This window comes from Vigna angularis, chromosome 1 (assembly GCF_016808095.1).
Source record: "Vigna angularis cultivar LongXiaoDou No.4 chromosome 1, ASM1680809v1, whole genome shotgun sequence".
In the NCBI taxonomy this organism is placed as follows: Eukaryota; Viridiplantae; Streptophyta; class Magnoliopsida; order Fabales; family Fabaceae; genus Vigna; species Vigna angularis.
The window spans coordinates 27424212-27496300 of NC_068970.1; the positions used below are offsets into that span (position 1 = coordinate 27424212).

At 34.7% G+C, this 72089-nt stretch overlaps 5 protein-coding genes, 1 long non-coding RNA gene and 1 pseudogene across 18 annotated transcripts in view; 3 read left to right on the forward strand and 4 right to left on the reverse strand.

Moving 5' to 3' along the window:
- The window catches only part of LOC108342847 (autophagy-related protein 2), a 12429-nt gene extending 11182 nt beyond the window's left edge, over window positions 1–1247 (forward strand). For 7 of the 11 annotated variants that reach the window (XM_017580703.2, XM_017580699.2, XM_052878206.1 and 4 more), the window contains 2 exons: window positions 36–136; window positions 499–861. The gene's annotated coding sequence lies outside the window, so the exon portion shown is untranslated. Of the gene's footprint in view, window positions 1–35; window positions 137–498; window positions 862–921 lie in introns of those variants that run through there. The other 4 variants (XM_017580700.2, XM_052878193.1, XM_017580702.2 and 1 more) reach the window with 4 other exon arrangements.
- Window positions 1248–26917: 25670 nt separating this feature from the next.
- LOC108341390 (uncharacterized) lies at window positions 26918–27818 on the reverse strand. Its single transcript, XM_017579077.2, has 2 exons — window positions 27364–27818; window positions 26918–27248 (listed from the first exon to the last, which is right to left on the reverse strand). The coding sequence occupies exon 1, from the start codon at window positions 27772–27774 to the stop codon at window positions 27373–27375; it is 402 nt and encodes a 133-aa protein (XP_017434566.1). The 5' UTR covers window positions 27775–27818; the 3' UTR covers window positions 26918–27248; window positions 27364–27372.
- Window positions 27819–30004: 2186 nt separating this feature from the next.
- LOC108342595 (uncharacterized) lies at window positions 30005–38951 on the forward strand. Of its 2 annotated transcripts, none has more exons than XR_008249109.1 (6): window positions 30005–30389; window positions 32266–32870; window positions 35746–35889; window positions 35981–36092; window positions 38591–38684; window positions 38763–38951. It is a non-coding gene; the product is annotated as an uncharacterized LOC108342595 (long non-coding RNA). The 2 variants fall into 2 exon arrangements; XR_001833401.2 differs by having other exon boundaries at window positions 30008–30389; window positions 32400–32870.
- A 12092-nt stretch (window positions 38952–51043) lies between these two features.
- LOC108342735 (cell number regulator 2) lies at window positions 51044–53117 on the forward strand. Its single transcript, XM_017580526.2, has 4 exons — window positions 51044–51347; window positions 51444–51515; window positions 51623–51835; window positions 52794–53117. The coding sequence occupies exons 1-4, from the start codon at window positions 51134–51136 to the stop codon at window positions 52868–52870; spliced, it is 576 nt and encodes a 191-aa protein (XP_017436015.1). The 5' UTR covers window positions 51044–51133; the 3' UTR covers window positions 52871–53117.
- A 2839-nt stretch (window positions 53118–55956) lies between these two features.
- On the reverse strand, window positions 55957–57938 carry LOC108341389 (thymidylate kinase-like; annotated as a pseudogene).
- A 5820-nt stretch (window positions 57939–63758) lies between these two features.
- LOC108341388 (uncharacterized) lies at window positions 63759–67793 on the reverse strand. Its single transcript, XM_017579076.2, is given in 5 exon segments — window positions 63759–64411; window positions 65571–65667; window positions 66171–66198; window positions 66201–66297; window positions 67299–67793. Coding segments are annotated over 5 exon segments (1128 nt in total). The 5' UTR covers window positions 67641–67793; the 3' UTR covers window positions 63759–63847.
- Window positions 67794–68698: 905 nt separating this feature from the next.
- On the reverse strand, window positions 68699–71794 carry LOC108342411 (probable LRR receptor-like serine/threonine-protein kinase At1g51810). Of its 2 annotated transcripts, XR_001833377.2 has the most exons (9): window positions 71555–71794; window positions 70715–71255; window positions 70127–70590; window positions 69877–70012; window positions 69624–69695; window positions 69456–69524; window positions 69278–69349; window positions 69043–69108; window positions 68699–68972 (listed from the first exon to the last, which is right to left on the reverse strand). XR_001833377.2 is itself a non-coding variant. In XM_017580183.2 (8 exons), exons 1-8 carry the CDS (start codon window positions 71634–71636, stop codon window positions 69093–69095), a joined length of 1452 nt encoding a protein of 483 aa, XP_017435672.1. In that variant the 5' UTR covers window positions 71637–71794; the 3' UTR covers window positions 68699–69092. The 2 variants fall into 2 exon arrangements, 1 of the variants encoding a protein (XP_017435672.1); XM_017580183.2 differs by having other exon boundaries at window positions 68699–69108.
- Between the last annotated feature and the right edge of the window lie 295 nt (window positions 71795–72089).

Consider the following 72089-nt stretch of genomic DNA (forward strand, 5'->3'; position numbering starts at 1 on the left):
ACGTTTAACATATATATATATCTTTAACTCTGCAGATTATTATGTGAGGATTGATTAATTGATATTGTTGCTTCCCTTACCAAGCAGATTCAGAAGTTTTTTTCTTTAATTTGCTGGACAGTCTCTTGTGTATCATGTGAGTTGAGCTTCCCTTCTTGGTGAAAGATAAGAAAAAAATGTACTCTATGAATTGAAGTATGGCTTAAAAAGGAATCTTTGGTGGCTTGTTAATTTTCAATATTATCTCTTGATGGATGCTAGGAAACTAACATTTCTTCATACTATTCTCACTATGTATCGATTTCAGAAAAATGTACGAGATACCTGTTGATATAACCATTGATTCCTGAACCTTGTTGTTTTGAAATATCACTTTATTTAATAAAATCATCTGTGAATCAGATTTGTCTGTCATATGCTGTAAATTGAGCATTTATTTATGCGTATAGTCTTTCTTGTATTTCATTTTCCAGTTCTAAATATGTGCATTCGCTGCAGATCTAGAGTTACAGAACCAGTCAGATGATTCTTTTCTATCAGAGATTCTGAGTAACTGTATATGCTGTAAATATGGATGCTGCTTGTTAATCTTATTCTTATTCAAACGGTTGTCATTATAGGTACAATGACCCAATTGATGTAGTTAGATGTACATAATATCATTCTTTGCAAAAATTGATATTTATGTATAATGCCTTTATTTGTTGTAAATAGTGTATCGTGTTTCAAACCCAGCTTTGTCCAATCCATTAATTTTACTGTGGTTATTACCGGAGCTGTTGATAATGCAGTCTCTCAATAATGTGGCAATTTTGTGTTGCCAATGTTTTTCCCATGTAATATAATGTTTATTTATTATAATTGCTTATTACTGTAAATTAATTAATTTTTTTTTTACTGTGAATATTTTATTCTGAATAGGTACTACGAGTGTAAGATTTCTATTATATCTTGCGATGCTAGAAGGCCTAGTTTGATCTTTGGTTACAAATTCTTTACAACAAAAGTCATGCTTTTGCTAGAAAGGTCTGTGCTGAAGAGCTGTGTCCCTTGGTGAACTTTTACAATGTTGGGATATAATCGAGCAGGATACAGATCTATGCTATTATGATGTATGGGGATTTAGATTCTGAAATGTTTGAAAGTTGAGGTTTAAGGGTTAACGACGGGAGGATAGGTTTCTCATTTTTAATAAATATTCTATAGTTTAATAATTTATAAAATAAAAGTAAACTGAAATTATAATATATTTAGTGTTTTGATCTTTTACATAATTTATTTTTATTAATATCTTTTAAATAAAAGAACTTTAAAGTTTTATTTTTAGTCATACTGTATAGGTTTCTGTTACAACTACTTTGTTGTGAAAGTTTCATTTACTAATTAGTTACTCTTTTGTATCTTAGATCTGTGAGAGAAACTCATCTGATTGATTGAATGATATTCATTCGTACTTTTCACTTCCGCTCTCATTTTTAACATATTTCTAAAGCTTAATCTTGGCTATTGTTCCCGTTGAATCACCTCCAACATCCCAACTGGCAACTCAACATCTGGTGAATCTGATTCAGATGACCACTCCTGTAAATTTCACCTTATGTTGTGCTGAGACGATCACTTCAAATCTTCAAAATGTTGCCAACTAACATTTCTATATTCAAAATATCTATAAATAGGATTAGTCAAATAGAACAACTAAAATATATTGTCACATAGTACTAAAGTGAACTATTTCATCTATCGAACATCCCAAACGTAAAATAAAGATATAATTTATGGAAGACATTTCATTTCCTTCTTGGTTATCATTAAAAAAAAATACTTTAATCAGGATTCATTTAAAGATAATTTAACAACTTTAGAAAATTTCACATCATATGAAGATATAACGTGAGAATAAATACACATATTCTTAACGTGTATATATATATATATATATATATATATATATATATATATATATATATATAATTGACAAATATTCTTGATTATGTAATATATATTCGTTATTGTTATAATAAGAGAAACATATATAAAAGTAGGTAAGATTTCAGAAAATCACTACACTACTACATATTGTGATATTGTATACGTGTCGGTGTTTGATAGATGTTAGATACAACGTACAATTTAAGAGGTGTCATAGTTTTCAAACTTGATAAGGAAACTACTATGTAACATAATTTTGATTTCAAAGGAGTGATCAAAAGGATACGTGAACAAGTTGTGTAAATATATCATCTGCCACTTACAAGCAAACACCCCATTTAACCTTCCTCATACTTTGTATCTTAATCTGGTGAGAACGATTCAGAGGATGGGAGAAGAAATGCTCTTTGCTCCATACACTACTTTGGTCAATAGAGTTATGCGGAAACAAAGAGTATATAAGAAGTTTTATGGTAACAAACATCACGCTAAACCCTTCTACTAGGTTGGGTCAAAGCTAGAATTAAAGGTTTCATATGCTTTTTAACAAGTATTTGATGACCAAATCTTTTCGAAAATAATAAGTGTCACAAGTGCAAAGCAAGCTTGAAACATAATATAAGACGAGTTTTAAAGAAGTGATGAGGTATACAATGTTAAACTTCATTTTCTAAGACGAGATTTTGAATTAACGAGAATGAAAGAATTTGAGATCATTAAAGAATACTATTCTAGAATAAAAAAAATTAGTCAAATTTGAGCCTGTGAAGAAAATATTTCCGACAAAAAATCGGTGAAAAAACTTAATTTCTATTCTCCAAAAATTTGATTCAATCGCAATCACAATTAAACAAATAAAATATTTGACTACATTGTTAGTAACACAACCAATGGACTCTCTTGAAGCTTATGAACAAAGATTGAAAATGAGAAAAAAAAGACTTGGTAGAAAATTCCTTTCAATCAAAACTAAAACTATGATATTAGAATAAAGAATATGAAGGAAATAAAAGTAAATGTGATGAGTGCATATTTATCCTCTCATTTAGCCTTTAATATTGAATTCTTAATTGATTTTTGTACTTTAAAAGAATATTTTAATTAATATTTCTTATAATTGGGTTTATTGAGCATGAGATACTAAAACAAGATAAAAATAGATTTTTAGTTGCATAAATATTCTTTGGATATTTTGAGGTGTGTTAGTATAATTGTAGTTTTGTTGAGCCCATTGAGGTGTATGAAAATAAATTGGTTAAAATTTCATCACCTTAATAAATCCAATAATGGCAAATAATCAAGACCACAAGAACTCAATCCAAGCCTAGTATGAAAAAGTGAAGAAATTTGGCTAAGCTAAGAAGACGGAAGAGACAACAAAAATTGGATCTTGCGGTTTTCTCTATTTTTCTACAAAAAGGGGATTTGATAATTGATGAATGTTTAAGATAAAAGATAATTTAGGGAAATATATCTTAAGATATTTTATTTGATATTATTAAATAATTACCTAATTTAACTATATCAGTAAATATTAAAAGATAATATTTGCCAAATCTTTTTGAATTTAGAAAAGATATTCTCAATAATTTTTAGATCTCCACAGTAATCAAATATATCTTGAAGATATTGGATTATTTAGAAGATAATCACGAGATATTACATTATTATATAAGAGATTTTATCAACAAAAAGTATCTTCCAAATATTTTTATAATTATCTAAATCTATTAATTATTTGGAAGATATAGGATAAAAGATTTTATCAATAAAATATTCAGAATCCAAGCCCAATCAAACCCTATATAAAGAGACCTAGGGAAGAAAAAATTATAACTCATTCATTCACTCAAACTCCTCCATTGGAAGCAATCCTCCACCACTCCTCTTATTTTATTTTACCATGTATTTCACTCCATTCATGGACGACTAAGTTTCTATGGCTATTCCACTGTAATTTCATCATGAATTCTAAGGTTAAGTTGAATAAATGTATTTGTTTCTTTTGATTATTGATTTAAGTTATCTTGTTTCTATGTCTTTCATCTCTCAATCACATTAAAAGTAATGATTTTTGCATCATAAAGTGTTTGAATCTACATGCATATTGATCATATGGAGTTCAATGGTTTTCTAGGTTTGATTAAGAATATACTTTGATTGAGAACTTAGGAACCTTTATATGATTAAACGAGTTTTTGCTACTAATTAAAAATGTACTTTGATTGGTGGTAAGAATTTCAACTATAATTAATTGAGAATTTACTTTGATTAATTAACTTTTAATTTGGTTAGGAGATTTAAGAATAAACATGATTAAACACAATATGATTCAATTAAGAATGTACTTTGGTTGAATTCATTGTGAATAACCTAGAAAGGTCTTGCTTTTAATTGAGAATCTACTTTGATTAATTGTGAGATCGCTCTCGAATTAATTGAGAAAGTACTTCAATTAATTTGAAACTTAAACAATGATCAATTGAACAATAATCTGTGGATAACCAATGTTGAATCTATCTTGGAAAAGGAGTGGAATTAACCTATTTTGTTATAATTGTTTCTAAGTTTTGTATTTGTTCTTCAACTAGACTCACATTCTTCAAACATTAATTTCATTAGCATAATTTTTCAGTTTTATGTTTAAGCATTACATAACATTTACTAATCCTTCAGTGTCTCCATCAGAATCAAGTATTGAAAAGCAATTTCGTATTCGTTGGAAAACGACTCAGGGTTACTTTAATCCTATCTATTTTCTTGATTACTAACTTGGCAATACTGAAGTTGCCTTGTAAAGTAGTATTAATTTGATAAATTCAACAACAACATATCAAAAGAAGAAATGATAGAAATAAAGAAAATTCTAGAAGTTTATTTATGACCCATCAAGGAAAATATCCTCAATGTGCCATATGTAAAAATATAAATCACTTGGAAAAAGATTGTTGGCATACTGAAAACCTCAATGTCAGTATTGCAAGAAATTTGGACACATAGAAAAAAATTGTCGCAACAAAAATCAACAAGTAAATTGGATAATGGGTGTAGTAATCACATGACTAATGATCTAAACATCTTTAAAGAAATTGATAACTCTATTAGAGTTGAAGTATAATTGAGGAATGATGCAATGATGGAATCTAAAGGCAAAGGCACTGTCATGGTGAAGACCAAGAAAGGAACGAGACTCATTAATGACGTTATAATAGTACCCAATCTTAAAGAAAATTTCTTAAGCATCGGCTAAATGTGGAGAAAGGCTATACTTTTCATTTTGAAAGATATACATCTATCTATGACAACTAAATGCGAGCGACATGTCAAGTTAAAATTGAAGAGGGGAACGAAGGTTCTCCAATAAATTTAAAATATGCTACTAACATTGCCATTAAAGGACAAGTCAATGATTCATGGTCATGGTTATGGCATCGAAGATTCGACCACTTCAATTTCCATGCCTTGAAGTTGTTATATCAAAAGAATATGATGAGAAATCTTCCATCCTTAAAAGATAGTGATGAAGCCTATGAAGAATGTCTTTGAGGAAAGCAACATAAACTACTGTTCTCTACCGAAACAACTTAGAAAGCAAAAGACTTACTGAATTTAATCAACACTAGAATTTCTAGACCAATGAGAACACCATCATTACAACAACAGAAGTGATAAGCTGTCGTTGAAGCTATCAAATTAATACTACTTTTCAAGGCAACTTTAGTATTGCCAAGTAGTATTCAAGAAAGAAGATAGGGTTAAAGTAACCCTGAGTCGTCTCCCAATGAAAACAGAATTGCCTTTCAATAATTCAATCTTATGAATGCAATGCAATAAAAATAAAAGTAATGTTTGGAGAATGTTTAAAGAACAAATAAGAAACTTAAAAACAGTTATGATTAAATAGGCTAATTCCACTGCTTTTCCAAGATAGATTCATCATCGGTTATTCACGGATAATTGTTCAATTGATTATTGTTTAAGTTTCAAATTAATTAAAGTACATTCTTAATTAATTTGAGGGCGATCATGCATTTAACCAAAGTAAATTCTATATCAAATGCAAAACCTTTCTAGATTATTCACAATAAATTCAACCAAAGTACATTCTCAATCAAATTCTATTGTGTTTAATCATGTTTATTCTTAAATTTCCTAACCAAGTTAAAAGTTAATCAATCAAAGTAAATTCTCAATTGATTATAGTTGAAATTATTACTACCAACCAAAGTACTTTCTCAATTGATAGTAAAAACCATTTAATCATATGAAAGTTCCTAAATTAAATCAAAGTAGATTCTCAATTAAACCTAGAAACCCTAGAACTCATATAATCAATACGCATGTAGATTCAAACGCATTATGATGCAAAAATCTTTATTTTTAACAAGATAGAGAGATAAAAGACATAGAGAGAGAACAACTTAAATCAATAATAAAAATAAACAATTGCATTAACTTAACGTAACCTCAGAATCCATCATGGAATTACAGCAGAATAGTCCTAGATGCTTAGCTCTCCATGATTGAAGTTGAATACAAGATGAAAGAAAAGTGAGAGGAGTATGAGAGAATGAATGAATGAAGTCCCCTTTCTGCCTCCCCTAGGTCTCTTTATATAGGGCTTGATTGGGCTTGGACTATGAATATTCAGTTGACAAAATCTTTTATCTCATATCTTCCAAATAACTAAAAGATTTAGATAATTATAACATTATTTGGAAGATATTTTCTGTTGATATTCCCAAATTAAATTAATTCAACAACTGAATTTTATCTTTTAGCTTTTCTGACTTTCCAAAATTGCACAAATGCCCTTAAATTTCCTCTATCTACGCTTTAGCCCAACTGAATTTTCCAAAATTGCAACTGAACCCCTGTTTGACCAACCTTGACCAGATTCAAACCTGTTGACCAGTTTTGACCAAAGAAGGTGTGGCCAATGAGAGTTTGCCACGTGAAATTCCCCTTTCTCCCAAATTAGGTTTGAGATTGGGGAAAGAGCTTGCCCCTACGCCGCGAAAGGGAAAATGGTGGCTGATGCGATTTCTGGATCTCTGGTTTTTTGAATGCAGGTGCGTGTTGATGGTTGCTTGCGGTGGTGTTCTTGATTTGGTTGCAGGTGGTAGCGGAGCTCGCGGTTTTGATGGAGGTGCGAGATGGTGATGAAGATGAACTCACGAGGATAGGGGTGCTTTGCTGCGATTTCTGTGGAGATGAAGATGCGAAAGGCGTCGCGAATGGAGGAGGAACTCACGAATCTAACGACGGCTCTGGATGGTGGCGGCTTGCGCTCTGACGAGGATGATGATGGTGGTCCTGCGGCGGCGACGCTGGTGTTGGGTGTTGCCGGAACGGTAGCGGTGACACATGATGGGGACGACGAGGCGAGATTCTCGCGACGCAGCGAAGGTGAGGATGGTTGCGTCAAAGGGTGGTGCGATGATGATGAGAAAAGTAATTAAAGGGCTTGCGGCGGCTCTCTGGTGGCTATTGGCGGTGGCTGTGCATGACCTAGGGTTTGGATTTGGGAATTAAGGTTTCTGGGAAGAAGATGATGATGTGGCAGCATGTGGTTGGTCTATTTGGTGTGCAGAGGATTAATGACGTGGCAGTTTCTTAATGGTTAGATCTGTGTGTAGAGAATTTGGACACGTGGCGTATGTAGGGAAATTGGGAGATGCAAGGGTAAAAGTTTCCTGTTTGGCCCATCTGTACATTATTTTTCAAATAAAACTTGATTTTGGGTATTAATTTGCAATTTAGACCAATAAAGCTTTAATTTCAGCTGCACAAATAAATATTATAAAATCTAAGAATAATTTATGCGTTAAAACTCACTTTTTACATCTATTTAATTCTCAAACCCAACAATTCCAATCATCACAAATTCACTTTAAATCAATCATTTAAGCACATGAATCTCATAAAAATTTTTAAAGCATAAATGTGGGCATAAATATGCACTCATCACACCCCCACACTTATCCTTTTGCACTCCTGGGGAAAATTGATTAATTCTAAGACTTTGTTCTGGGTCATTTTATTCCATATTTGCATTTTGATCAAAAAAATGAGCAACACCACACATAAATCAATCATTTAGGCATTACTTTGTCATGGACATACAAATGAAATCACTCTATTCTTCACACATGATTTAACCTTTTTGAATTCCCAAGAAAATCAAATATGAAAGACAACACTCAAGTCAACTTGTATCTATTTCTCCTCAACTCTCTCAAGTGTTTTTGGCTTGTGTTTACACTAAAAATACCCATGTAAGTTTACACCCTTGGTATTTAGCAACACTCTATCATTCACATACTTCATAAAACATGCAATTATTGATCATGAGTGCTTTTTCAAGGTTGTATTGAGGCCAAGGCAAAGGTAGGAAATTTTCTCTGAATTTCTGAGCTTTTGAAATTGATATAGAAAGAGTAATGATACTTCAAAAACAAATTTATTTCTTTCTCTTTTAAGGAAGATTTACTTTTCTTTTTTTTTTTAAACTCCAACTTTTCATCTTCCTTTTTGCCTTTCTTTTTTATTATTTTGTGGGTGAGGTACTCACCCACACACTTATTCATCACTTTACTTCTAACAGAATCCATTACTCCTCCTTCTTTCCTAAGGTAAGGAACATATGAATTTTCTTCTTTTCTCATTTGACAATGACTGGAAACAAGAAAAATAGGCTTAAGGCTCAAACGGGGTTTGATGGGGAAGTGCATACCTAGAGAGAATATACTAAATGACATTTAAGAAATGGAAGAGAAATTAAAAATGGAAGAGATTAGAGAAAAGGAAACTTAGGAAATGAAGATGCGCCACTTGAACAAGCTTCCAAGATAAGCATCATGAAGAGGACCGCCACTTGCTTGAGCAAGATAAGGCCTGCCCAAATTTGGGACTTTAGAGACAGAATTCTATCTCAAAGAAGAATGCAAGATTGCAATTCAACTCAAATTTCATTCAATGCCAAGGTGTCTACAAAGAAGAACCCCTAGGTTGCTTATATAGCTTTTGGAATGACTTTGGTGATGAGTTTCAAGAGATGTGGGACTTGGAAGGCTCCAAGTTCTGTCCAGCAGCAGCTGCAACGTCCCTAGGTGCATGGGAGCCCCACATTGCTTAATTCTCTCATTCCAAAAGGGTTTATAAGCTTCCTAGCTCTCCTAGAGTTCAAAAACTAACACTAGCTATGCTTCCTAACTCCTACACGCCTAAAAATGCTCACTTTTTCTTCTATTCTTTTTAAGACCAAGCTATGGAAAGTCCCACATTGCTTACTCTTAAAGAGAAAGAAGAGTTTATAAGCAATTATTCACAAGAACTAAGAGAAAGAAATCAAAAGGCAAATACACGCCCAAATAGAACCTATTCTACTTTTTTTGATACAAACGTGTAAAGAAGACAAGAAGTAAAATGATTCCCTTTAGTCATGCTTCTTGTCATTCTTTTATTCTCTTCATTACTTGGCCCATCCATGATCACATCATCCCCCCCAGGTTGGAGAGGATTCGACCACGAATCTGTGAAATCTGCAAAAGGAGAAAGATCAGCCACATTAAAAGTAGGATGTACAGTATAAGTGTTAGGCAAATCAATCTCATATGCATTATCATTTATTTTGCGGAGGACTTGAAAAGGACCATCGCCTCTAGGATTGAGTTTGGATTTCCGTTGCGAAGGAAATCTATCCTTGCGCAAATGAACCCATACCCAATCACCAGGAGAGAAAATAACCTTTTTCCTACGCTTATTGACGCTAGATGCATGCTTTTGATTGGTGTGTTCAATGCGCGTCTTAACTCGACTATGCAAATCTTTAATGAATTGCGCTTTGGACACACCATCTAAGCACATGGACTCAAGGTCGGGAAGGGGAAGAAGATCCAATGGAGTAAGGGGATTAAACCCATAGACAATGTGAAAAGGAGAATGAGTGGAAGTAGAGTTGACAACCCTATTATAAGCGAACTCAATATGGGGTAGCAACTCTTCCCCCTGACGTGGATTGCCCTCAAGACAACATCTCAACAATTGTCCCAAAGTTCTATTAGTCACCTCAGTCTGACCATCGGTTTGTGGATGACAAGTTGTAGAGAAAAGAAGTTTAGTACCCAACTTGTTCCACAAAGATCGCCAGAAATGACTAAGGAACTTGGAATCTCTATCAGAAACTATTGTCTTAGGCAAACCATGCAATCGAACAACCTCTCTAAAAAATAAATTAGCAATGTGTACCGCATCATCTACTTTGTGGCAGGGAATAAAGTGTGCCATTTTTGAAAAACGGTCCACTACCACAAAGATAGAATCCATCCCTCGCTGTGTCCTAGGTAAGCCCAAAACAAAATCCATAGAAATGTCAACCCAAGGACTACTAGGCACGGGTAAAGGAGTATACAAGCCATGAGGGTGGGTGGTGGATTTAGCATGCTTACATGGAATGCATTGACTACAAAACTTAGCTACATGTTTATGCATATGTGGCCAATAGAAATGCTCATGAAGAATAGCTAAAGTTTTTGCAATCCCAAAGTGCCCCATCAAACCTCCCTCGTGTGCTTCCTTAATTAAAAGAAGTCGCAATGAGCTCTTGGGCACACAAAGGCATTTATTTTTGAAAAGAAAACCATTGCTAATGAAAAAATCCTTGTGTGGTCCATGAGTGCATTGGTTAAACAAAGAAGAGAAATCACTATCATCTTGATACAATTCCTTTATGTGATCAAACCCAAGAAACTTGGTTTCAAGAGTAGTCAAAAGAGTATGTCTTCTTGATAGTGCGTCTGCAACTACATTAGAAGAACCCTTCTTGTGTTTGATTACATAAGGAAATTGTTCTAAGAATTCCACCCACTTAGCATGTCTCTTATTGAGCTTGCCTTGGCTTTTCAAATGTTTTAGAGTTTCATGATCACTATGTATCACAAACTCTTTGGAAAGTAAGTAATGTTGCCAAGTTTGCAAAGCTCGAATAAGAGCATATAATTCCTTATCATAAGTAGAATAATTTAAGTGACTCCCTTTAAGCTTCTCACTAAAGTAAGCAATAGGGTGTCCTTCTTGAAGAAGTACGGCCCCAATGCCTACATTAGAAGCATCACACTCAACTTCAAATGACTTAGAAAAGTTGGGTAAGGCTAAAATGGGAGCATGAGTTAACTTGTCTTTAAGGACTTGAAAACTCTTTTGTTGTTCATCCCCCCACTTAAAACCAACATCCTTCTTTACTATGTCACTTAAAGGAGCGGCGAGAGAAGAGAAATTAGGCACAAAGCGACAGTAAAAACTAGCTAGGCCATGAAAACTCCTCACATCCTTGATGTTTTGAGGAATAGGCCATTCCCTAATAGCATCAATTTTGGAGGAGTCGACTTTAACTCCTTGGGAGCTAATAACAAAGCCTAGAAAAACTACGTGCTCCATGCCAAAGATGCACTTCTCTAAATTAGCAAACAATGATGCCTCCCTTAAAGCTTGAAGAACACTCCTAACATGCATGCAATGATCATCTAGAGACACACTATAAATGAGAATGTCATCAAAATAGACCACTACATATTTGCCTATGAAAGGTCTTAAAACATGATGCATGAGACGCATGAATGTGCTAGGAGCATTAGTCAAACCAAAAGGCATGACAAGCCACTCATATAGTCCAAATTTGGTTTGAAAAGCGGTTTTCCATTCATCCCCTTCTTTGATTCGAATTTGATTATATCCGCTCTTAAGATCAATTTTGGAAAATATAGTGGATCCATGAAGCTCATCTAATAAATCATCTAACCTAGGAATGGGATGCCTATACTTAATGGTGATGTTATTAATGGCCCTACAATCTGTGCACATGCGCCATGAACCATCTTTCTTAGGAACAAGTATGACCGGCATAGCACATGGACTCATGCTATCTCGCACCCACCCTTTGGACAACAACCCCTCTACTTGTCTTTGTATTTCTTGTGTTTCCATGGGGTTTGTTCTATAGGCTGGACGGTTTGGAAGAGAAGCTCCTGGTAGAAAATCAATTTGGTGTTCAATTCCTCTAATAGGTGGTAAACCATTTGGAGGATCTTGAAACACATCTTGGAACTCTTCTAGCAAACTATCTAGCTTGGAAGACGTAATAATAGGAGTGGATGTAAGACATTGGGACGGAACAACACAAAAGATAGGTTCCCTCTTTTCAATAACTTTAACTACCTCTTTATGAGAGATGAGGAGATTATTCTTGACCTTCTCCTTTTCTTCACCTCTCTTGGACTTCATGATGAGGTGGTCCTCATGTATTTCCTTTGGAGTGAGAGGTTTTAATATGACCTTGCGCCCTTGGTAAGTGAATGTCATCCTATTAGTAAGACCATCATGTTGAACATTTCTATCAAATTGCCATGGTCTTCCTAATAGAATGTGAGTAGCTTCCATGGGTACAACATCACAAAGAACCTCATCTTGATACTTGCCAATAGAAAAGGAAATATGGACTTGCTTATTGACCAAGATTTCACCCTCCTCACTTAACCATTGAAGTTTGTATGGCTTGGCATGCGCAATAGTGGGTAGCTTTAGCTTTTCCACTACACGTGTGCTAGCTACATTAGTGCAACTTCCCCCGTCTATGATCATGGAACAAACCTTGCTAACTATAAGACATCTAGTGTGAAAAATATTTTCTCTTTGAGTGGTGTCAAAGTCCGTGTGGACTTGACCCAAGAGACGTCTTATAACTAGTAGGTCACCATCAAATGGAACCTTGTACTCATCTTCACTAGAGGAAGAAGAAGAGTGAGAAGTGTGTGAAGGTGAAGAAGGAGGAGAGTCATCGGTGACAACCTCTTCTCCCCTAATGCACATTGCCCTCTTGTTTGGGCATGCAGATGCAATGTGACCATGACCTAAGCACTTAAAACATTTGACTTGACTAGGTCGCGTTGGTGACTTAGGTTTAGAAGAAGAAGGTGCGGGGTTAGTAGAAGATGGCCGAGATTTATGAGGAATCTCTCTAGAAACATCCTTTCCTTTGTCCCTTGATGATGAGGTTTTGTAAAAATTATCTTTTGAAGAAGTGGAAAATTTGTTGCGGTAGGACTCTTTTCTTAAAATTTGTCTCTCTACTTTCATAGCCCGATGTACCACAACATCTAAATCCTCATCATCATGGAGCTCTACAACATCTTGGATGTTTCTATTGAGACCGCTAATAAATCTAGCTATTTTCGCGTGGTCAGTCTCATTAGTGTTAGTATGGTATAAGAGCACTTCGAGCTCACGCGCATATTCCTCCACACTTCGTCTACCCTGAGTAAGCCGTTGGAGCTTAATCAGGAGGTCCCTATGGTAGTATGGAGGTACGAATCGCTGGTACAACAAGCACCGAAAATGTTCCCAAGAGCTCGCGGGTGAGCCCCTGGTAATGTTCATCCTAGTTAGCCATTGCATGGCGTATCCCTCTAAAGCTAAAGTAGCTAACTTTACACGCAAATGTTCATCTACAACATACAAACTAAAAACTTGTTCTACTTTAGCTATCCACTCTAAAAATACACTAGGATCGGTATCTCCCTTGAAACTTGGCAAAGACAACTTTGGCATTGCAAGGTTGGGATCCAAAGCTTTGTCTTCTTGCTTTTTCTTGGATGAACCATGCTCATGACCATGAGATTGCTTCCCTTTAGCCTTTGTGTCCGCGTCTAACCGCTTGCTAATAGCATCAAGTTGATGTTGCATTTGTTGGAAAGCCTTCATCACATCAAACTTGCTAGAAGGACTTCCATGGGGGCTATCGCCATGAAATGAAGCACGGCTGGAACCTGCAGACATGGTAAGGCAACAACCACAAAAAACTAACACCAAAAACAGGTTAGAACCAATGAAAAATCACGGCAATACAGCAGCCACAATTCTGGTCACGGTTTCACTCAAATAAAGCAATGAAATGGTTCAAAACTCACGGCAAGTGTCTCAAAGAAAAAAAGGAAAGGGCAGCACCCTTCTTTTAAGATAGTAAAATGTCTCACAAGTCCACTTTGAGAGCACCAACTCAAGTCCAAAGCAAATGGAAAGATGTACAATCCACTTTAATGCAAAGAAGCCAAATCAAGACAGCACATGGTAGAGGCCAAAGAAAGAATGAAAACTACAAGACAAATGATGAAAATGGAACCTAAAAAATCAAGAAACTTGGCACAAAAACAAGGAGGCAACACTCTAATGATTTTATGAAGACAAAACAGCAAGAAAATGGAGTCAAAACAGTGGCACAAAATGAACAAGACAGCAAAGAAATTTACACAACCAAGAAGCAAATATACATCAACATACTAAGTATACATGAAGAGCAAGACCAAATTAATGCTGGAAATAATTTTGGCAAACCTCAAACCAATATATTCTGTATTTAAATGAGAAAAGAGGCTTGAAAACAATGCTCAAACACACTAAACACAAGGAAGATGTCTCGGCCAGCAAGCATGCACACCAATTACCAAAAATTTGTTTTGTTGTTTTGGTGCAGTTTGCAAGAATGTTCTCAGCCAAGCTAAGTTTAACACATTAAGTGTGTTTGATTAATATGCCAAATAGAATGGATGGATGCCTCTATGAATACAGAACATATAAGCAAGGTTCACACACTTAAATCCTATAAAGATCAAGCTCAATTCAGCATACCATCAAGGAGATGTAAAATTTACTCTTAGGTATGCAATTTCAGAAAAATACTCTAGAAAACTCCTAAAGAGGAAACACATATGACTCAATTAAAAGCTAAGCAATTAAGAAAGACACATACAATCCAGCCAAGACAAAGAATTAATAGCTGGAACAAACAAACAAAAGGAAATAGGACACCTACTTGTTGAAGACCTCCAATAGCATTGTTGCTGTTTGATGAAATGTCTACTTGCACAAGGCTCTGGACAGCCACGGTTTAGTCCCTCAAAGCATTGATTTGAAGTGTTGATTCCTTGCTTAAGAGTATTGAGAGGGTGTAGCAACGTCCAGGGAGCAATTCCAGCCACCAAAATGTCCAAACAGCCAACAACAAGCAAAACAGTGGAGTATTAATTCAACAGCAGAAAACTGGATGAACACAGTGGAGAAAAAAATTTACTGGGAACAGCACAGAACGAATTTGAGAAAAGTAAAATATGTTCATGAAACTAGACATCCAGACGAAACTAGGAAAAAAAATTTCATGGAAAACGGACAAGAAATGAAGCTAAACTAAATCATACAAGTTCACTGTATTTTCACGCAGAGGCTGGGCGAGACAGAAAATGGCTCAGCGAAAATGAACATATCTAAGCTATTCTACTCTAGCATGCAATTCCTAAGAGATCAAAAACCTAAGGCTCATGATACCACATGATGGGGAAGTGCATACCTAGAGAGAATATACTAAATGACATTTAAGAGAATGGGAAAGAAATTAAAAATGGAAGAGATTAAGGAAAAGGAAACTTAGGAATTGAAGATGCGCCACTTGAACAAGCTTCCAAGATAAGCATCAAGAGGAGGGCCGCCACTTGCTTGAACAAGATAAGGTCTGCCCAAATTTGGGACTTTAGAGACAAAATTCTATCTCAAAGAGGATTGCAAAGGTGCAAATCAACTCAAATTCATTGAATCAAGGTAAGGTGTACAAAAAGGAGACCCCTAAGCCTTCTTATATAACCTTTGGAGTGAGCTAAGATGCAAGATCTAGGAGATGTGGGACTTTTGAGGGTGTAGTCCGTCCAGCAGCTGCTGCAGGTCTTCTAGGGACTTTTGAGTCCCACATTGATCAATTCTCTCCACTCCAAAGGGTTTATAAGGCAACTAGTTCTCCTATAGTTCAAAATATGACAACTAGCTATGCCACTAACTCCTACACGCCTAGAATGCTCACTTTCTCTTCTCTTCTTTTTAAGATCAAGCCATGGATAGTCCCACATTGCTTGCTCTTAAAGGGAAAGAAGAGTTTATAAGCAATTATTCACAAGAACTAAGAGAAAGAAATCAAAAGGCAAATACACGCCTAAAGGAAACCTATTCTACTCTTTTTTATGCTTGTTGTCACTTTGAAAGCTCTTCATTGTTGCCCCATTTATGATCATATCAGGGTTCCAATGGATTAATGTTAGGACAAGTTTATTTGGCCAAGTAGCTAAAACAAGAAATGCCTCTATCATATCAAATCATGCATATTCACCTCAGTTGCACAACACAAAATCAAGCTAACTATTAGAGTATCAACAAAACATGGGCAAATCATACAAGAAAAATAGGTATGGCACATGGTGGTCCATCCTTATCATTAGGCTCAAAATTCACATGGTTCAAATTTCTTTCACAAATGATTTTAATTAAGAAATTCTTAAGTCAACTCAATCAGCAAATCATAGAAGCAATCTACTCATAACAACATGACTCATTTTTTTTTTCTTGAATTCATGATCATCCCAGTTACTGATTCAAACTCTCAAATCCAATGCAAATATTTATTTAAAAACAAACAAACAAAATAGGGAACAAAGTTAATTGTTTCCCCACACCCCCACACTTAAACTATGCATTGTCCTCAATGTATGCCTTATATATAAAATGCAAAGAAAAAGTATGAGGGAACTTACCTCCTTCATGATGGAATGAATGCTAGTAGGACTTCATTGGAAAAGTCATCCTGGATAGCAATGTTATCTTTTCCTTTTTCACTCCTACTAAGATGGTCAACTGCTAAATTATGTGCCCCACTTCTGTTCTGAATAGGGGTCAACTTGTCCTTCTCGTTCTTGACCATTGTGATTCCATATTTCTTGGGAACCACATGTATAGGGCCCACCCAAGTGCTATCATATGAATATATAAGACCTGTTTGTAGCAACTTGGTGTCCTTTTTCTTTACAACCCCCATCAGTTGAGGATTCAATCTTCCTTGAGGTTGTCTCACTGGTTTAACATCCTCCTCCAAAAGTATTCTATGCATGCAAAAAGAAGGGCTAATACCAGGAATATCTGATAAAGTCCAACCTATTGTTTTCTTGTGGTCTCTGATAACTTGTAATAGTTGTTTTTCCTGCTCATCAGTAAGCAATGCATATATAATAACAGGGAGTTTCCCATCCCTCTCAAGATATGCATATTTCAAATGGGATGGTAAAGGTTCAACTCCAAAATGGGTGGCTGCACCACAGATGACAAAATTTTACTGCCTAAGGTAATCTCAGCCACCTCAACATCACACTTGGACGCCACAGAGGTATCATCTCTTAATACCGCGTCCTCAATATCACCTGCTTTACAATTTCCTTTTTCGTCCAAAATTAGGCACGACATATTTGAAAAAGAAAAATTGTTTACAACATCACTTGATAAGTCAATACAAAACAAAGAATGATCTTTAATCGGGTGCTTCCCAGCTTCCAACACATTGAACCACACCTTCTCGTCTCTTATCTCCATTGTCAATGATCCTGAATGCACATCTATCTTGGTTCGTGTTGTCATCATGAAGGGTCTTCCCAAGATAATAGTTGTTGGACTGATTCCTTCATCATCCTTCATGTCCAAGATATAGAAATCTGCAGGAAAAATTAACTTGTCTACTCGGACAAGGACGTCCTCAAGCACACCTGCAGGGTTAACTATGCTACGGTTGGCCAGTTGAATGACCACACCAGTAGTCTTAAGAGGTCCCAAAGATAGAGAAGTAAACACTGATAAAGGCATTACATTTATGGAAGCCCCTAAATCTAGCATGGCATTGTCAAACTTTGAATTTCCAATAACACAAGGAACAGAAAACATACCTGAATCCTTGCATTTTTGCAGTATTTCAATATGCTTCTGAATCAAGCTTGACACATTTCTTCCCAAATTCACAACCTCATTATCCCTAAAACGCCTTCTATTTGTGCAAAATTCTTTCAAAAACTTGGCGTATTTAGGGATTTGCTTAACAACATCTAATAAAGGAATATTGATCTCCACCTTCTTGAAAATATTTAAAATCTCTTGGTCTAATTACTCCATTTTTTTGTTTCTCGGCTTCAACCGATTTGGATATGGAGAAGGTGGAGAATAAGATGAAGAAGAATTTTTAGAAGAAGAGTTAGAGGATACTAACTTGGATTTTTCAGTGGTAGTCTCAGGTGATGGCTCACTTGATCCTCCATTGTCATCAATTTGTGCTTCTTCTTTCTCTTTATCTTCATCCTCTTGGGCTCCTTTAGGGCCTTCCACTTGCTTACCCGTTCTTAAAGTAATAACACTTACATTTTGCGGGTTGATCACTATTTGTGCAGGTAGTTTATTTGACTCCTTAGTCTCTAATTTTTCCACCCTCTAAGTCAACTCTACAATTGATTTATTGATTTCTGAATTTTGCTCAAGTATTGTTTTCATGAAATCTTGTAGTGACATTTCAGGTTGAGGTTGTTGCCTTTGTTGAAGTGGAACATAAGGTTGTTTATTCTGTTGATACCTATTGGAGGATGAGTCATGATAATTCTGGTATGGTCTATTTCCTCCAATCATGTTTGCAGCAAAAACTTGAGATGGATTTTCCACAGTGGTTTCCACCAAGCTAGGACATTCATCAGTATAATGGTTAGTTGAAAGGCAAATTCCACACTTCTTAGCAATTTGTGGAGTTGAGGTTTTAAACAAACTTGCAATCTCGTCAAGTTTACTTTCCAGCTTATTCAATCTTTCATCTATCCTCTTTCCATCAACTGCACCATTATCAATTTTATGCACACCCTTCAACAAAGTTACTGAATTTTCTCTTGTGCTATACTGTTGATTGTCTACTGCCTTCCGTTCTATTAGATCTATACCATCTTCTGGTGACCTGTCTAAGAAAGATCCTCCGCTTGCAGCATCTGCCCATGACCTATCAGTAGGACTTAAGCCTTCATAAAAGCTTAGAATAAAATGTTCCATTTGGAGTTGAGGGCATGAAGCACATAGTTTCTTGAATCTTCCCAATACTCACTAAGATTCTCTCTATCTCTCTGTCTTATATCTTGAATTTCTATACGGATGGCAGATTAATCTAGATGCAGGAAAATACTTCTCAAGAAAGAGTCTTTCAATAGTTTCCCAATTTGTAATACGTGCAGAGAGATAATACCACCAATCTGGAGCTGCTCCTTGAAGAATAAATGGAAAAGATATCATTTTAAGGCTCTCTATTGTGATCCTGGGAGATCTAAAGTTTTCATACAACATGTGGAATTGTCTCATGTGCTTGTGTGGGTTCTCCCTTGATAACCCATTGAACTCTGGTAAGACATTTAACTAGTCAGGTCTCAACTCCCACTCCTCATTAGGGTATTCAATGTTACTTCGGATAGCTGTATTGTGGGAGATGGCTAACTGTCTGATGGTTCTTTGTGCCATATTGTTTGGGTTAGGATCAGGTAAATGATTGAATAGTATGTTTGTGATGGGAGATAATGAAGGTGGTATGACTTCTGATGTAGGAAGTGTTCCCTTAGTAGAATACCCAAATTTCAATCTTCTTCGCAGCTTACGCAAATTCCTTTCGACTTCCGGATTAAGTTGATAAAATTCTCCCGGGTTAGCTCTGGTCATGCACTACGCAATCTGTTGCAAGTTGTTTCTCTGTTACTTCTTTTTTTCTTTTGTTCTTGCTTTAGAGAAAGATTTCAAATAAGAGATAAGAGAGACTTGTTGGGTCCACTCCCAGGAAAGAGAGGTGCGTCACAATGGACAACTTAAGTACCAAGTCTTTCCTAGCCAGAGTGTATTCAAACTAGCCTCAAGTATTTCTCAAGAGAAATTCTTAATTAACACAAGAACAAAGATTTTTGCTAAAAAAGAATGACTAAAGACTACAAAATAACTCAAATTAAATTAAATGTATGTGCGTTAAAAAAATAAAGATAAAAATAAAAAAATCAAAAAAATCAAAATAAGAATCAAAATATTCAAAAACTAACCGAACTCCCCGACAACGACGCCAAATTTGATAAGCTATCGTTGAAGCTATCAAATTAATACTACTTTTCAAGGCAACTTCAGTATTGCCAAGTAGTATTCAAGAAAGTAGATAGGGTTAAAGTAACCCTGAGTCGTCTCCCAATGAATACGGAATTGCCTTTCAATATTTCAATCTTATGAATGCAATGCAATAAGAATAAAAGTAATTTTTGAAGAATGTTTAAAGAACAAATAAGAAACTTAAAAACAGTTATGATTAAATAGGCTAATTCCACTGCTTTTCCAAGATAGATTCATCATCGGTTATTCACGGATAATTGTTCAATTGATTATAGTTTTGAGGGCGATCATGCATTTAACCAAAGTAAATTCTCAATCAAATGCAAAACCTTTCTAGATTATTCTCAATAAATTCAACCAAAGTACATTCTCAATCAAATTCTATTGTGTTTAATCATGTCTATTCTTAAATCTCCTAACCAAGTTAAAAGTTAATCAATCAAAGTAAATTCTCAATTGATTATAGTTGAAATTATTACTACCAACCAAAGTACTTTCTCAATTGATAGTAAAAACCATTTAATCATATGAAAGTTCCTAAATTAAATCAAAGTAGATTCTCAATTAAACCTAGAAACCCTAGAACTCATATAATCAATACGCATGTAGATTCAAACGCATTATGATGCAAAAATCTTTATTTTTAACAAGATAGAGAGATAAAAGACATAGAGAGAGAACAACTTAAATCAATAATAAAAATAAACAATTGCATTAACTTAACGTAACCTCAGAATCCATCATGGAATTACAGCAGAATAGCCCTAAATGCTTAGGTCTCCATGAATGGAGTCGAATACAAGATGAAAGAAAAGTGAGAGGAGTATGAGAGAATGAATGAATGAAGTCCCCTTTCTGCCTCCCCTGGGTCTCTTTATATAGGGCTTGATTGGGCTTGGACTCTGAATATTCAGTTGACAGAATCTTTTATCTCATATCTTCCAAATAACTAAAAGATTTAGATAATTATAACATTATTTGAAATATATTTTCTGTTGATATTCCCAAATTAAATTAATTCAACAACTGAATTTTATCTTTTAGCTTTTCTGACTTTCCAAAATTGCACAAATGCCCTTAAATTTCCTCTATCTGCGCTTTAGCCCCAACTGAATTTTCCAAAATTGCAACTGAACCCCTGTTTGACCAACCTTGACCAGATTCAAATCTGTTGACCAGTTTTGACCAGAGAGGGCGTGGCCAATGAGAGCTTGCCACGCGGAATTCCCCCTTTCTCCCAAATTAGGTTTCAGATTGGGGAAAGAGCTTGCCCTTTCGCCTGCGCCGCGAAAGGGAAAACAGTGGCTGATGCGATTTTTGGATCTCTGGTTTTCTGAATGCAAGTGCATGTTGATGGTTGCTTGCGGTGGTGTTCTGGATTTGGTTGCAGGTGGTAGCGGAGCTCGCGATTTTGATGAAGGTGCGAGATGGTGATGAAGATGAACTCACGAGGATGGGGGTGCTTTGTTGCGATTTCTGTGGAGACGAAGATGCGAAAGGCATCGCGAATGGAGGAGGAACTCGTGAATCTAACGACGATTCTGGATGGTGGCGGCTTGCACTCCGACGAGGATGATGGTGGTGGTCGTGCGACGGCGACGTTGGTGTTGGGTGTTGCCGGAACGGTAGCGGCGACACATGGTGGGGACGGCGAGGCGCGATTCTCGTGACACAACGAAGGTGAGCATGGTTGCGTCAATGGGTGGTGCGATGATGATTGGAGTAGTAATGGAGGGGCTTGCGGCGACTCTCTGATGGCTATTGGCGGCGATTGTGCATGACGTAGGGTTTGGATTTAGGAATTAGGGTTTCTGGGAAGAAGATGATGATGTGGCTGAGTGGAATGATGTGGCAGCATGTGGTTGGTCTATTTAGTGTGCAGAGGATTAATGACGTGGCAGTTTGTTAATGGTTAGATCTGTGTGTAGAGGATTTGGACACGTGGCATAATCTGGTGGAGTTTGGCTTAGTATTGGGCCTCGTTAAGAGAAGAGGGGTGTATGTAGGGAAATTGGGAGGTGCAAGGGTAAAAGTTGCCTGTTTGGCCCATCTGTACATTATTTTTCAAATAAAACCTGATTTTGGGCCTTAATTTGCAATTTAGACCAATAAAGCTTTAATTTCAGCTGCACAAATAAATATTAGAAAATCCAAGAATAATTTATGCGTTAAAACTCGCTTTTTACGTCTCTTTAATTCTTAAACCCAACAATTTCAATCATCACAAATTCACTTTAAATCAATCATTTAAGCACATGAATCTCATCAAAAAATTTAATTTTAAAGCATAAATGTGGGCATAAATATGCACTCATCAAGAAGCAAAGCAAAAATATATAAAATTACTTAGAAGTGATCGAGAGAGAAAGAACCACATTGTCATGAAGATGGAAAAACCAATGCTAAAAGAGAAAAGTATGGCTAACACTTTTTGGACCGAAGCAGTCTACACTACAATTTACATTATAAACAAATGTCTAATCAAGATAGTCCAAGACATGACTCTTATTGAACCTTGGAGTGGAAGAAATCCATTAGATAAACACCTGAGTATTTGGATCTATCTGCTACATACATGTTCTTGATCAAGGAGGCATAAGATTGAAAACAAGGCTATCAAGGAATATTCTTAGGATATAAGACATTGTCAAAAGGCTATCGAGTCTATAACCTACAAACAAAACGCTGATAATTAGTCGAGATGTTAAGGTTGATGAAAATGATTCTTGGAATTGGGAAGAAGAGAAAGTTATTAAAAGCAACATTTTAGTTCTAATGCAACAATCTTAAGAAGAAACTCAAGAAGAGGCAAAAGATTCAGGTACGTTTTTTCCACCTTAACAAAAACAACAAGAAGATTCTTCATCAAAGTCTACTCAAAGATGAGTAAGATCTTTGATAGACATATACAAAACTTGCAATATGACCATGATTGAGGTTAATTGCTATCAAGATGCAACAAAGCAAGAAGTATATGAGTCAAGGTTATGGAAGAAGAGATTAAGATGATTGAGAAGAATAACACTTGGGAGCTTGTAATACGAAAGCATATGATCGTTATATGAAAGCATATGATCATGATTATAATTTGGATGCGACATAACACGAAGAGCGAATTGAGAGAATTGAAAAATTTACGAGTTTATTTTAAATAAAATATTTTATTGGCAATTTTCTTTTGTAATAAATTGGAACTATGATTTAGTTTTGGTTAATTGTAAATACTTCTTGAATTTGGATTTCCGTAATGATAATATGTTTTAAAATTTTAAATTCTTGCTCGTAACCGTGATATCCCAAAATTTGGGGTGTTATAATGTTTATGATAATGATTATGATATTTGAGATGCTCTAGGTGATGCTTTGTTGATAACAGTGTTACTATAATGATTATAGTAAGTAGTTAACTTAAGTGTTAATGAGTGGATATACCAAGGGTCTATGTGTGAAATGTTAGTGAGGACATCAAGGACTAGTGATCAAGGATCGATGATCGAGGTTCAAGGATCAGGGATTGATGATTGAGTAATTCATTATGATTGAATTGTTTATGTTAGAGGAGTATGAATCCTATTGTTGTTACTGTTATGTATGATGTGTTTGATTATTGTTGATATAATCAGTATGTTTATATTTTGTGAATAAAATTATCGGTGATGATCGTATAATGTGTTATACGTGAGCAGATGATATTACATATGTTCTAGAGGCATGTTAGATTCATGAGATGACGGGGGGAAAGATTTGGGTTTCTTTAAAAAGTTCTTTTGGTATAGACTGTTGAAACAATGTAATTGTAGTTGGTTTATTTCTTTAATCATTTTAATCACTTTTGGAATAATGTAATTGGACAAGGCTTTTGGAACTATTATGTTTTAAAATAAGTTATGTATGTTTAAAGGTTAAGGTTTTTAAAAAATATGTTTCTGCGCTATAAGAAAGTTTAAAATTTATAGGTTTTTGTAAATCTGTGGCATCCAAAAAAAAATTGATTGCTCGTTGTTGCCATCACGTTTTGTTTGTCTCTACTTCTATGGTGAGCAAAATTGTTGTTATTTTATTTTTGCATTTTTGTGTTTCCGTTTGTTCATCAGATTAATATGTTGGTAATATTTGTGTCCAAGTGCAGTAACATTGTGGTGAGATTGTTAATATTTCTCCAAAGCGTGGTGTCCATCCATTGTAGCTTGCATTTCACAGGTTTCTATTATTATCTTGAAATTTTATTTTTAATTTAAGCCTATATTTTTCTAATATGTTGTTTATTTTTGTATGTTGGATATGTGATTAATTATATGCCTATAATTGCATTGATTTTGGCTTATACTTTTGTTTTGTTTAGAAATTATGTACTGGTTTGTTTCTGGGTTGTGGTTGCTGGTTTTGACATGTAGGTTCTATGTGTAAGATGAAATAGAAACAATAAAGATTTTTTTTTATATATTTGGACCTATGACAATGGTTGTAAAAATAACCAAAGTAAAAAAGGGTCTATGGTGTCGGTTATTCATATAACTGCAACCAAAAACCTATTTTTTATATTTTTTATTTGGACCTATGACAATGATTGTACAAATAACTAAAGCAGAAAAGGGTTTATGGTCTCAGTTGTTTAATTAATCGCTGCCAAAAACCCAATTTTTTAATTTTTTTTACCTTTTGGTTCGGTTCATAGTCGATGCTAGACCCACCCTTTTTTACCACGTCTTAATATACTTTGTTTGTTGAGCCACTATTGATTGTCAAAAACAATCGTTGTCGTATCCTTTCCCTGCACTAGTGAAAGCTCAATCCTAATGGAAATATACAAAAGCACAAGGCAAGATTGGTCACTAAAGGTTACACATAACAATAAGGAATTGACTAGAATGAGACAATTGCTCCAGTCACACGACTAGACATAATAAGAGCTCTAATAGTTGTTGTGGCATAAAAAGGATGGAACACACTAGTACACTAAAGGGAAACGACAGCGGTTATTTTCGCTTATATGCAGCGGTTCCGCAACCGAGGCATATACAGGCGAGACAAAAAGGGGTAGGCTTTTTGCCTCGGTTCTGAACCGAAGAAAAAAGGTGTGTGATTTTGCCTCGGTTCAAATCCAACCGAGGCAGTAGAGGTTTTTTTTTTTTTCGTTTTCACCATTCGCCATATGAGTTGTTAGCCCTTGGCCACAATCCATCAACGCCTACCACTCCATCTCACACCACCATTATCAAAGATTCCACTACGAAGAACAAAGAACCAGAACGACGCGCTCCCACCACCACCTGCAGAGAATCAAACTCCACCACTCCTGCAGAGCATCAATTAAACATAAAACAACCTAAACAAAATCAGAAAAAGGAGACGGAAGGAAGTTTCCACCTTCGCTACGAATCAGAACAAAGAGAAGAAGAAGAACGAGAATGACCGCCCTTGCGCCCTCGTCGCGTCTTCGTCGCGCCTCAATCACGCCATTGAAGATCCCTTTGTCGCGCCTCCATCAGAATAGAGAAGAGGAAGGAAGCCTCCCCCTCACAAACGAAAGAAAATGGGAGAAAAGAGAGGAGCGGCGCAACTTCTATCTCTGTTTGTGAAATTTAACCCTAAACACATGTTATTACCTCGGTTATTTTTTTAACCGAGGCAATAAGGGTCTACGACCTCGGTTCTATAAAGAACCGATGCCTAAACTCTCTTAAAAAAATAAAAAATAATTACAAAAATGTCACCGCGCCAGTTTTAGGCATCAGTTCCTTTTGAACCGAGGCATATACCTTTGCGCGATAATTACAAAAATGTCACCGCACCAATTTTAGGCATCGGTTCTTTTTGAACCGAGACATATATACCTTGCGCAATAATTACAAAAATGTCACCGCACCAGTTTTAGGCATCGGTTCTTTTTGAACCGAGGCATATTCATTTGTGATAACTACAAAAATGTCACCGCGCCATTTTTTGCTTGGGTTACAATTTAACCGATGTCAAATGCGCGAGTTAAAATCTTGTTTTTTTTACTAGTGACATCTACCAATTATGGAGTTCTTGAAGAAAAGACCTAAGTTTGAATTACTGCATGCTATACCTAATTTGCATTAAGGGGAAATATTAAAATGTAATGAAAATTTTAAAACAATATAGAAAAGCCTAAGATAGAAAGCAAAATTCCATAACATTCTACATAGATAAATATCTATAACATTCTACATAAGTTTTAGCTAGCATTTTCTAAAATAATTGTGTGGGTGAAATCGAGTCTAAAAATACTCATATATACACTAACATTTGATGCAACACAACTACAAAATATACTTCTTCCAATTACTACTTTCACATTCTATTATCTTCACATTTTCTCTATTCTATTAACTATTCCTTTCACAACTTCAAAACCTATTAATTATAACAGTAGTTAGTTTCTTACACCTATGGATAGGTTTTTGTAATTATGTTATGTGATAACATGAGTTTTCAGTTAGTAATTAGTTACTTTGCTTCTCAATTCTGTTTAAGAGAAATTATATGTATCAATCTATTTTATTCCATGATAATACTGAATCTCATTTTCCTCTAACACATTAAGTTAAATACTTTTCCTTAAATAGGAAAGTATGACATTTTAATTATTGATAAAATTCAGGAATTTGATTTAATAAATTTATTGTTTTTGTAAGTGTATGATAGTAATTGGTATTTTTTTTTTATCAATGATTGAGGTTGGTTGTCTTTCTCTAGCAAAAATAGCTTTTGAGTAAGCAAAACCAGTGCTACAAGGCATTTGCACCCGAAACCATTTAAAAAATAAGGTTATTATATCGCGCATTAAAATTGTATATAAAATTTGAGTTTGGTAAAAGTAAGAACTGAGTTATAGTCAACTCAGTTTGCAAGTTTAAATTTTATTCAAACTAAAGTTTGTAAACTTAAATCTAAATATGCAGTATAAGATGTAGAGAACTTGCTTGAAGAAGAAGAAGATGCTTGATTACGTACTGGTACTAATAACAACTAGCAAGTCACTTTCTATCAAACAAAAGCCACTTCTACTAATGTACTACACAAAGAAAAATACTCATTGACACATGGAAGTTCTTCAACTGCAATTTTTGTACAAAGATTAAAATGCTTACTACTTTCTTTCTACTACATAGGTGGGGCACATAACTTAGGTTAAATTTAAAAGGGTTGAGAAGGAAGTCAGACCAAAATTCTTGCAATTCATGTCTTTAGATATTAGTAATGTCATCCCATCCTTTGAGAAATGAATGCTTCTTCTATGTGCTCCTACAAGTTACACCACCTTCATAAAACATTTCCTGTGATGGGATTTTACTCAATTATAAGATTGAAAAGTGTATAAACAAGGATATTTAGTAGCAAAAGATAAAGTGCTAAAAAATATGAATATGAAGATGGTTGACATTATCGTACCATTTTGTCTTAGCTAACAGTCTTGTCTCCTTGTCCCGAAGTAAACCCTTTTTCATTACCAACTCTCTGCTGAAACCCGTCATTCTTGTTCTTATCTTTCTTAGATGAAACCCTCCTGAGGCCTAATCGCTCCTTCCACCGACTTGAACTCTTTGGTAATCTTGGTAACTCCTCTTCATAGTCATCGTTAGCAAGCAACTCATCCCTCAAAGTCACCTTCTTGGAGCAGTCACTACTCTTCAGAGGCAACAGCATGCCCTGGAAAAAAGCTTCATCTGCTGATATCATAGAATTGTTCTTCACAGAGAATTCAAAATCTGAAGAGACAGGATCTTCTGTGTATATATTTTCATGCTTGATTGCCTGCTGGGAAACCACAAAATCATAGGAGAAGGAGATTCTGGGGTCCATGATTGAAGCTCATGCACTACTACTACAGAACTTTGAGATTATAGAGCAGGGACAAATGTGGGAAAAACTTATGTATATATATATTATATCTTCTGTTTTCGGTCAGTCTGAAGGGTTAATTTCCAAATGCAGGAGCTTGCCCTTTTATAATGATGGGGATTCTATTATGTGTGTGTGTGTGTTTAGTGGATATAACATGTTGTTTAGAGTTGTCTTTTTATGCTAGGAATGCGGGTCTTCACCTTTAAGTGTTTAACTGTTACCTGAGTAATTCGGCACCGTGAATATGAGTGTAATACACTTTCTCAAAATGATATATACTATTGACCAATTGCAGAGAAAATGTTTAAAAAAATGTGTTCCTTTATCTATATTATACAGAAAGGAAATTGTTTAACATTTTGATGATATGAATTCCCAGGGTCATGTGGGTTAAGTCAGATTGTTTAGCATGTCTGTATTATATTCTTCTCTTGTTCTGTCAAATATTGGAAAAGCTAGTTGTAAGCACAAGAAGGAAACAATGCAAGACTAATAATTGATGCGGCAAAGAATCTTTGAGTTGAAGTATTGAGCTTCACGTGTTTGTTTTTGCAAGTGTTGTTCACATGAAATCCACATTCTGAGTGTGGACTAGGTTTTATATATTGGTTGGCAATTGAGCTTAAGACAAATGGTCGCATGCTGCATCGTAGATTGATGTTTGTTGTTAGCAGAAGATTAATGAAAAGCAGCACATAGCTATGTTGGTGGGAGAAAAGTTAGGCCTGAGAGCCTGTCCCCCTTTTTGTCTCCCATCCTGTTAGCAAACTTTGTCTCTTGTAATCCGATAAATGATGCTTTTACTTCTTATTATTCTATTTTAATACCATCCAATCAACCAAGCTTTAGTCCTTATTATTCTAATCTAATCCAATATCATATATACACACACTCAATGCTCGAGGCTCATTTTACTATGTCAGATCCACAGACCCTCTACTTTATTCTGGCATGACATGCATGAATCTTGTGCAAAACGTAACACAGTAATCTCTTTGGATTATCTTGCTCAAGGGACGTGTAAACTTTTAATTGCTTTATTTAATCCTGCAAAATGTAGTTATTTTTTCTTATTGCTTACTTTATCAGTTTAGCCTACGTGATAACTTTCACATCAATTAAAGATAAGACTAATTTATATAAATGAGTGTAAACTTCATTTTATAAACCAATTTTATAAAGTTGAGTTAAACTTAAAAATCCATTTTTTAACATTATATCATAACCAATAATACATACAGGGCAGTTAGAACTTGATTAAACCTCACAACTAATTGTGAAAAGCTTGATTTCTACAGGGGATTTTTTTTTCTTGGGGTTGAGATTATTATCGTGTGAACGGATGTTGGTAGTTGTTGAAGCCCTAGCACAAGTGATCACGGTTTCGTAATTAAGGTCAGTCTAGAGGACAATCTACCCCAATTTTCTCGAGACATTCGAATCTCAACATTTTAAAAGAGAATCGATACTTTATAGCCTTCATTAGGTCGGCAAGAAAATGTTCAACCCTACTTAACTCATCTTTATGACTTCTTTTGACAACTTAATTATCATTGGTTAACCAAAGAGATTAGGTCATGCGGAATAAACCAGTGAAAAGAGTTATTTCCGTCACGGATTTAACTTCGAACAAGGGAGAATTTAACGTAAAAAACTTACACAGTGACATTATTTTTAATTAAAAACAATTTTTCTTTTTATGCAATACGGGTAAATTTCAAAATCTATGAGGTTTGGTGATAATAGAAATTAGATGGTCCGATTACAACCCGATAACAGGTGGAATAGAAAAATAGAATGTCTACTTAGAACTCGTTAGGATAAACTCTAACTATGATTCTGATATCATGTTAGTAATACCATGTTAATAGTGGATTTTAACTATAATTCTGATACCATGTTAGTAGTAGACTTTAAGCCTCGCTCAACTCCATACAACCAGTTTTTAGAATAAGTTTTGCACCCTCTTGTATGAATTGGTCTTATTTACAGTGGAACGGGTGTTTTCATTCTCTTCTCTAACAACTGTCATGGCGGGCTCGTTTCTCCCTACATTGGTGACTGAGAGGACAATCTTCTTTCGTCTCTATGAGTGGTTTTGTATGGTGGAGGTTTCTGCCTGATTGATACTGGATAAATTAAGGTGGATAAAACGGGTATAAATGAGGGATACGAATCAGGAAAAAATATTTGAAAATACCTGACCCGAGTAATATTTTTATTATTATATTTTTTTAAGAATAGAAACACTCTCTTTTGGAACAAACTCTAGTAGTTGTATGCCCCTGCTTTTCATTCTTCTTCCCCAACTTCAAATCCTTCGTTGAAACCTATTTCGCTATGCTCCATCAAGGGCCTTTCTTCATCGCATTCTCCGAAACCCTTTGCACGGAGAAGCAGCTGCAGCTGCAGCTCTCCAAAACCACGTCAAGCTCCTCCTCATTTGGGTCACGACAATCTAATCCTTCAATAGTGGCCAATGGATCTGTTCGGCGACGCACACTTACGGGGAGCCAGCAGAAGAGGCATCCTCAGGAAAGAGGTTTTGAATGTGGTCGTCGTGGACAGTGGAGGTACAAAACCTTTGTAATGTAACATTGATTTCCTTTTCTTTATGATGACACCCAAGGCACATGAGTTTTTCAAACGCTGATTGTTTGGTTTTCTTCAAATATTGATTTCATTTTCGTATGCTCACTAATTAATTTTATCCATTATACACTCAAACTTTTTTTCTTAAAAATATATCTACTAGAAATTTGATCCCTTCTCACAAACTCTTTATTCTCTGTCAATATTGTTGGACAATATTAGAAAGGTTAAACAGTTAACTTTATAGATAGAATTCTCTAAAATAAATTACAAATATATGATTGGTAGTTATGGACGATGACTTCTTCGTTACAGTTGTACTGGAGAGACAGTCAAGAATTGCTTCAAGTTCACAACAAGATAACGAGCCAAATCTTACAAAACTAAACCTCAACCTGTAGGAGTGGACCATAATGTCCCTCTTTCCAAAAATACAAAAATAGAGAAAACCAAATGTTAGTGGTAAGAAAACAACTTATGTTGTTTGGGATCACTTCACGACATCCACATATTCAATTGCAACATGTAATCATTATGGTAAGCAATTTAGATGTGATCCAAAGACACATGAAACATCTAACCTTCTTAATCACCTTAAAAGGTTATGTTCTAAATATCCATTGTTGCCACTAATGACTCCAATCAAACAACTCTCACCTTTAAAAGTGGTGATAGTAACAGTCTTCTTGCAACCCTCGAAAGGCAATTGCTATATTGTTATTGTTGATGAACAACCATTCAGGGTGGTGGAAGGTGAAGGTTTTAAGAACTTGTGTAGATAATTACGACCTTTGTTTGTTGTCCCATCATGGTTCACAATAGCTAGAGATTGTTTTCAGTTGTATATGATGAAAAAGTTACGTTTTAAGTCAAATTGTGTTAGAGTAGCACTCACTACCAATTGTTGGACATCAATTCAAAATTTAAACTACCTAACACTCACTACACATTTCATAGGCAATGATTAAAGGTATCAAAAAAAAGGATAATCAGTTTTTTTAGTCATACCTAATTATAAAGGGGAAACAATATGAAGGAAAGTTGAAGAAGTTTTAAGGGAATGAAGAGTTAGTAATGTGTCCATACTCACAGTTGATAATGTATCATTAATGATGTGGCTGCTATATATTAAAAAACAAACTGAAGAATATGGGTGGATTAATTAGTAATGGATGGACAATTTTTCCATATGAGATGCTGTGCTCATATACATAAACTTAGTTGTGAGTGATGGCTTAAAAGAGTTGCACAATTCAATAACAAGTCTTAAGAATGCTGTCAGATTTGAAAGGTCTTCACCACAAAGATTGACTAAGTTTAGAGATTGCATAGAGTTTTAAAAAATTTATTGCAAAAATTTATTGTGTCTTGATGTTCCCACAAGGTGGAATTCAACATATTTGATGTTAAATGCAACAACAAAATTTCAAGTTGCATTTGAAAAACTTGACAATGAAGACTCTGGGTTTTTTTGGTGATGAAGGTCCCCCAACTACTAGTGATTGGAAACATGTTCAAGATTTTGTTAAGTTTCTAAAAATTTTCTATGAAGTCATGGTTAACCCTCCATTTTTTCTCCTTTTTCCTTCATAAAATTTTCTTTTTAGTTTTAGTTAGTTTGTAATTTTCTTAGATTAGAATAGATTTTTAGCTTTTGTATAAAAATTAGAGTTTTATGAAATTTCCTTTAAAAAGCTTTTCTTAATAGTGCTTTCTTGTAAATAATAATTTTTTTATTTCTTTAGAAAATAAATAAATAAAAATAAAAATAAAAAATAAAATACATTCTTGCCTAGATAGGAATCTTGCTTTGCACTTTTGGACTTTAACCATTGCTCTAATTTTCTCAAATTGAAGAAAGCCTCTAGTCAAAGAAGGCTGACTTGGTCAAATAAGAGGGCTTCAACCCATTTGCTTTTGAGCCCAAAATGCATAGCTGCATAGAGAATTGGACAACCCGCGCCCAATTGAATCGAAATTCCCCTTTGCAGGTTGACAAAGTTGTTGAACCAGGGAGCACACGCAAGCAGGGGTGAAGGCTTGAAGCTGAGTCAATATGCAGTCCAAAGAGGCAATGAGTGAGAACTTGGTTTTAGTTGAGAGGGCATTGTGCAAAAACCCTTTGGTACGAAAGTTGTAGTTTGGGAGCTGAAGGTTAGGTCCTTTGTTATTCTTGTCCTCTTTTGTAAAATAAGTCTTAGTTTTCTTTTAAAAAGGGAGTGTGTAAGCATCTAAGAGAGAGTTGGCGTATCGGCCCGGTTTCTTTCCTCCTTTTTTGCTGCTTAGAGTAAAGTGTAGTTTAGGAGTCTTCGTCTTCACCAAGAGTAGATAGAGAGTTTGTGAAAATTGTGGAGGGTTCAACCAATAACACCTAATATTCTGATCTTTATTGAGTGCAAAGTAACCATTGGAGAGGGGAATGCTTCTACTGTACAAGGGGAGAGCTACGTGAGAGGAGTCTTGTAAGTACAAAGTGATCACAAGATCCTTGAGTAAACCTCTTTGTAATATTTTTCTTCTTGAATCTAATGCAATTCCAAAAATTTTTCCCTTAGTTTCAATGTTGATTCTGTTTTACCTATTGCAAATTTATTTTCTTGCTCTTTATCTTTCTGAATTTTAATTTCCAGCCTTTGTACCTGGTTACTTACTTGCGTTGATTTTAATGTTTTACCTAGTTACAATTCAATTTTATTATTACCATGTTATATTCTGCACCTCACTCTTTCAGCACAATTTTAGTCTTTCTTGATTCAGTGACCTGTTATTGAATCTTTTGTTAATTACCCTTAATTCAAAATTAAGTTCTTGAATTGTTTGGAAAATTAATTGAAACCTACAAAATTCTTGGTTTTTACATGAAAACCATAATGACCCCAAAATGAGCGTTATTTCCCATATTTCCCAATAAGTCTTTTTGAGTCAAGATTCCATTTAATACACCAACCAGAAAAATAACTTTTAACTCTGGATCATGTTCAATTTTGCTATTTTGTGCACTTTATTTTCTTGGTTTTGTTACGGTGGAGTGAAGATGTAGCTGAGTTTGTATCATCTTGTTTGATATGTCAGAGGGCAAAAGTGGAACATAAAAAACATGGAGGAATGTTATAGTAGTTGGAAATACCTCAGTGGAAATAGGATAGTATATCTATGGATTTGTAACTCATTTGTCTATATCATCTAAAGGATATGATTCCATTTGAGTAATTGTGGATATGTTGACTAAGTGTGTTCATTTCTCGCCAATAAATCAATGAATATGTCATTAAAAAAGCTGGTCGAGTTTTATATTCGTGAGATTGTACAGTTGCATAGAGTGTCTACAAGTATTGTTTTGGATAGAGATCTGAGGTTTACCTTTAGGTTTTTACAGACTTTGTAGAAAGCTTTGGGTACTCAGTTGAGATTGAGCTCGGCTTATCATCCTCAGACCGATGGAGAGTCTGAAAAGACCATTCAATCCTTGGAAGATTTGTTGAGGACGTGTGTCTTGGATCATCTTGGGAGCTGGAACGAGGTTTTACCGTTGGTTGAGTTCACTAATAGTTACCATTCTAGCATAGAGATTGTACCATTTGAAGCTCTGTATAGTAGGAGGTGTCAGACATTATTATGTTGGTTCCAGAGTTGTTATACTACTGATAAGGTGAAAATGATACAAGAGCAAATGAGAGCAACATGAAGTAGGTAGAAGTCTTATGCTGACCAAAGGAGGAGATATTGGGAGTTTGAAGTTGAAGATCATGTGTTTATGCATGTGACATCAACAACAGGAGTTGGGAGGGCTATTAAGTCAAGGAAGTTGACGCCAAAGTTTATTGAATCATATCAAGTACTTAGGAGGATTGATCTAGTAAACTATGAGATAACACTACCACCTTGGTTAGGAAACTTGCATAGTGTTTTTTATGTGTCTCAATTGAGAAAGTATATATTAGATCCAAGTCATGTGTTAGAAGTGGATGGCATTCGAGTTAAAGAAGATTTAACCATTGAAGCTAGACTAGTACGAGTGTTAGATGTGCAAACTAAGACGTTGCGAGGAAAGGACATTCGCACAATAAAGGTGTTATGGGATGAAGCTACGCAGGAAATGACTTGTGAGTTAGAGAAAGTTATGAAAAAGGAGTATTCTTATCTTTTTGGTAAGTAGATTAATTTTCGAGGATGAAAATTCTTTTAAGGAGGGGTGAATGTAAGACCCAACAAAAATGCAGTAATAAGAAATAAAGCGAGTTTGAGATTTTAGTGTTATTGTTTGGTAATTGGTGTTTAATGTTTAAGTGTTTCTTAGAATTATAATTGTTATGTTAATTATTTGATGTTCTTATTGATAAAGTACAATACAAGATTGGTATGCTATTAATTTGGTGATTTGTGTGTGTAATATTACCAATGTGATGTGTTGGTTTGTTGGTAGGAGTGTTGATTAGGATTGAATGGATGTGGGTTCAATTCCTAGGAAAAAGAGTTTAGGAGAAACTAAGATTTTAATTATAATTTTGGCCTAGGGGAAAAATGGTCTTTTTACCTTTACTAAATGGTGTAGAAATTATTTTAGTAGTTGTTGATATAATTACGAACAACCTAAAAGGTGAGTGCTACTCATCCAATTACAAAAATCTTCGCTAGTCATTTCAGGCTCAGGTTTAGGGACTTGTGTACCGTATGATCATACGGTCAGTCATAGACCGAACGGTCAACCGTTAATGAGATGCACAAACAAACCACCTGGATCGGACGGTTGAGGAATCTAACTCTTCGGCCAACAATTGGACTATAATTAGGTCGTTGCTAATTAAAAGCTCACCTCAAAATCTATAAATATAGGTTTGAGGTAAGGAGGTAGACGATTGCATTTATTACACCATAATATTTAAATTGTCAAACATTGAATTGATTTTGATATCATACACTAATGGAAAAATGACATTTTATAACAAGCCTATTATAACGGACAAAAATTATCCATCATAATAGGGAGATATTATAACGTATTTTTTTAAATCAGTTATAATATGAAACGCGGTGGCAAACTTGTAAATAAGTTTAAGACATATTATAACGTAATTTTGAAAATAAGTTATAATAGGAAATGCGATGGCAAACTTGTAAATAAGTTTAAGACATATTATAACATAGTTTTGAAAATCAGTTATAATATGAAAAGCGGTGGCAAACTTGTAAATAAGTTCAAAACCTATTATTGATGTATTATAACGGAGTTTTAGAAATCAGTTATAATATATCTTCCTCTCTCATTTTCCATATCCCTCTCGCTAGATTTCATTCATTTCACGTTTCCTCTGATTCTCATTCCTCTCTTCCACTCAGCGTCTCATCCTCTCACTCGCATTTCTCGGCACTCCTCACTCACATTTCTCAGCACTCCTCTGCGATTGCATTCTTCTCGGCTCCGAGAACACTCCTTCCTCCGCAAGACTACCTCTGGCTCCGAAATCTCCGAAGTCTAACCAAGTAGGTTTTATGATTCATACATTCTACTATTTTGTTTTTTTCCTAATTTTTTATGTTTTTCTTCTATTAATTTCACTAATTTCTCTCCTAGATTGGTGGGGATTGTGTTTGGATTGGTGGAGAAATTAGCGGCGTTAGCACGAGAGAGAGGAGGAGGGAGCCTTGAATGCCAAATCCACGACGGTGATTGGAGAATTTTGAAGGTAGTTATAGTTCACATTCTTCTCTGTAACACTTTCCCCCTCTTTTTATCCTGTTAATTTTGTTTTCATTGATTCTTGAAGAACAAAAAGATTGGGTTTTAAATCTCCTGCACGAGAATTTGCTTCAAATTAATTTCTGGATTTAGGGTTATATTTCTACAAAGAAACTAGTGTAATCATAGACTATTTATAATTAAAAAAACTGAATCATTGATGCTGGAAAGTGTTATTCACTTTAGTCCTTGTGCCAATGAAAGTGGCAGAGAAAAAGTAGCAGAGTAGTGGTGTTTTCAGGGAAATTTTCAGGGGAGAAGGGATTTTCTTTAGGGTTTGTGTATCTTTTGTTTGAGTGCCTTGTGTTTACGGTGGGTTGAAATATTGATTGAAAACTAGAATGTCATTACACATTGGGTGATTGTATGTTTTTATTGAAATGTAGTGTAAATGTGAGTGGTTTGAGTCGCACTTGATGAATTATGTAATTTATGTTAAATTCCATCAAGTTTGGTGTTGATGAAATGGTAAGTAGTTTTTGTTTGGGTTCTAGAAATTTTCATTATATGCTCTGTTTGGCCTGTTCATAAATTGATTTGGAAAGTGACGTTGAATCTATCAAGTGAAAGAGAGAGAGTGGGGGAAGTGGTTCTGTGATCTTGTTGGAAGTTTAGACGTCTTAGAATTTACTAGAATTTAAGTGCAATGCTTATTAATGGGTTTGAGTCTTTTTTTTCTTATTTCCTAGATGTTTCACTTGACTATATCTTTGGTTGTTTAAGTGCAGCCAGCATATGATGCCTTTATGTTTTCCTTCGGAGGAGTTATCTGTTTGGACTAAAGTATGGTTGAAAACTAGTAATAGGTTGGCGGAAAGTGGTTACAAGTCTGATTCATAGTATGTTGATTTAAAATGAATAATCTTATTATCTGATACATGCTTAATTGAACTAGATTAGGTTGTCTTAATTTATTAAATCTAAGAATAACAGTAATCATCTTATCTTCAATCGGTTTAATAACCATAACCTCAATGTGTTTTGATATGTGTTAACTGATTTAGATTTCATAAGTTAAGTAGTGGGTTAATGAATTAGGTGCATTATTTTAAAAAGTTCAGACTGTATCTCTCGGTGCATGGGGAATACAATATTTTAGTACAAAATTGGTCACAATATCTCTGCATCTTTACTATGACCGTGCATATAGGCCATGCTTCTTAGTACTGCAGATCCTTTATGTTTTTCCCTTGAATCTTTATACCAAATCATACAACTAGCCTCGAGGTGCATCATTGTTCCACTTCAACTTTTCGCTTTTTCTTTTCTTTAAAACAAAAATTCGAATTGTGGCGAAGTGGGACAATCCTCTTCTCTTTGTTTACAATCATCTTCTCTTTGTTTATTCATTACAAGACTTTATTCTGACCAAGGCTTGGTCTTAGTCTAGTTACGGTAATAACTTTGTCCTAGTTCTAGCACCATTTCAATCAATTAAATATCTTCCTTTAGTAGACAATCATTACTAATTTTAAATTACAGAAATTTTATTTTCGTTATATTTAAACCTTTTATTCTTATTATTACTGGTAAAAGTTTATTGTCCTTTAACATTTTTATATTTGTAACATACTGAATAATTACTACTGTTATACTAATAAAAGAACAGTATAAAATTATTTGTTTTGATGGAGTTAAATACATTAATTAAATTTATTGAATAACTATACAAATTGGAAATTATATGAAAAATTCAATTATTTATAAATATCAATGTTAATTGTGTTTACTTGTATAGTTATCCTCGAGTGAAAAACATTTTTTAAGTGCTAGCTTTCTAATATGTGGAAGGTCAAAAACATTCTTACATTCTAGATATGCAAGTTTTGTGTCTTGTCCCCTGCTTTGTTTCTCAATTAAAAACGTTGTATTTGCAAGAATATATGTATAATTGTTACAGTTATTAGTTAATGGAGTTGGACTGAAAATTCACGTGCGGGTATGGTCTTTAATTTAAAAAAAAATTGAATGTGTTATGATGTTAAATACTTGATGGATGGATGTGGGGTGCTGTTGTTTAGTTAATTTTAAAGATTTTGGCATACTTTATATGTTATGTTCAAGTATTCCAGTTGTTCATATAGTTGTTGTGCATTCATTTCTAATATGTTCAAAAAACCATTGATTGTATTTAAGTGGTTTAAGGCTTTTTGAGTATTGGTTATTGATACATACATATATCCATTACCATGGGTAATGTGCTTAACTTTATATTAAACGCTGTTGTATACTGGAATAGAGCTATTTGGATTTTCATGTGTCGGTTAAACTGATTTGGTGTATTGAGTCCAAATACTTGTACATTTAATTTAGCAATTGAATGTCACGGTCTTGAATTTGATGCTGATATTTTTCAAAGGTTCTACTTTTGTTCTTTGTTGACAGCTTTTGTAATGTGATGCTTTCTGATGGGATGCCTTTACTCATTGTTACATTTTTTGTCAGGATCAAAATCAATGACAATGATTGTGGATATTACGTGTGTCGATGTATAAAAGAAATTATTACATATTATGTAGGAGGAATAATTCCAACTGATGTAAGTTATCTTCATTATCATAATTAATTTGTAGTAAAATTTTAATTGACTAATTTTATATTATCTTTTTTGTTGCAGTATTTTCTTAATTGCATATATCAACTATATCATGACAACAAATTATTGAAGTTAGGGAAGATTGATGTTACATGTAATCAGTACATGCTTATAGGTTGTTATGGTGACCTAAATGTTTATAGGTACAAGGATATATATGTTATGGTTGTATATATTGTCTTATAAAGCAATGTCATGTCATGACACGTAGTTGACACTCAAAATTATATTTTGAAATATTATTATATCAATAGTTTTTATTTATATATTGAAGTATTGCATATTCTTTTTGAGACCTTTGTTTTCATCATATTTGTTTTAATACTTTATATTTGTTTTTTGAATAATAGAACTAATAAATAACACAGGTTTGTATATAATAAAACAAATATTTTATATTTTCTTTTAAAAGATAATTTCATATTTTTTAAAATATTTTATTAAAAATTATTTTTTTTTATAAAATTTAGACCAATAGATAGCGCTCTCATAGATAGCGCTTTTTAAGCGCTATCTATGATAAAAAAAAGCGCTATCTATGCACTTTTTTGTAGTAGTGAGGAATATTATTATAATTTCATTGGATGTCAAATTTAATAATAATTTTTTTTTAAAATAAAAACATATATTATAACGTACATTGCGTAGTATGTTAGGGTACGTTGATCACATATTATAACGTACAATAATATATACGAAATAATATATAACATATTATAACGTACAAAAACTTCTACGTTATCATACCTTCTACCCTATTATAACAAACAAATAGAAATTTGTCATAATAGTTTGCGCATATTATAACGTACTTCAGAAACTACGTTATAATATGTGGAACATATTATATCGCCCAGAACTATGTCCCCAGTAACTACGTTATAAAATATCATTTTTGTACGTTATAAAAAGTCATTTTTCCACTAGTGATAGTGTCTTCTATAGGTACCCTCTGAATGATTTTGGACAAACGATTACGAAAAGACTTGGTTTGAAAGATAGCTTTTTACCCTTGAACGACCTTCTGAAAGTTGGACTATTGACCTCGACCCTATAGCCCGAAACAATATTGATGAGTGCATATTTATGCCCTCATTTAGCCTTTAATATTGGATTCTAAATTGGTTTTTGTACTTTAATAGAATATTTTAATTAGAATTTGTTATAATTGGATTTATTAAGCATGAGACACAAAAACATGATAAACATAGCTTTTAGTTGCATAAATGTTCTTTGGATATTTCGAGGTGTGCTAATGTAGCTGCAACTAAGTTAAGCTTATGGAGGTGTAAAAATAAATTGGTTAAAGTGTCATGACACCTTAAAGATAAATTCTAGAATAGCAAATAATCAAGTCCACAAGAAATCAATCCAAACATAGCATGAAAAACTGAAGAAATTTGGCTAAGCCAAGAAGAGGGAACAAGCAACAAAAATTGGATCTTGAGGTTTTCTCCATTTTTTCTACTAAAAAAATTTGATAATCGATAAATATTTATGATTAAAGATAATTTGGGAAAAATATATCTTAAGATATTTTATTTGATATTACTAAATAATTACCTTATTTAATTATATCAATAAATATCAAAAGATAATATTTGTCATGTAATGCCCCAAATTTCAGTGTGTCACGGGTTATTAAAAAATCGGTAAATTTTAAAACTTTATCATAGCGCAAAAACGTATTTTCAAAACCTTAACATTTAAACGACATAATTTATTCAAAACATAATAGTTCCAAAATACTTATCCAATGAAATAACGAAGGAAATAAAATAACTTCAATTACATTGGCTTAAAGTTCAAACGTAATAACTTTAAATAAAAATTCCAAGTTTGACTCTCATCATCTCTCAAATCTATCATGCCTCAAAATCATATGTAACATCATCTACTCACATATAACACATTATATCGCCAGTAATATCATTCACAACACAAAAATACAAACACATATGGGGTAAGCTACCGATAAAACAATAATAATATTAATAAGATATAAACACATTGAATATAAATCACCTCATACCCAATAGTTATAACAACAAGATTCTTAATCCTCTAACATAACAACTTAATCATAATGAATTACTCAATTCTCGATCTTTGATCTTCAATCCTCGATCATCGATCCTTGACCCTTGAACATTGATGTTATCACTAACATCTCACACATAGACCCTTGGTTTATCCACTGATTAGCGTCTAAGCTATCTACTTACTATAACCATTATAGTAACACCGATATCAACATAACATCACTTTGGGCATCTCACATACCAGGATCATCATCATAGATACACCGCCATCATGACTATCCTAGTCATGAACAACACCATGAGCATCACTGTACCATAACACTATAGTGGAAATAATCAGTCTCACTTGTACCTTACCTCACCCGCCTGTAGTCGCTCCTACAAACCAATATGTAGCTTTCCCTACAAATACATCTGAGTAGTCCTGCGAACCAGTTAAGGAACATGTAGTCCTACCACACAAAAGGAACACACCATCACCTCCACACAAGGAAGACTCAATATCCGAACAACCCTTCTGATGCACACAAGGGAAAATGAAGCACCTATTCACAGATAGCACCAGGATTTACTAGGTACAGCTAGTAGACTTATCCTCTACTCTCATGTTCATCAACCACATACTTGGTACACCCCAACGCTTACTCATGCTCTAATCTCAATCACAAGTCAAAATTGACCTTAAACACAAGTATTAATCTTATTCTCTGATTATCATCAAAATCCATAACTCCTCAAGCTTGTTCCACATTCATTCTTCATCAAAACACACTATTTTAGTACAAATACTCTAAGATAATCGATTATCATAAGTGACAATCGATTATTCTCGAAACATACACATGTACACAAATTATCCTGTGATAATCGATTATCACTTAAGATAATTAATTATCTCACTGGTTCTACACAGCAAATCATCAAAATTCATCACGCATGAAGGGATAATCGATTATCATCCATGATAATCGATTATTTCCGAAATCATACTCAAAACCAATGCACAAATAATCACTAGTGATAATCGATTATTGCTAAATTGAAACCCATTCTGGACAAAATTCAAGTGTTCAAACACATATACATTAACCCTAAATCACGAGGGAAACTCCCCCAAGACCTCATGAGTGCATTCAAGCCTTACATACCCTTATGAACAAACCCTAATACATACATTACATCACTTGAATCATCCAAAACCCTTCATTATGCAAATTATAATCCAAACAAACCCAATATTCTACATATGATTATCATATTATCTTGGTTTAATACATCATTTGGTCTCTACTTTAGGGGTTTGGTTCAAAGTGATCCTACCTTTTAAAAAAGTTCAATAAGGCCCCATATTTCGTTAAAAAATGTTCAATCCGGTCCTTTTCGCTCATGTCGTTAAAAACATAATGGTGCAATGTGGCGTTATGAATATGTGGCACGTTTGAAGAGGTTGCACTGTGTAAATATTTTAAAAAAATTAAAATGATATGTTAGGTGCAAATCTCAACAGCCACACCATCTGCAAATCTTTCAACCTGGTCCAAAATCACTCTCTGATCATGATGGAATGACAACGCCATTGCATTTGCATCAGAGGGCTCCACCTCAATAATCCTCACCTTTGGATTAACCCTCTTCACATAACGATCACCGCAGAGCAGATAACTCACGTTTCCAACAACTTCCTAGGAAGTTTTGCCATCATATTATAAGCTCCACGAATCTTAAATGAGAATCCAGTGGGTAGTGAAGGGAATCCGGTGATACCCGGGAGCGTGGGGGAGCCACTAGCTGGGTATCCTCAACGACGACGGTAGTGGGGGAGGAAGAATGTGCGGCCTCCGGCGGCTTGTGTGCGAAATAAGAAGCAACCCTAAGTTACATTCTAGACAACTCGAGAGAGTGCGCAAGAGAGAAACCACCACTTTTTGTCCTCCACCATGAGCGTAATGAGTAATAGGGAGAAGATTGTGAGTACCAAGGAGTTGTGCAGGGGCCCTTGTTGCAGTCATAGGATTTTCTAGGAACCAAAGGGCCTTTAAAGAATTCACTGGAAAACCCAAGTAAGGGGAGTTAACTTTTTGATGTATTGATTGAGCATGATGTGTTTCTTTTGAAACTTATTAATCTTGAGAAACTATGTGGATAGATCGTATACCCAATTGGAAGGTTGTGGGTTGCTAAGGAAAAAAATGGTTTGGGATGTTATTCCCAAAATATGAATGCACGGGTTGAAGGATTACAGTGCATGTGGTTTTGTAGTAAGGGAAAAGTGCATATCGTGAATCTTTGGAGGGTAGCCATAGGTTGGCTAGGTTAAGAATGTAAATAAGAGTAGGAAGTGTTAACGTGTTGTATGAGTGAAATATGACAATAGAGTGCATTGATGATGGGTTGTGTTCTCAATAGAGATACCAACATGGGTTTATGGGTATGATAAATTATTATTTTGTAATTGCATGGAATGTTTGATGGGTATTAATAGTGTAGACGTTGGAATCCAGAGAGCTAGAAGAGGTTCTTGATATTGACATTTAATGGTTTTCGTGGTACCTATCTTGGGAGGGAAATCATAATATGGTTAATACCAAGTGCATGAAATTGTTGTTGTGCATGTGGTGCTACGTCCCTTATTGATAAGTAAAGTACGCAAATGATATTCTGGGATTGCATGGGTGAATTATAAGAATGGTGAAGGGTTATAGGCTAAGGTTTTCGTTGTGTAGATTTTAAATTTTGGGTATATAAAATAGGTCTAGGGAAGCTAAAGGAATTTTCTTTGAAGATATAAAGATTGATGAAAGAGGTGTAGAGGTTATCTAATGGTCACGGTTTTGTTGTTAATAAGCAAGGATTCTTTGTTTTAGTTATATTGATGTCGTCCTAACATTGAAATATCTAGTTTTATGGGTTTCGAAAATTATATCATTTTTGAGTTATTATTGAGTGTAATAGTATATAGGATGATATAGGATGTGATCTGGAGGTGGGTGTATAAAACTAGTGCATTGTTTGGTGATATAGGGTGATATAGGGTGGAATAGTATATTGGGTGATAAAGCCATTTTCGTTTCTCTCTCTACATTTAATTCTTCAAACAACCATTTACGTTTCTCTCTCTGCATTTAATTCTTTCAGCCACCTATTCATCAAACTGCACAACTCACTCAGGTTTGGCCATTGTAGCATTTGCATCGTTATGTTTTTAACGGTGTGAGCGAAAAGGACCGAATTGAACATTTTTTAACGAAATATGGGGCCTTACTGAACTTTTCTAAAAGGTAGGATCACTTTGAACCAAACCCCTACAAGTTGGGACCAAATGATGTATTAAACCTATTATCTTTATGACATATATTTGCATGATAAAACACTCAATTAACATAACTTTGTTCCCCCTTAGCATCAAACCCTATTATGGGATAATCCAACAAAAACATACATACTTTCATAGGGAAAATTCAACATAAACATGATATAACCTAGAGTTGTCAAAACGGGCAATCCAGCTCGACCCGGCCCGGTCCACCACGAGTTGGTCACTTAGTGAGCCAACTCAACCCAGCTCATTTATTAGCGAGTTAGAAAAATTTGAACCCGGCCCGACTCACCACGGGTTGGTGGGTAAACGGGTTGGCTCACTGGCTCACTTAATTACAATTTTTTTAAATAAAAAAATTACAAACTTTCTATAATTCAAATCTAAACAAATTTCACACCCAAATTTCACTCCCAACATTGGTGTTTAATTAATTTTGAAAATAAGGAATTTAAATAATTTTTTGAAGTAAAAACAAAATAATAAATATTAAGTAGGTGGGTTGGTGGGCCAACCCGGTCCACCACGAGTTCAACCCACATAAGCCGGGTTGAAATGAGCCGGGTTGAAATCTGACCCGCATAAAAAAATACAATTTTTTCAAACCCAACCTGGCTCAAACCCGTGGTGGGTCGGGTTGACCCACGGGTTGTGACTCATTTTGACAGCTTTAATATAACCCCTATCACCATGTAGAACATATTCCCATACATCCACATGCACCAAAACATTACCTTTCAAGATAATAAAATACAAACCCTATTCATCATACAAACAAATAAGAAAACAAACAATGGTAAGTTTTCTCATACCTTGGCCAAACCTAAATCTTTATCTAAACATTAAACTCAATTACCAAATAGTTCTTCAAGTCTCACAATCATGTTATTTCTTAATACCATAATTTTCTTGAGTCGTACATGCCAAATCTCTTTTAATCTAGTTAATATCTTCTCAAATATATTTAGATCTCTACAACAATCAAATATATCTTGCAGATATTGGATTATTTATAAAATAATTGGAGGATATTACATTATCATAAAGAAGATTACAACAACAGAAAAGTTTGAAACAAAGTCCAATCTAGTTTCTATATAAAGAGACTTAAGGAAACACATTAGTGGAGCTTAGGAACCCTTTGGGGGTTCAAATTTCTTCCTCTTTCTCTTCTCTCATGTTTTCCACCTTCTCTTTTTCAGTTTTCATGTTTTTTCTGCACTCCAAAGATTATTAAGCCTCTAGGTTGACTGTACTGTAATTTCTTAAATGGATTCTAAGGTTAAATGAATAAATTCGTTTGTTCTTTTTTATTCTTGTTGTGATTTATTTTTATCTATGTCTTTTGCTTCTTAATCAAGTAAAAGTAATGATTTTTACATTATACTACAAAAATGGAGGCATTTTCGACGACCCGAGTTTGTCGGAAACAACAAAAAAGCCGTCGATAATGCCTATTACCGACGGATTAGCGACGGTCAGCTGGTCGCCGATAAATCGTTACAAACTAAGAAAGTCGTCCAGGTAAATCAAAACATACACCCCTAGAACATTATATTTTTTTAAAAGACAAGCAAAAGTATATCAGAAAAGGAAAAGGCATGAATTTAAACACTTCTCTAGAAAATAAAAATTAAAGAATGAGATTCAGGGCCAAAACAGAAGTACAACTGACCAAAGTCTAAAACAAAGAGTGTCTTATGTGGGAGCAGTCTCAAAACTAAATGTCTACATAAAACTTTAAGAAGAAAATGCCCTACAGTTCTTCAAGCCCTAGAGAAAAAGAAGGGGAGAAATGAAGAAAATTGAACAAAAAAAAAGAATACATAAAATTAGACATGGCTTTGCTTCCCTAATCAAGTCAATTGCACTACACTCATGCCAGCCAACTAGTTGCCTCATGTAGCTGCTTGAATTGGTCCATTTGATCTAAATCCCTTCCACAATATCCGCCCTGCCGCAGCCACGACCTACAACAAAATTTAATTACAATTGTTAATTAAAAATTAAAAAGTAATGGGTGGAAAATATCAAAAAGTTGAATTGGACAAGATGGTAGAATATTTCCCCTTCCCAATCAGCTCTACAAAGCCTAAATCAAAACATAACATATCTCCCAGTCTTGAAGAGCCAAAAGAATCAAGTTCAATGACTTCCAAAATATCAAGTAAAACTGTAAAAACCAATAGCCTAATACTATTAGACAGCTCATACATCCATCAACACTTACACAACCAATTCAAACACTTCCAGAATATCAACAACAAAATTTTACTACACTCTTTAAGGTTTTAAGATCGAAACACCAAATGAAAAACATGAGTCATAAATTGATGAGGGATGCAAGGTCATTTTTTTATTAATGAAATTCTCACTACCAAAAAAGAAGAGAGATGGCATGTCATCTACGACCCATTTTCATGAAACACACTGAGAATACTTCTCAACCATCACTGTAGTAAACATACACAAAACGAGGTAATAGCCATACTTACAAAGGACTCATTTTACAAAGGAATCATCAAAAAATTAAATGACACATGAAATTATTAATTACAAAGGAATCATTTTTGTTGTTATTATTATGAATTTCATTCCATCTAATTAATATGCAAATACTAAATTCATACTTACAATTACCTCCTTTAATAAAATAATCTTAACACACACAAAATAGTGCATCACAATTAATGCAATTAATTATTTATAGAGAAATATAATTCATCATACAATATACAAATTAAAATAGAAAAAATATCTTAGGAAGTTAAACAAATTGCTCTAATCATATATAATAAATAAATAAGTTATTTAATGGGCATTTAATTCTTTTAACATTATTTGATTAGTATTTTATTATTTGTCATTTCAGTATATAAGTCCCTGCTGAAGCTTAAAAACTCTTCACATATGTGATGTCTCTACTTCTTCTAACCAACACATCATCATTTTGACACAAAAGTGTGTTATCCTTGTTGGAGAGTTGGTTTTAGGAAGAGAAAAAACATGACAGGGTTTAACAGAGTTTTAGCCTATCTTCTTGTACTTCTCTTGGTAACAATCTTTGTACATATTTATAGACATGCATTTCTTCTCCTTCTTCAATGTTGGCTTTGCATTACATATTAAATTGTTGACTTTTGTTAATAAATGTAGACGCCATTGCATTCTGAGAGGGCTAAACCTTTATTCTAATTGCTAGAAGAAAAAGAAAGCATGTGAAGTGGGAATGCAACGTATTTGGGAACACATTCAATTCAGATTCACACTTGAGTGACTGAGGAAATCAAATTTAATACAATCAAAGACGAAACAAGTATTACTGCAAGAACACAGTTTAGAATATAACATATCAAAACATAATCATGATTAAGAACTCAAATTAAAGGGGAAAAAACTGAAAAAGAAAAGGATAAAGATAATGGTGAAATTTAAAGTGAAATTACCTGAAGTAAACGCCTGAGTGGTCTTGGTGGGCCACGAGAAGCATGAGAATGGTGCTAAGGTGTTTGCCTCCATGCCACTTTCCCATCACTCCCGGCACTGATTTTGTACCCAGAAACAACCAGCTCCAAACACACCACAGTTCTGGCTTCTTCTGCCACACAACAAACCCTCCCACTTCCCATTTCTTTTGCATCTTCTTCACCTTCACCATCTTCTTCTTACTCACACATTCTTCACCTCCTGAAAACTCTATTGACCCTTCATCTACATCTATTGAAGGTACAATATACAACTAGAATTAGTTCTATTAGACACAATAAAAAATTATCAATAATAAGCAAGTTGTCAATAAAACAAATGTAAAATGAACAATGAGATATGATTTATATTGATGATTATTGTAGTACAGTGGGAACCATAATCCATAATAAGCATCCTTGCCATCGAAAGATATGAACCAGTTCAAAATTCAGAAGAATTTTCCAAATCAAAGAGATTAAAACATTTTTTCTTACTAACTTTAGGACAAAAATCATGTTTGAAAGAAGCAAATAAAGCCAACAATTTTCTTTTCATTTCATACACGAAATTCATCGGCCAAAACACAAGAAAAATAAAGAAACCAAGATGAGAAACTGCACTGAAAATAATTCTTTTCACATGAGCATAACAGAAAGTTCATACAGGGTATTGACAATAATAAGAAAAAAATTATATTTTTCAATCTGCTAAAGTTTCAATACAAGACCAAAACAGATCAAGATAATTAATCAAAGACAACATGGAAAGGCAAAGAAAATACTTAGTTCCGTGCAGACGCGCCTAACCTAGGCTCTGAATACCACTTGATAGCTCTAGGTCGAGGCGGATCGACGAGGAACCATGGAACTGGCACAGGTCGAGCTAACCGAAGAAGAAGAACAGCGGATGACAGACAACGAAGGAAAACCCTAGATTGAGTGGTTTGATCGGTGTAGATTCTAGGGTTGGCGATTTGGGACGTTTTGATCGGTGGAGAGAAAGGATTCCACGATTGAATCGATGGAATGGAACGAAAAGAGGTTTTAATCGGGCAAAAGTGAAGATAGAACGGTGAGGATAGGTTATTTAATCGGTGAAAAGTGGATTCTATGGTGGATTAGGCTAAGGTAAGGGAGAAATGTACGGGAGAATGAAGATCTAGAGACTAACTGTGGATGGCAGATGAAGATCTGAGGCGGAAGAGCTCAAAATATGGATCGGAGACGAGGGGAGGTTCGAGAGAAAAAGAGATGTGTGCGGGTGGATCTCTCGAGAATGGCTGGACGAAGATGTGGTTCGCATATGATGAGGCATCGCTGGCATTACCGAAGGGCAAAAGCTCTCGGTATTTAATTTCACCAATACATTACCGAAGGCCTAAAGGTCGTCGGTTATAAGCCTTCGGTAATTCACGTTTTTATTGTAGTATAACAAGTTAGGATGATGTTTTAAATCTACATAACATATCAATCATATGAGTCCAAGGGTTTTTATTTTTAATTGAGAATTTACTTTGGTTAAAGTTAGAAGCTTTCATGTGATTGAATGAGCTTTTGCCAATAATTGAGAATGTACTTTGATTAGTGGTAAAAACTTTAGCAATAATTAATCAAGAATGTACTTTGGTTAATTAACTTTTTACTTGATAAAAGAGGTAAAAGAATAGACATGATTTGACTACTTCGGCTTGTCTGACTTCTTCGACTCGGCCACATGCCAACCAGTATGACCACCATTACCTGACCATAAGTCGGTTTGTCTGACAACCTTTCGAACTAATAAAGTTGATGGCGTATTACTTTGTAACTTGGCAAAATTTTAATCAAACAACTAGATCATGAGGTAAATGGATCATTGGACTCACCTAGGCCTATATAGACGAGGATCTACAAATGTCATAATTATCCTATAAATAATACATCATCGAGGTAAATAGTTTAAATTCATTATTACACTATTAACACTTATAGTTATCTGACGCATATAACCAACTTGGATATTAGAGTGTCTTCTACAGACATACCCCTTCTAGTCTTAAAGACACATAAACCTATAACATATCAGTTTGAAGAGTAAAAATCTTTTTGCTACAAAAAGTTTAAAAATTCTTCATAACTCGACTTGATAATATATATATATATATATATATATATATATATATATATATATATATATATATATATATATATATATATATATATATATATATAACCTTCATATTTATATTTGGATATAAAAACAACTTGGGGTAATTTTTAAATATTTATCTATAATTAAAAAAGGTTATTTCTAAAAGTTATTGTAAGTAAAAAGGTTAGGATTATTTTTTAAGAGAATATTTAAATTTTATTAAAAAATATTGTAATACGTTATCACTATTTTGAAAAAAATAATTAAGCCAGATTGTTTAATGATAATGACATTTATATACATACAAAAGGAAAAACGACGTGAAATTCATAGTAATGCAATAAATAAAATAATCTACTGATTTGTATAGTTTTGATATCTGATTATTAGTGTTGATATCAATTATATATATCTAAATTTGGTTGTTTCTAATGACAATCTTTGATTAAATATCATAAAACTTTATTTTTAATGTTTAAAACTAAAAATCTTGATTGGATAAAATAATATATTTTTATAAAAAAATTTCTTAAAATCTTTTTGAAATCTAATTGAATATATCTCTTGAAACTTTATGGTATACGGTTTTACATACCGGTTATAATTTATTAGAAACGTATATTGAAGTCAATGCGTAAACTATTCCTCAGGTTTCACAGATATTAGAAAAGGCCAAAAAGAAAATATTAGAAATGTAAGATTGTTTGAGATATCTTACGATTTAACGATAATAAACATCGTGAGATGACCGAGTTGGTCTAAGGCGCAAGATTATATCCCACCCTCAACATAACTCGTAATTTGTTTCTTTTGCTTTGTTTTTTCTCCTCTTGCACATGTTGCAGATATTATAATTTGGTCTGGTTGAACAGAAAACACTGTAAGATTACAACCTTCGGTTGTTGAGCATACTATAACATTTTTGGTTGTTAAATAACTTATTTTGAATTGACTTGTTATTTATTTTAAATCACTATCTTTGTCTTGCAACCCCTTTTGATCCGTATGCTACCAGTGCCAAGTAATCATTGGTGCCTAAATTTAAAGCTTGCATCATAGCAAATGATAAAATATTTTGTATTCACACTTGTATCAAAATGAATATGATCGATGTTCTTGACCATGTCCAAGTCACGATGTATCATGTTACCATCCTATCGTTTTGCAGTAAGACTTTCGAGGAAGCACCTACGTTATAAAGTTCAATTATTTATGCTGATATTCAATGCTCATAACTAGTTGCTACTTTTCTTTGCAACTTCTGATTATTAAAATAAACACAACAAAAAACTATTCCCCAAAGCTAGTAAGTAAAATGAGGAGTACCCTCTTTAATTAAGTTCCTCCCATTTATATATACACTAACATAAGCCATAAAAGTTTGCCTTCCTTAGAGTGTCATTGCAGTAACGTAAATCTAGCTAAGTCTGAGAAAAATGTATCCTGCAGTGGATGAACATGATGAGGCATATGAAGTTCATCACAGCCATCCAAGCTATATTGTTCCAGTGGTGGTTCCTCCAACTTATGCCCGTTCCCATATACCATCTTATGCACCTCCATATATCAGCAACAGTGTTAGGGGTCCTGTGATCAGGACACAGCGATGGTCAACTGGTCTTTGTCGTTGTCTTGATGATCCTGGAAACTGTAAGACTAAGAGCTCATGAATCAATCATGTGGGTTCATTATTTTTGTTTTCTTTACAAGCAATTGACATAGTATGGTTGTTTGTTGTTGTCTAAGGTTTGGTTACTTGCTTCTGCCCTTGTGTTACATTCGGATTGATAGCAGAAATAATAGATAAAGGCAATAGAAGTAAGTTTTTCTGCATTAATCATGAGTACAATATATATTCAAGGTGATGACTCATAATGGTTATATGTACTGCTATTTCTCTTGTCTTTTTCTTGTTATATATGCAGCTTGCACTTGTAATGGGGCTATTTATGCTACCCTGCTATCTCTGAGCGGGTTTGCATGCTTGTACTCATGCTATTATAGGTCCAAAATGAGGGCACAATATGACTTGCCAGAGGCTCCATGTATGGATTGCTTAGTTCATTTCTGCTGTGAAACCTGTGCTCTATGTCAGGAGTATAGAGAACTTAAAAACCGTGGATTTGATTTGAGCATAGGTAATGCTATCTTTAACTTTGGCTAACAAATATACTTTGCATCTCATCATCTTTAAGATCTCTTTGTTTATCTCATGTCCTCTCAAAATTTGATTTCGATGTATTGAGGGTAAGAATATTAGTGAATTGTCAGACACCATATGGGTTTTCTGCTAAATAATGCGTTTGAATAGGCATAATCAGTATGATATTGTAGGATTTTCATTTGGACAAACTGCATCCACAATTTTAAGATAGTATACTTTCATTGAATCTGATTGGAAGGATGCAAAATTGCATGTTTCTTTTGCTGACAGGTTGAACTTTCTTTTTTACTGATTGGAACTATTCTATTGGTCAAACTTGCTTTGATATAATCCTTTGTCATCTTTCTCCCTCTAGATCTTACTTTTGAGCTAGAGTAGTTTATTGCTATATTTTTCTGGAACTTGTAAGTAGAATATTTTGACAACATACTACCATGAAATTTACCAATTTACATATGTTTTTAGTTCTAAACATAAATATAAAATTTCAAATTTTGATCTTTAAACTAAAAAAAATAATGAATATAGTATTTTTAATCCAATTATATCAACTTTGTTTTTTACATGCTAAATGGTATTTTAGATTACCATTTAAACTGTTGCAATCATTAGATACATTATAACTCAAAGTCAATATAAAATATTGTTTAACATACAAAAATGTTAACATCGTTTTATCTGTTCATTTTTTAGGTTTTGAGAACAAAATATATCAAAGTTTAAAATATGAATGAATTCTAATTTTACATCTAAGTTCAAGGTTGTGGTGTGATTGTTTACTCTAAAAGGTTTGATAATCAATGTATAATTTTCCTTATTATGCTGAAAACTAAAACATAAAACTTCACCTTTGTGTTCTTAGCAATCCTCTCCCATTTCAAAGGATAAGAGATAAAACTAACTTGTTCTGAGGGCAATGAACTGAAATATAGGTTGGGAAGCCAACAGGGAAAGGCAAGGGCAAGGAGCTATAATATCACCTGTAATATCACAGTCTATGACAAGATGAAAAGGGAAACATCTTTAGGAGCTTTTTAAGGCAACCCTCGTAGCAGTTGGTGCTGTTAATTTCAACTACTTGATGTTTATCTTTTGTTTACTGGTTGATTTCAGTGTTTTGTGTCTTTGTGCACATAGTAGTGTATCTTGATGGATATACCACCTATCGAGACAAAGGCTGTGATAAGAAGGTTATCAATTGTGTATTAAATGACTTATTAGTAATGATTGCTAGCTTTTATAGTCAGTTTATTACACTTGGAACAACATGTGAGTATCTAATCTAAGGCTTTAACATTAATAGCATATTTTTTTATGTAACTTTCATGAAAACTAAACGCAGAGATGTAAGTGAATATAATATGAGTCTAGCAATCTATCTTGAAGGTTTATATATTCGGCCTACTCATGCATATCATAAATATAAGCCAGATGCTACAAATCAAGGCAACCATATAAGGAATAAGCATGTTGCCCAGAGCTAAGCTCCTCAAGAGACCCAAACAGTACTCTCCCTATTGATTTTGTCAAAAACAGAATGTCCACACATACACTCCTCTGACACTATAAATGCAAAAACGGAAAATCTCACAAAAACGGAAATCTTCTAAGATCCTCCGATTTCTCTCTCCGTAACTAATATGCTACTAATTTGTGTCCACCTCAGTCCCCTTACTTTTCCTCCTAACTAAACTTGTCTCCATTTCCTTTGCTCCTTCATTTCTTGGCCTAACGTATTTTCTGGCCCATCAGATATTTGGGTTGTATCAATACCGCCCTCTTGAAAGATAGTCTTATCCTCAAGACTAAAGGTTGAAAATTGAGCCTTCATTGACATCTCATCCTCCTACATTGCTTCTTCTATTGTTTTTCCCAGCCAATGCACTAGCCATTGGTTAACCCTTTCTTCCTCCTTGAGTATGCTTCGAGTAGCCAACACATTAAGGGGTATCAACATATTTGATTGGTCCTCTTCCAGACCTATTGGCAGTCCTTCTACTGTTTTATACTCTCCAATGGTCTTCTTGAGCAAAGAAACATGAAACACATGGTGTATTTTCGAATTTGGTGGTAACTGCAACCTACTTCTCCCACCCTTTCGATGACTTCAAAAGGTCCATCATATCTTGCACTAAGCTTAGGACTGATGTGAGATATAACAGAATGTTGCCTGTGTGGTTCCAGTTTAAGAAACACCATGTCCCCTATCTCAAAACTTCTCTCTTATCGGTGTTTATTCGCTTGTGTATTCATACGATCTTGGGAACGCACCAAATGTCTTTTCAACTGATGAATGGCTTCATATCTGTCAATTAGTTCACACTGAACCGCCTCTACTTTCACCTTTCCTCTTACAACTTGAATAATATTTGGAGGAGGCCTTCCACAAATTGCCTCAAAGGGTGTAGTCCCTATAGATTCATGGTAAGTGGTGTTAAACCACAATTCTGGCCATGGCAACCAATTAATCTGCACTTTCGATTGATCAGCGATGAAACAACGAAGGTATGTTTCCAAGCATCGATTGGTCACTTTTGTTTGACCATCTGTTTGTGGGTGATACACTAAACTCATCCTTAACTCGGTCCCCTGTAGCTTGAACAATTTCCTCCAAAACGCACTTATAAACGTTGGGTCTTTGTCACTTACCACTGACTTCAGTACCCCATGTAAACGAACCACCTCTCTGATAAAAATCTCAGCAATACTTTTAGCCATATATGGATGTTTTACTGGAATTAAATGACTATATTTTGTAAGTTTGTCAACCACCACCAATACAGTATCAAAACCCTTTGATTTTGGCTAGCTTGTAATAAAGTATAAGCTAATGTCCTCCCATACCTGTTTCGGAATTGACATCGACTTTAACAATCCTGCTAGGGCAACAGTTACATATTTCTGACGTTGACATGTGTCACATTCTTGAACAAATTTCATGATATCTCCGTTCAATTCCCTTCCAATATAAGTTTGTTGTAACTCTCCTATAGGTCTAGTAGAAGCCATAATGTCCTGATTGGGGAGATGCATGCAACTCTTTCAACAATTCAGGAATCCAAGGTGATTGAGACGAAATAACTAACCTACCTTTATATTGTACACCTTGTTGATAACTGAACCTTGAATACTTACCCTCAACTCTTCCCTCTTTCAGTGCTGTAATGATCTCCAATAACTCCCCAACCTTATGCAGCTCATTAACTATCGTAGGATAATCTATCCAGATTCACTTAGTGGCAACTTTTCTTAACTCTACAACATCCTTACTTCGAGACAGGGCATTGACACCTTTGTTTTCATAACCTAGCTTATAAACTATTTCAAAGTTATACCCCAATAATTTTGCCACCCAATTCTGTTGGCTCCCAGTTGTGATGTGCTGCTGCAAAAGTTGTTTGAGGCTTCTTTGATAAAAAAAAAACCTTAAATTTTTGCCCAAGAAAATATGGTCTCCAATGTTGGATGGATAAAGCTACAACCATCAACTCTTTCTCATATGCTGACTTGGACAGATTTCTGGGGCTTAGAGTTGTAATAAGCGATAGGTTGTCTGCCCTACATCAAAATGGCCCCAACACCAGTACCTGATGCATCATACTCAAGTTCAAATTCCTTCTCAAAGTTAGGCAAACACAGACATGGATCAGTTCTTATCAATCTCTTCAACTCATCAAAAGCCTTTTAGGCATCTTCATTCCAACTAACATTATCTTTCTTTGTTAGTTCTGTTAAGGGGCGCGCAATGTTTCCATAATTCTGCACAAATTTCTTGTAATAACTTGTGAGGCCTAAGAAACCACAATGATAAGTAATGAAATAAGAAGAAAAGGGAATTAAGAAAGGATCATTGATCCTGTTTAATTGAAATCAAGGCAGCTACAGAAGGAATAAGCCTATTACCCAGAACTAAGCTCCTCAAGAGACCCAAACGGTACTCTCCCAATTGATTTTGTCAAAAACAAAATGTCCACACACACATTCCTTTGACACTATAAATGTAAAAACGAAAAATCTCACAAAAATCTAACTAATATGCTACTAATTTGTGTCCACCTCAACCCCTTTACTTTTCCTCCTAACATAAACTTGTCCTCATTTCCTTTGCTCCTTCATTTCTTGGCCTTTTGTATTTTCTGGCCCATCAGATATTTGGGTTGTATCACATGTTAAATCTTTTATCTTGCACCACTCAATATCAAGTCCCTTGGCAGATGAGAAAGCCACCCCAGAATAAGAATAACGGTCAACAATGAGAGTTTTTTCAGTTTTTAATTTTGTTTCCATCAATGAACTACAAGGACAACACAACTTGTTTGACGATATTGAAATGTAATCTTAGTATTTTACTTGTCATAAAAAATACTTGCAAAAATAACAACAATGAAGCCCACATGCAATACCAGCTATTACGCAAAGTGGTTTAGGATCTACACATAACAGTAAGTCATGACATTTCAAAGTGATTAAAATCATAACTGCAATAAGGTGGATCTTGACTGAATATGTTGGAGTCACCAAAATAATTAAAAGATATGCCTAAAATTATTGAGTCTTAATCATAAAAAAATACACAACGATTAGCACTGAAGAAGAAAATAGGGAAAAAAAAAGAGTGTAGAAACCTCTTTTCCCAACGATTAGCACTAAAGAGGAGATGAATAATATGATCATCCAACTGAGATGTGTTACTAAGATAAGCATATATCATTTTCCCAACATTTGTAATTATGTTGGGAAATCTCCATAATTTAGCAGAGATCCCTTGTCCCTCCAAACTAGTCTGCTACACTAAGAAGATTTCCCAGAACAATTCAAGTTGTCTTGGATAACCAAGGCACCCCTAGACTCCATTTTTTCCCCTCTACTACTATTAAGATTATTTTCCATTCTTGCTTGAAAAGCTCTTGGAGAAGAATTTTACACGAGAATTCAATGACTTCTACAACATTAGTGTGCTCTAAAAATCCTACAAAAAGAAGAAGCGTCCTTATAGATGCAAACATAAAAGGAAAAATGTCACAAAAAACTACTTCCTTCCAACCTTCGTTGCATAATTTAGAAATCACAATAAAACTATAAACATTAAGATTAAAACTCCAAGCTTTTACATTTTCGTCCAAAATAAATAAATAAACAACATTTTGACACATTGGACCAAACAATCTTTAGGATAAAATAAAATTCAAAACTAGTATACAAAAGTTGCAATTATAGACTGGATAAAAGTAATTATATACCAAAAATAGTATATCATTCAACATTCATCTGGGATTACAGCTTTATATTAGCCAAAAAAAGTTGGTTTTTTCAATGCTATAACAAATATCTTTAAAGTAAAAACCAAAAGAACCAACAAATTTTTACTGTGACTTGGAAGCTGTGACACAAGTTCCATAGATCAGATCCTCAGAAATCCCTTAAACTAAACCAAAAGAAGAAGAAAAAAGAGTAATGAAAACATTATTAGCTAAATTTACCTACGCCTAAAGTAAGAATTGTGTTGGAAGTCCCACATCGACTAGAGATAAGGTCAATTCTTAGTTTATAAGTGGGATGCAAACCTCACCTTACAAGCCGGTTTTGTGGGGATGAGTTAGGCATAAACTCACTTTCTAATAAATTGACACAAGATTGTTCATGGGAAGTCAGGGTTAATGCTACTTAAGCTATAACTTCTTCCTCTAGTGACAACATTGATAATGTATGTCAAGCTTGCCATTGGCATCCCAAAAAATAAGGCGAAAGATGGATCAATTTGTCCCATTTTTAAGTGGGTTGGCCTAATAATTTAATTATAGAAAAATAAAAACAAGACATTTGTGTAATAACATATAAGCTGAAACCTGAAACTGGTTTAATACAACAGGGGTATATAACACTAAACCCTAAATCTAATCCACAACAAAGACATTTGTGCACCATTCTGTGGTGCACATGGATGAGAAAAGTTTGAGATTTATGGTTGACGAGAGGATTATGGGGGATGAGCAACATAAATGGATTTCAAAATTAATGGGTTTTGACTTTGAGATAAGGTACAAACCCGGTTGTGAAGATAAGGTAGAAGATGCCATCTCTATGAAGTTATAACATTAAGCACTTTCCACTATACAATTCAATGAATGGGATGGTTTGGAAGATGAAATTCAAGTTAATGCTAGATTAAGGGGGATCATCCAAGATTTATTGAAACAACAAGAATAACGTTCGGGGTTCCAATTAATAAAAGGAAGATTGTATTACAAAGGATGAATGGTGATACCAAAGAATTCTTGTAAAATTCCTCTAATACTCAAGGAATTTAATGATTCAGTGTTGGGTGGGCATTCTAGATTTTTCAGAACCTATAAGAGAACTTCCAAATTATTATTTTGAGAAGGGATGAAGAAAGAAATACAATAGTATGTGTTGAGTTGTGTAGTTTGCCAACAAAATAAGTATCGAGCCTTGAACCCAGGTGGACTATTACAACCTTTGCCAATACCTACTCACACTTGGTCTGACATTTCGATGGATTTTATTGGAGGATTGCCTAAAACCCAAGGGGTTCACACCATTTTAATGGTGTGGACAAGTTAACTAAGTATGCACATTTTATAGATATTGCTCATCCTTACACTACTAAAGACATTGTTGAAATTTTCATCAAAGATATTATCAAGCTTCATGGTTTTCTCTCTTCGATTGTGTTTGACCGGGATAGATTTTTTATCATCCATTTTTGGATGGAACTATTTAAAAAGGTTGGCATCAAGATGAAATTTAGTTATGCCTATCACCCTCAAACTAACGGGTAAACTAAAGTGGTGAATCGTTGTTTAGAGACCTACCTTCGGTGTCTCATAGGGACTATGGCCTAAATGGCTCAGCTGGGCAGAGTTTTGGTACAACATTAACTACAACTCATCTACTAAAATGACTTCCTTTAGGGATTTATATGGGAAGGAGTCTCCAATATTAATTAAAGGAGATATGACACAGGTTGAGGAGGTCAATAGGTTGATGGCTGATAGGAATCATAAATTGGATGAGTTTAAAGAGCATCTGGTCTAGCCCCAAAATAGAATGTGCAACCAAGCCAACAAGCACCGATGGGAGGTGGAATTTCAGGTTGGAGATGTAGTGTATTTAAATAGACAACCTTGTAAATTAAAGTCTAAGATATTATGTGTTTTACGAAATTATGGAGAAGTTTAGTCTTGCTGCCTATAAACTGCAATTACCTTTAGGAAATAAAGTACACCCAGTTTTCCATGTTTCTACACTTAAGAAATCCATCGCTACAACAATTATCAGCCAACCATTACTTCTATTTTTAGCAGATGATTAGGAATTGAAGGTTCAACAAGCAGAAACACTTGCTATTAGAAGGAATCAACAAGGGGATCTTTAAATTCTTATTACATGGAAGGATTTTCCAGATTTTGAAAATTCGTGGGAAGCTCTATCTACAATCAAGGAGAAATTTCCCTATTTCCACCTTGAAGACAAGTTGCATCTTGTGGAGGGGAGTGTTGATAGGAAGCCATAAATACTTAGGCCCAACCCAAAATATCTAAGGTGTATGTTATACAGAGAAGGAATGGCAAGTAGGGGATCAAAATGGCAAGAGAGAATGAGAAGAATCCTTCCACGTAACAAATTGTTGAGCTGACACAGTAAGAAAGGAGTGATTTTGTTGTATGGGTATAAGGTGTGGGAAGATAGTGGGGGAGGGGAAGGTTAGAATTGGCTGGGAATTGGGAGAGACTAAGCACTCTCTAATTGTCTAGTGATACTTTTTACTTGTTTTACTGCTCTGTATTTTCTTCTCTAGGATCTCATACTAATGCAATCTTGTTTTCTTTACTAATAAAGTGATTATTCAGCTATATTGTGATTTCTTATAATTGGTATCTATCATAAACCAATCTTCATGCATATTTTTGTATGAAGATGCACCTTTCTAAATGATCTTCAACTAAAATTACATAAAACAATTTATTTTATTAAACCCTTCCCATTTAAAAGATTTTTTTCGTCAATGAAAATTTTCATTCTAAAACTCTATTTTTCCAAGTTTCCATATTGTTCATCACTTGTTGAAATTTGAATTAGTTTATTGAAAGCTTTTGTCAAAGCATCCACTCCTACTCAATTATTAGGCAGGAAGTTATACCACTATTATTTTCTATTTTATACCAACTCTTTTTTGTGATTGTTCCATCTTGTATCAATTTCTTCTAGCTTCCGTAGACATAAACCCTTTTTTGAAAATATCATCTATTTTTTCTTCTGGTTTACCTTTCCAATATTTTGCAAGCAAGATCTTATATTCAAATGATTCAATAGAGGATAAATAAATTGGTAGGTGGAAATAGAAGACAAGATAAAAGAAGCAAGATGAATGAAAAATAGATTGAAAAAAATTATATATATATATATATATATATATATATATATATATATAGTTTGATTGAGTGGAAATAGAATGGAAAAAATGGAATAATAATAAAAATCTCAAATAACATTATAATTAACCTAATCATGTGGTTAGATAAGGTATTTTAGGAGGATAACTCATTTGTTTTAAAATATTTAAAATGTTTTATGATAAAATGTGTTGTTTATGTAAGGAATTTTGAAAAAAAAAATAGAATTTTATTAGAGTAATTTGATTACCTAAAATTAAGTAATTTTGAATTACACCTAAAAAGGTAAGAATTTGATTTTTTTTTAATTCATATTTTAGTTTTTATAGTCAGGGTGGATTTGGGTTTAAGTCAAATTCGACTCCATCAGCACAGACATAAACTTTATTTGACTTCATGTGGAGCAATCTAGCTATTTTTGACAGGTCCCAACCCGATGTCTTAACCCAACATGGCCCAATTCGATTTGGTTAAACCTGACTTGATTTGTCTTGGTCTCACCTAGGTTTAACTTGACCTAGACCACCATACTTGATTCTACATGGGTCTTCCCCAATATGATCCCACTTCGACTTAGATTTAGAATGACTTAAATCGACTTGGTCCTAGGTTGACTCAACTCGACCTAACCAAAATCGATGCTTAACCTGGATCTAAGTCAACTTGGCTCGACCAAAGCTTGAGCCGACTTGACTCAACCTAAGTCGAGATTGGCTTGACTTGATTGGGCTTGGCTAGAACTAATCTTGATCTGGCTAGGCCCAACCTGGTCTTGATCAAACTAGGATCCACTTAGGCCTAGCTTAACTCGGTTGAATGTGGCTCGACCCAAACTTAGGTTAATGTGGATCACTCCAACTCAGCTTGACTTGGATCTTGTTTGACTTGACCGAATCAACTCGCTTAAGCCAATTCAACTTAACTAAGCCTAGGCTAACTTCACTCAATCGGACCTGAGTTGAATTGATTCAATCAAGGTTAGGCCAACTTTACTCTATTTGGCTCGAGTTAACTCCATTCTACCTAAGGTTGAACAGACTCGACTTGCTCAACATTACTTGGTCTTTATAAGACTAGGCCAAACCTGGTGTAGATCGGACTAGGGCCTATTTGGGCTCAACCAACCTAAGCTGACTCGATTGAATGTGGGATTCGCTGACTAACCTAGAGAGCTAGACTAACTTAGCTTAACTTAGTGCTAGGACTACTCAGTTTGATTGGTCAAGCTAACTCGACTCGACTTAGCCCAGGGTCAACTTGACTTAACCTGAGTCAGATTTAACACGGCTATATCGAACCCAAGCCTAATTGGTTCTAATTTAACCTAGATTGACTCAACATGTGCTTAGGTCGACTTGACTTAACTCAGACCCTTACATGAGCTATGACTTATGATATCTTATTTAGTTTGATTAACCTAATATTTCATAACTTGAAAATAATCTTATTTAAACAATTTTGCAAATATAAAGGAAAAAGCACCTGAAGAACTTTGATTAATAAAAAAAATAGGTTTAATACCTATTTTGGTCCCTCGATTTGTAGGGTTTGTTCAAAGTTGTCCTCCTTTTTTTCAAAAGTTCACTAACATTCTACTTTTCGCAAAAAGGTTGCACGTTAGTCCTTTTTGCTTACGGCGTTAGAAAGATTAACGGCAGAGTTGCTTACCTGGCGAAACCTGAATTAGTTGTACAATTTATTATTACGTGGCATTCTCGGTTTTTCCCTCTTTCCGCTTCTCTCTCCTCCCTTCGCCGCTGCACACCGTCTCCCTCCTCTTCGCCAAACCCTAACACCACCCCTCCATCCTCTACGACAAATGCAAACCCTCCTATGACATCAACACCTTCTTCTTCGACAACGTCCACCCATTAGAAGACATTGACTTCAACCCACCGGAGCCCTCGGAGAGATTTGTCGCCCCTCCCTACACTGTATTTCTAAACTGTTTGTTTGTTTTGAGTGCGGGAAGGGCGGGGAGATGGGGTGCGGCGGAGTAACGGAGAGAGCGAAGGCGTACAGGGCGACGACGATCTTGGTTTACGACAACGGTGAAACACTGAGATTGGAAGATAGTGAGTTTTTTTATCCCAGTAAAACAAAATTGAATATAAACATAAATAAAAGTACGTTAAATTATTTCTGAAGCAATGTGCAATTAGGGATTAGGGTTTGGGAAGAGGGGAAAAGGGGATTAGGGTTTGGCGCGCGATTATGGATTTCACAGCGGAGAAGAAAGAATCAGAGAACAACAGCGCCAATAATCCCGAAAACGCTCATCAAACATTAGATTCTTCTTCTCAGTTAACGTCGACACTTGATTCAAGCAGCAAAGAAACCGAAAAACAACAATCTCATGAACTCAAAGCTGGTCTTCACCCTCTGAAGGTTTTTCTCCCTCACTTTGATTTTTTTTGTTTCTTGGCAACTGAATTACAGTATGATTGGTTAATGATGAAGATGAAGAAGTGTGATAAAGCTTTTGAGTGGAAAGAGGACTGCCACGTGGCACTCTCTTATTGGTTGAACTTGCCAACTAATTGGACACGTCATCTAATTTTGACCACTAGAGCAACTTTGTCGTTAGTTTTTTAACGCCGTAAGCAAAAAGGATCCACTTAAACTGTTTTTGCGAAAAGTAGGATGTTAGTGAACTTTAAAAAAAAGGGAGGACAACTTTGAACAGACCGTACAAATCGAGGGACCAAAATAGGTATTAAACCAAAAAAATAATACCCTGACTATAAAAGATATCAATATTAATGTTTTCAAAATTCTTAATATTTATTTGATATTTAAATATTTTTTTAAAATTTTGTGATAATTGAAATATTTTATCCAAAAATGAAGATTTACTAAATTTAAATTGTCTTATTATCATACAAAACATTTGAAAAAATAAAATAATTTAAAATGTGATTAATTTTTTGTATTTAAATATATTAAAAAATTTGTGAAATTGCCTTGTGAAATAATTTTAAATCAGTGGCCATTCTAATCGGTTGTGTGAAATAATTTCAAATAATTGTAATTATGGTTTCATGGATAACCATAATTGATTAAGATTCTATAAGTTATTTTAAGGCCATAATTAACTATACTTCCGAACTAATAATGGAATATGTTTAAAGACATAATTAACTGTGTTCAATTTATAGAATTTCTATGAAGATGGAATATTGCTCAATTGATTACGTTATTAACCTAATGAATTGTAGGTACGCGTGAGTTTAAAATAAAACTGAGTGAGTCTCACATTGTTTTATTAAATTCCTAAAAAGTTGCATTCGTTTCCACCCTTCAGAAAAAAAAACCTCGAATCTCTTCACCCAACATTTAAACTCTCTTCTATTTCATTCTCATTTATTTCATCTATCTCAAACATAATTGATTGTATTTTGGTGAGATATAAGTCAAACTTCAAGTATTTTAAATCCTTTAAAGTTCTAAATTTTTTCATCAATTACACAAATTTTGAAGAAATTAAAAAGTAGAAAGTTTTTACACTATTAGATATTAATATTATCGATTACAGACAGTATAGTTGTTTCCACTGATTAAAGACATGAGATTCAAAGAGGTCTGAGGGTATGTGTCATCATGGTGGTGAACTCGTCCATGTCAACCATGCCATCTCCATCAGTGTCCACAGCTCTCACCATTCGACGGCAGTCCTCGATGCTGCACCTTTCTCCCAGCCTTCCTAGCATTTCTTTGATTTCTTCTGCACTTATTTTACCATCACCATTCCTATCAAACGTCCGAAAGGCACTATGTATATCCATCGCCCTAACCCCACCACCCTTGTTCTGAGCTTCCATAAACTCCTTGAAGTTGATGAATCCATCTCCATCCAAATCAACCACCTTGAATATATTTCGCACTTCATGAACCGAGTCCCCCATGCCTAAAGCCCTCATGGTTACTTTGTACTCCTGTTGAGAAATTTTCCCATCTTTATTGGAATCAAATTTGTCAAACACTCGCTTCATCTCATCAGCGTTAGGCTGAAGATATACACTATTCACCCCAGAGTTCTGCCTGTCCCGGGAGAATAGACGTGATGGCTTCCTTAAATATTTTCTCCTTGAGAGGTTGTATTGGAAATCAAGGAAACTTGTCCCTGACATTTTATGCTGCTATGGATTTCGTTTCACAAAAATAAAGGAAGGCCATTGTGGCCTTTTATACTAGCGAGATATGGAAATCAATCCTGGGCCATCGGTAATTCCTCATCGATACGAAACTTGAGATGCTAAACAAAAATTCAGGGTATGAAAAGAATGGTGTGCGCCAAAAGATAAGCCTTTTTATGAAAAAGAATATATTCTTCCCAAAAGATACAAGTGTGTTTTCCTATCTTCATTTGTGGGGACCTTTTTATCAGGTCAGTTTTCTAGAGGGTACAACCTTTAACAAATCTAATCGTAACAATGTTCCTTTACATAATATCTTGAGGAACTATTGTGGAAGAATATAACTCATCAAGAGAAATGAAGCACAAGTTCCCGGGGGAAGGGAATAAAAGAAGAACAAAGACTGAGGAGGCCGGGAGGACCATCAACCATCATGGTGGTTTTCCATTATCTAAATTCTCCATCACATCAATATCCTTGCGAGCAGTTATCTTCTGTACGTAACCTGTGACATCGAGAGTTTGAAAGTTACTCCAATTTTACACTTGAAAATAACAGTTGATAAAAGTGAAGTTAAGAGAACATACGAAATTTCAGAAAGTTGACACCGAATTAAGGTCACCATGGAATGTTTTTGATAGAAAAGTCATGCGTGCCAGTAAAGTCTGTGCACTGTTAGGAAAAGCTTACTACTAAAGCAGAAAGTTTACATCTATGAAAACAACACTTATTATAACAGGATATAACCCATTTGTATGAAAGAAACTCTATGGTAGCTCCGAAGCAAGAGAAATCTATAGCTTTGTATTGTTATAGCTAACGTAGTAAACAGAACAAAGAACCTAAGAATGTATCCGACAAGAAAGGTATGCCCTCTATCTAGGAACCTAACACGTGCCCTGTACCTTGAAATAAATCTTCGCTCTAGCAATCCATCAAGCTAGATCGTCACCATCAAACAAAGGGAGTTCTACCTTCTTAGCCGATTATTTGAAATCTCCAATTCTACCCCCCAAAATCCTTACAACAACTTCTTCATCTCTGGAAAACCCATCATATTATCACCATCTTCTTCTTTACTGCTATCGGCACACTTGTTATGGGTCAGTAATGAAACCAACTTCTCCTGATCAACGCCAGCTTAAGCGTGAATATCCACCAAGGTGGCTTTGAACTTGTCCATCCTAATTTCTAGAGACAATATCTTCGCCTCATCTTTTTGGGTGGCATTCGCTGATTCTCTCAAACCTCTCCAACTAATCTTGTATCCGGCAGGTCAGATCAATGATGCAAACCAGCACACACACAATACAGAGATATAGGCAATAATAGAGAATCAGAAAAAATATAATACGAAACTGTATGAAATTGTATTGATACTATACAGGTGAAATGCAGAAAGACAGTATGTCTTCTACCTCCAAGCAATGCTCCTACAGAGAGTGAATCTCTGCTAGCACACAACCTGATATTCTCCTCCTCTTTTCCCACTCCCTAACTTCCCCTATAACAAAAATGCACACCCCCACTCACATTTCATTCTCTCTCTGCCATGTCCATGTCAACATTCTTTCCTCCCTGCCTATTTTTCCTCACATAGACCCTCCATATTTTGGGCCCATTCTCTTGACATGTATTCTGCTCCCCTAAGCCTAAAATATTCTTCATGGGCCTATCACAATCTCATGATTAACCCCCCTCAAAGAACACAAGTTTTAGCCCAATGAATATCAACACAAGTTTTCATCATATGTATTACCAATTCCCATGCAAGGAATGCATTTGCAGGTAACCGCTTTCCCTCTCTTGCCATAGTAGCTAACATATCCTGATCCTTGGCAACTCCTGCACTTTCCAGTCCATTCATACACCACCTCTTTACAATCCTACAAGTCAAATTTAAAATTAAATAATGATAATAATAATAATAATAATAATAGTAAAAATAACAAACTTATCTTGTGAACTAGTTGAATTACTCCAATAAAAGTTGGGGTGATCATGGGTAACACTTGCCTATGAACCTAGCCCAAACAAAACGGGTTGGATATTTTGAGTGTTAGGACCAAATCTTAACTATTAAACACATTCTTCATTAGATTAGATATTGAGCTTTGGTGTTCATTCCTTGAACTTAACCCATCAAGTATATAGTATAGTTTTAATGTTTTATAAAAAATAAAGATTGAAAAAATGTACAACATTTGTCACAGCTTCCTTAACCAAACATTCTTTAAGAGTGTCTTTAATGGATAATCTTTGGATTCTTAAATTACTATTTACAAATCTTAGACTTCCATATCATATTCAAGAACTCTATCCACTTTTTACTCCAATAGAAAACTTGAGATAAACTAAACCTGCTCTCAAATTCCTGATTGTGAGAAAAGAAAACAACTTTATATTTGTCCTTACATTCAAATAGTTCTCACGTAATGTCAACTCCATCACTAAACATCATAAAAAAATGTTGATAGCTCACAAACTGAATTTTGAAAGTCCCATAAAAATGCTTTTCTTCTCACTTCTACATAACTTTGTTTTTAATTTAAGATTTGATTTAATTTATTTATATATTATTAAATAAAAATATATATACACAATATAAATTTTCGAAAGTTATATATTAATTAATTGGTAAATGAAAAATAACTCCTTTTATAGTGTAAGTATATTTTATTTTTTGAATACTCATTCATCAAATCCCATCCAACTCAATTCACTGTTAATGGGGTTGGATCAATTTCAATTGCGTAGAACAACAACGTCCCTAACCCAATTCAACCCAAATTATTTTAATCACGGATGTGATGAAACACAACCCAACCCTAACCCTCTTTACAGAAGTAACTCACTACGCAAATAAGAAATACATAAAGGCTCAAACCTGAACTTCGGGATCGCATTGGAGACGTCTATCAATCTCTTCCGGCGAAACGGGTGAGGAATCCGGGTACGTCATGGGAAGGGGAAGAGGCTCGTTGTCATTATCCAGATAACTCTCGTTCTTCCGAGACCATTTCTTCACCCTTATCGGTTCGTTCCCACCCCCACGGCGTCCTTCCACGGCGAGCCCTCCGCCGTCGGGAAAGGGGCCTAGCCGGAGGCCTCCAGCGACGGACTGGAAGAAGGAGGGACCCACGGAGATGTCTCCGGCGGCGGCGCGGCACCGGAAGGACGAAGGTTTGCACGGGAAGAAGAGGTTGGTAGCAGCATTGGTAGCGAACATTCGAAGAAAAAAAAATCGAAGCGAGGCAAAAGAGAAGGAGATTGGAAGAGTTCCTATTTTGTTGGAAAATGTGTTGAAATGTGAGGAATGAATGGCTAATTTGTGTGCGTAAAGATTGGTAACGATGTGCAGAAGCACGAAGCAGGGTATTTTTATTCATTATCGGATATGTTTATATTTATATTAATACGTGAAAACATATTTTATGACCCTGATTGGAAAGTATTTTTTTAACAATTTTTTTTATAATTTTTTTTACAATATTTATGGATAGTTTGTGATTGATTTATTCTAAATATATTTTTAAAAATAAAATCAAACAAATTAATAAAACAATAATACGTAATTTATTGTCAATTATTATAAAAAATGATTAACGTATCAGAGAGTCCTTTATAAATTTGTGTCTTTACCTATAAGTTCAAGCCAGTCAAAATGAGAAAAGAAGTCACAGATTCAATTAATCTACTTTATTATATAAATAAATAAATGGTATAACTGAAGAAACTTATCTCTAAAACATTTTTGTGAGAGAAAAATACAAAAAAGACAATCAAACATATTTACATTGGATTATGCTACATAAACAAATTTAAAATTTATTTTTTTAAATTTAGTTTTTAATTCAAGCCGTGTTTTTTCTTTCCACGTTTCTCTTTAAAAGTTTCTTTGAAACCCAAACTATGATTTATTCTTTTGAACTGTTTCATGTTTAGATCAGTTTCATTTCTAATCAGAATTAACTTTTTCATTTTAAATAATATTCCAAACTTAAATACAATTTTAAAATAAAATATATGTAAAATTGATGATTAATCAAAAATAACAATTTCTCCAAAATAAAGCATTAAATGTATCTTAAAATAGGATATTAATATTGCACTTGAACTAATATTTTAGCTTAAGAGTAAGATTATAATGAACCACCTTATCAAGTGATCTAGTCATCTATCCATAGTGTATACAATTATTAATTTGCATTACTTTGATTTTCTATATAGAATTAATTTTAACAGTATATGAAGTATTAAAGATATAGTTTCAAATAAGTGCGTATTTGTTATTATTGGCTAGATTAGCATGGTTGTGATAACGTAACTACTGGAACGTAAACTCATGAATGTTGCTAAACAAGAAATAGATTCTTTGAATCATATCCCATCATATATATACTTCATATATCATGGTATAGTTACAGATAATATTTGCAGCAAATGCATGCAATCATGATTCAACGCCCCATCGATCAGACACAGCGATTATATTATAGTAGAATTTGTGTGGCTTTTGCTCATTCAATTTTCACTGATAAATCTCTAGAGCGACCTTGACCTTCAGAGGAACCCAAGTAGTTCGGTTAGTTATAATCAGCATAGCTAAGAAGGTATAGTGTTGCACTTACTTGAACTTGCACTTCACTTCTCTTCTGTGTAACGGTTTGCTAACTTCCCCCTAAAAATCAGAATGACTGGTTTTGCAGACACCATTTGTCACAGAGCATACACAAGTTAGTAGATAGATGTGAGAAGCAGAGAAAGAGAAAGTGGGGGGAAATGTAAACAGTGAATGTGACATTATGCTTTGAAGGATATTTGTGAAAGCATGAGTGTCTTTGTTTAAAAATGACATGATCTTACATTTCACGAAGTCTTGGGAGTTTAATTACTGATGGAGGAAGTGTTCCTTCAAAGTTGTTCTTCTCCAAATGCCTTATTAGATTTAACAATGATCAAAGAAAAAAAAAGGTGTTAAAGTTCTAGGTAACTTTGGACAATTTAAGAAATCTTAAAAATTACGAATAATGTGGCCACGTACAAAGTTTCTAAATCCTTCAGTCCACTCAAATCTGGGATGATGCCTGAGAATTTGTTTCCCCCAAGCCACCTGTAAGCAAATGTTCACAAATTGACACGACTATGAGGTTAGAAACAACAAAAGAAGGAATAACTCGGGCATTTGAAGTAAAATGGCAGCATTCCATACAGATGAGCTAGTGCACTTAGATTGTCAAGGGTTGGAGGAAGTATCCCAGAAAGCCCGGCATTTGTCAAGTTCCTTCAGATATACAAAAACCAAAACATGTGATTGTGAATTACCATCATAAAAAGGCACAAGTTACAATTGTTACTAGATAGTAGATACTATTGCAATCATTTACTATGAATTGAGTCAAGCGAACTGAAAAAGCAGACATCACTGGAATCTAACTAGTGCTGTAGCTTATTGGTGAACTTACAGTGTCAAGACTCGTGCATGAAAACCGTTAGAGCATGTAACCCCAGTCCACGAATTTCCCTTAGGAAGGCAAGGATCACCGTTCCAATCAGGAGGTGGATTATGAATGCTTCTTGCCAAATCCTCCATTGCAATTACTATGAATCACCACAAAAATTAAAAGATTAGAACTAGAGCATCATGATGAAATGTATCTCATACGGGCAGAACCATAGCATAGAGATTAAAAAATAGAGAGATGAGTAAGTTACCATCTCTAGTGTGAGTTCGACCACCAAGCGGTAGAATCTGATAAATTTCTCCAGCATTGATGACAGGTCCAACTGGTACTCCTACTGCAGGGGTCAATGAAATTTTGGTCTGCCCAAAAAGTGGCCATTGTGCAGCATAAACACTGACACCCTTAGATGTGACATTAAGGTTGGAAAAGAAGAGGTGACCATTAATGGAAACGTCAAAAGCCCTCCAGCTGTAAGGGCTTGGTTGTCTGTTGTCTTGGAAATAGAGGCAAATGTAGTAGTAGGTGCTTGGAAGGGGCATAGAGGGCCACTGAATCTCAAGAGTCTTCCCTCGACTAGTGGTAACTCCTGTGTTGAATACTTTAACTGGAGGGAGGTTCCAAAAGTCTGAAGAAGTTACATTTGATTGGCTTTCCACAACAGGATTCTGGTCCTTGTGTGGTTGCCACATCCGGTTGAATTTGTCATCTGGAAAACTAGCTCCACAAATAAACAACATCTCAATTATCAGAATCTTTAAATCTCTAAACCTTAATATTCACTGTTTAATCAACCCCATACTCTAAAGAAAATAAAGAGGTGAAAGATTGACGTATTTACCCAATGATATCTTGACCTCCAAAGACACTTCTGGCAACGGTTACAAGGGCATGCTTGGAGAAGTCAGTGGGATTATACAAAGAGGGTTCCAAGATCCTGACCTCCAGGGCCGAAATGAAGGGGCTTGAGCTACCAGTGTATGAGTTCCTGGCCAAGCAGACGCTCAAGGTCTTCCCCGATGGCACCACCGTGATGTCAAAGTAGGAGCTAAGACCTTCGGCATAGTCCTCAGTGGTGTTCACAACGCCCCATCTTGTCCCTTCAACGATTTGATCGAACACTGGAGGCTGCGTCCCTCCATCGAATCCTCCGTAGTAGTACATGGTCTTCACCAGATATTTGCTTCCTTTGATCACCGGCAACGAATAACAATATTTTCCGGCCGACGCGTCGGGAAAGTAACGCAGCGTGGACAGTGTGGGCAACAAACCAGGCTTGTTGATGGGGCTGGTGTTTCCCACCTTGATGTAGCTTCCATCAGGAACATATTTCAGACCGTCTACCGTTACCTCCTTAGAGCCCCCGCAGTCTAAATAATACCCTGCATCCATGACCATCGTGTTACAAACTCCTTAATGCATTTACATCTGAACTTTTGCCCACCAATTGTTTGTTTATATTATCAAGGATAGGTTTACAATTTCTATCACAATGTTAAGCTTTATAGAGTCCCTTTCTGATCCTAATATGGTTATTAAGGCTGTGAATGATCTGTGCATGTGGTGATGAAATAACAAAATCACAAAGACATGAAAAAGTATGAAATTGTGTGCATATTGATGCAAGCATTGAGAAAAGAAGGATTAAGCTATGAAAATGGTGAATGCAGAAAATATATACCGAGAGGTGGGACAGAAGTTTGGGCGGAGTAGGCTAGGACAGGAATGGTGACAAGCCATAGGAGGAAGACGGAGGGGCTCATACTGTCATAAACCACTGCCCCACCAGAAAACTTGCAATTTGGGAAGCTTTTTTGCTGGTTTTGTTCAAAACGGAAGAGAAAGAGGCATGGCCTGGTTCATCGTTCAGAAGGCTCTCCTCAAAGATAGTGATGGTCATGCCTTGACTTGGTCCCACACCAATCCACTCTGTAATTTACAAAGCGACATTGTCGTTCGCTGGTATTAATTAGAATATAATATTTTGCTATCTTTTATTTATTTTTTATTGCAATTGTGCAAAAAAAATCTCATGAATCAATATTTTTTTTATTTTTAAATCCTAAAGTTAATTGGTGTCTTTCTTTCGAGTATATATATATTTATTGTTATGTTTTTTTTCTTAGGATTCAAATTTTATCATAATATAAATAGGAGATATACTTAATTTTTTAATTTATTTTTTTAAAATTTTTGTAAAAACTTATTATTTTCAA

Coding starts and splice junctions, on each gene's coding strand:
- LOC108341390 (XM_017579077.2), bottom strand. CDS start 27,774: ATGGACCCCAGAATCTCCTTCTCCTATGATTTTGTGGTTTCCCAGCAG.
- LOC108342735 (XM_017580526.2), top strand. CDS start 51,134: ATGTATCCTGCAGTGGATGAACATGATGAGGCATATGAAGTTCATCAC. Junction 51,348..51,443: donor TCTTGATGATCCTGGAAACT/GTAAGACTAAGA, acceptor TTGTTGTCTAAG/GTTTGGTTACTTGCTTCTGC. Junction 51,836..52,793: donor TGGATTTGATTTGAGCATAG/GTAATGCTATCT, acceptor ACTGAAATATAG/GTTGGGAAGCCAACAGGGAA.
- LOC108342411 (XM_017580183.2), bottom strand. CDS start 71,636: ATGAGCCCCTCCGTCTTCCTCCTATGGCTTGTCACCATTCCTGTCCTA. Junction 71,256..71,554: donor AACTTCTGTCCCACCTCTCG/GTATATATTTTC, acceptor TCATGGATGCAG/GGTATTATTTAGACTGCGGG. Junction 69,525..69,623: donor CTAAGTGCACTAGCTCATCT/GTATGGAATGCT, acceptor ATTTGCTTACAG/GTGGCTTGGGGGAAACAAAT.